The sequence below is a fragment of the Heptranchias perlo genome, chromosome 39 (genome assembly GCF_035084215.1).
Source record: "Heptranchias perlo isolate sHepPer1 chromosome 39, sHepPer1.hap1, whole genome shotgun sequence".
NCBI classification, from domain to species: Eukaryota; Metazoa; Chordata; class Chondrichthyes; order Hexanchiformes; family Hexanchidae; genus Heptranchias; species Heptranchias perlo.
Genome location: NC_090363.1, coordinates 3,822,321 through 3,890,379, shown reverse-complemented (window position 1 = coordinate 3,890,379; position 68,059 = coordinate 3,822,321). Strand labels below are relative to the sequence as shown.

Sequence of the window (68,059 nt, the reverse complement as noted above, 5' to 3'; positions counted from 1 at the left end):
TTGCATTTTAAGGTTGTACAGAAATATAAACCTGTATCTATTGCCACAATATTCCACACACAACGGCTTCATCCAAAGAAAAGTGATGGCCACCAGTCACCCCGAGCAGTCTGGGTTGGCATGCGATGAACCTGCGCTATCTACTACTGCCCGTATCCCAACTCGCACCAAGTCCCGTTCACCCATCACCCCCCCCTGTGCTCGCTGACCTACATCGGCTCCCGGTCCGGGAACGCCTGGATTTTAAAATTCTCATCCTTGTTTTCAAATCCCTCCGTGGTTTCGCCCCCTCTCCCCATCTCTGTAACCTCCTCCAGCCCCTACAACCCTCTGAGATCTCTGCGCTCCTCCAATTCTGGCCTCTTGCACATCCCCGATTTTAATCGCCCCACCATTGGCGGCCATGCCTTCAGCTGCCTGGGCCCTAAGCTCTGGAATTCCCTCCCTAAACCTCTCCGCCTCTCTCTCCTCCTTTAAGACATTCCTTAAAACCTACCACTTTGACCAAGCTTTTGGTCGCCTGTCCTAATATCTCATTATGTGGCTCGGTGTTAAATTTTGTTTAATAATCGCTCCTGTGAAGTGTCTTGGGACGTTTTACTACATTAAAGGCGCTATATAAATGCAAGTTGTTGTTCTGGATGTGACATTATGTGGATTTCTTCACTAGGGTAGAAAAGAGGAATGATTTCCTCTGGTGGGGGGAATCCAGAACAAGGGGGCATAACCTTAAAATTAGAGCCTGGCCATTCAGGAGGGAAACCAGGAAGCATTTCTTCACATAAAGGGAGTGGAAATCTGGAACTCTCTCCCCCAAAAGGCTGTTGAGGCTGGGGGTCAATTGAAACTTTCAAGACTGAGATTGATAGATTTTTGTTGGATGAGGGTATCGAGGGATATGGAGCAAAGGCAGGTACATGGAGTTGAGGTACAGATCAACCATGATCTAATAGTATGGCGGAACAGGCTGATGGGCTGAATGGGCCTCCTCCTGTTCCAGTAACAAAATGAGCTGGTGTACTAATGTGCACAATTCCTGTATTTTTCACAACTAAAGTATTTTTTTTTAAATAATTTAGTTTTGAGCAAGTTCTCATTTTTTAAATCAATTTACTGACACAAACAAGTCGGTGCAATTCATAGTTGGACGTTGAACGTCAAACAAAAGATTAGAGAAGTTTGTCGACTTCTGAACTTGAACAGATAGTGCACACGCTGCCGATGGGGTACAGATGGCACGTGTGGTACACAGAGAGTTCCTTCTGTTTTCACAGTGCTAAGAATCCCTGAGCAAGCGGCTTTATTTACAGAGCGTCTACTCGAGTTCATTGTGAAATACAATTGAATGTATCGCTGACCTCGATATATCGATTACTGTCCAGAGATCCCTTCACAAGTCACGGCTCTGTTGTGCATCTGTTTAAATAAGTGCCTTTGTACATGCTTATTGCAATTCAACTAATCGACGGAGAGTAACGTCTGAATGTGACTGCTCATTCGATATGAGGGCACGACTGAATTCGTTTTTATGCCTCTTTGACGAATCAGAGGCATCGTTTATTATTAATAATAATTATTATTAATTCTATTATTGTTAATAATTATTAATAGTTTTATTAAGTTAGGGGAAGGATCAAGGCCAATAGCCCAAAATATAATCAAGGATGAAACTGTAAGCAGAGTGACGAAATTCATTCATTAATGGATAAAAAATTGGCCACTTGCAGAGGAAGGAAAGATTTGTATTTTTACAATCAGTGCCGGGATGTCCCAAAGTGCTTTACAGCCAATGAAGCGCTTTTGAGAAATGTAGAAAATGTAGCTGCCAATTTGCTCATTGCAATGAACCACAAACAGCGAGGTGAAAATAAAATCTGTTTTATTTGAGGGATAAATATTGGCCAGGCCACTGAGGAAAACACCCCAGCTCGTTAAATATTGCCATGGGATCCTTTATGTCCACCTGAGAGGGCAGACCAGGCCTCCATTTAACATCTCATTCAAAGACAGCACATCACTCCCTCAGTAGAACACTGGAGTATTAGCCTCAGTTTTGTACTCAGTTCTCTGGAGTGGAATGTTGTACCCATAACCTATGGATTCAGAAGCCAGCTGTTACCAACTGAGCCACAGTTAATACTATAGCAGAGAGGGTAAATTGAGAGATATTCACCACTTACCCAGATGCGCGGCTGCGCCTAAGTAAAATAAATCATTGATATTCCCTTTCAAGTGATCTTTTATTTCGCTATTAAATATTTCTTCTCAAGTCAAACAATATTATTTTAAAAATACCATTACAATCTCACTAACCCCATTCAATTCTCCTCCACACACTGATCTCACATCTTTCCTGCCCAGTGTAGATTCCACTTCAGTGCTGGGAGATGGTGGCCTCGCTTTTTAATTTGATGATGTTAAAGTTCCATTAATTAACGTGTGCTGGCTTAAGTGTCGGCCTTGATCAGTGAGTAGAGCATGAAGGTTGTGGGTTCGAGTCCCACTTCCAACAGGCTCGAGCATAAAATCCAGGCTGACACTTCCATTGTGATACTGAGTGAGTGCTGCACTGTCTTCTGGGTGAGATGTTAGGGCAAAATTGGTCCTGGGGATAAACCAGGCGGTTGCAAGTGGTGTGATTTAATATTTATAAATTTGAAATACCATTTCAATCTAAACAATTGAATAATACCCATAGTAAAATCATTTAATGGGGGTAACAATTCTCTGGTCACTGTGTAGCCTCATAAATACATGAATGTAGAGTCTGGTTGTCCGAGCCAAACTGCATTAGTGTCATCTAGAACGGTGTTTATGATTTTGCCAGAAATAATGAACAAAGGAAACAGTCACCATCACTATTAAGGGGGTGATTTTAAACCCCAAAAAACAACTATTTTCAACTCCCACCCGCCCCAACCCACCTGTTCATCGGGGTTAAAATCACCCCCCTATATCTCTATACACAGAGACCGGGTTTTTTATAACTGTGGTTATAGAATGATAACAGAAAGAAAAAATAATGTACTTATAGGGTGTTTGGTAACTTCCGGGCGCTGTGTTGGATGTTATGCACAGTTGCTGTCTGTCGGTACTGTACTATTCCCTCTTTCACGCATACACTGACTGGGCCACGTGCAATGGGGCAAATCTAAAGTGGGTGGAGAACAAATAAACATCCCAGGGAGGCTTCAGGTAACGGAGCTGTTTGTTTTGCTTCGCTCTGGTGATAAATCTGCCAATTCACCCCAGAGCTTTTCCCCTCACATTGAATGTATGGGAGCGCACGGTGAGTCTGCCAACATCAGGGCAAGGATGGGTTAAAATTTCAGTTGTACACCAATACTGGAATATAACAACTACATATTTTCCCCTCGATGGGTTCAAAGAAATTACAATCAAATCCTCTTAACGTATCCTTGAATTTTAAAAAAACTTGGGAGAAATATCTCATTTTACATGGATTCTCCCATGTAAATTGTTATGGACAAGAATGCAAACAGGGCAGCTGGTTTCGCAAGTGTTGTTTCAGGTCTTCGCTGGTTGTTGGACTTTAATGTTTCAGCTGTGCACAAGGTAAATAAGAAACCGCTTTTTCAATTTACCGCCTTTTAAAGTCTAGCCCATTTAACAATATGAAGTTTGGCAGTTAGTAATGCAATGTATAAATCGTCATTTAGAAAGGCACGGATTAATCAAGGACAGTCAGCATGGATTTGTTAAGGGAAGGTCGTGTCTGACTAACTTGATTGAGTTTTTTGAGGAGGTGACAAGGAAGGTCGATGAGGGTAGTGCATTTGATGTAGTGTACATGGACTTTAGCAAGGCTTTTGATAAGGTCCCACATGGCAGACTGGTCAGAGAAGTAAAAGTCCATGGGATCCAAGGGAAAGTGGCAAGTTGGAACTAAAATTGGCTCAGTGGCAGGAAGCAAAGGCTAATGGTCGACGGGTGTTTTTGTGACTGGAAGGCTGTTTCCAGGGGGATTCAGCGGGGCTCAGTACTGGGTCCCTTGCTTTTTGTGGTATGTATCAAGGATTTAGACTTAAATGTAGGGGGCATGATTAAGAAGTTTGCAGATGATACAAAAATTGGCCGTGTGGTTGATAGTGAGGAGGAAAGCTGTAGACTGCAGGAAGATATCAATGGACTGGTCAGGTGGGCAGAAAAGTGGCAAATGGAATTCAATCCGGAGAAGTGTGAGGTAATGCATTTGGGGAGGGCAAACAAGGCAAGGGGTTACACAATAAATGGGAGGATACTGAGAGGTGTAGAGGAAGTGAGGGACCTTGGAGTGCATGTCCACAGATCCCTGAAGGTAGCAGGACAGGTAGCAGAAGGCATATGAGATACTTTCCTTTATTAGCTGAGGTATAGAATATAAGAGCAGGGAGGTTATCCTAGAACTGTATAAAACACTAGTTAGGCCACAGCTAGTGTACTGCATACAGTTCTGGTCACCACATTACAGGAAAGATGTGATTGCACTAGAGAGGGTACAGAGGAGATTTATGAGGATGTTGCCAGGACTGGAGAATTTTAGCTATGAGGAGAGTTGGATAGGCTGGGGTTGTTTTATTTGGAACAAAGGAGGCTGAGGAGTGATTTAATTGAGGTGTACAAAATTATGAGGGGCCTAGACAGAGTGGATAGGAAGGACCTATTTCCCTTAGCAGAGGGGTCAGTGACCAGGGGGCATAGATTTAAAGTAATTGGTAGAAGGATTACAGGGGAGCTAAGGAAATAAATTTCACCCAGAGGGTGGTGGGGGTCTGGAACTCACTGCCTGAAAGGGTGGGAGAGGCAGAAACCCTCATCGCATTTAAAAAGTACCTGGATGTGCATTTGAAGTGTGGTGACCTACAGGGCTATAGACCAAGAGATGGAAAGTGGGATTAAGCTGGAAAGCTCTTTTTCGGCTGGCACAGACACGATGGGCCGAATGGCCTCCTCCTGTGCCGTCAATTTCTATGATTCGATGTATACTTACGTATTCGCATAATTTGTGTGTGCACGCGTTTTGTTGAATATGTATATGTACATCTAAAAGGGGTACATTTCTATCAGCTGCTTATATAGCTCGATTATTTTCACGTTATATCATCTGAATTCATTAATAAATCTACGCTGAGTGAGACAAAGAATTCGTTTGTTTACTAATTTTATCGACGTGTAATTCAAAAATATATTGCGCTTTTAAAAATATCAAAGCAAAAAGTTTATTTTTTTTTCTTAAAATAGTGCCACATTTACTGGCATGAAACTCGAATCGTTATAAGACTCAGAATCCTGAAATGTGAAATGTGTGTTTTGTTTCAGGACTTTAACATTCAGAATATTAGAAATCATCAGGGTATTTTTTTTAGAAATACCTCATGCTTCAATTCAAAACGTATAAAACATTGTAATCAACACCGCTGCTTCATGATATCTGGGGAGAAAACTTAAATATTCTCTAAATCTACTCGAGTGAAGTTTGTGAAAGCGAACTTCAAAATTGGATATCTTCGAGGTAATTTTCATGCGTGTAAGATTCGTCCTCAGATAATTACTTTTAATGTCAAAACGATTTCGTTTAATGTCATCTCCATTAGACCCTCGGCTGGGTAATTAAAAGGTGCTGATTAAACCAGCGGGAAATAGATGGCATTTACTCACACTGGTTCATTCAGTAAACAATGAAAAAGTCAATGGAACAGCCCTGGGACAAGTGAAACCTGAAAAGACATTAGTGGGTACAAGAGGACTGTCATCTGTCAAAAGGCATGATGTGGAGATGCCGGTGATGGACTGGGGTTGACAATTGTAAACAATTTCACAACACCAAGTTATAGTCCAACAAATTTATTTTAAATTCCACAAGCTTTCGGAGGCTTCCTCCTTCCTCAGGTGAACGGTGTGAAGGTTCACCTGAGGAAGGAGGAAGCCTCCGAAAGCTTGTGGAATTTAAAATAAATTTGTTGGACTATAACTTGGTGTTGTAAAATTGTTCACATCTGCCAAAAGGAGGGAGAACAGATAAGAACACTTAAGGATAATTCCAGATAATAAAGAGTACTTGTATAAGCGTGAATATTGGACTGTTTTGTTCTTTAATTGATGGCTAGATGTGAGAGTACCTGCGCCAATAGAAATACCGCTATAACTTTTCAAAGGGTAATGCGGCTTCATTCAATGTCCGTGTGTTCGTGAGCTGTCAGTATATTTGAAAGGATGCAGTGCAGGCTATGTGGAGGTTAATACAAAGATTTGGGGGCGGGGATGTCAACACACACACACACACACACACACGAAAAACCCCCGGATTTCTTCGATTTTGATCAAACAGCGTAAAAAGCAGATACTTCGTCCCATGAAAACAAATTCTTGTCATTAATCGCGCACTTTTTACACAAACCTTAATCCCTAACACAATTAAATGTGTGTTCTATTTCCCCAGTTAGCAGTTAGAAGGGCTTTCTCTCGTGTAGTAATTACAGGAATGTGTCCAAAGGGACTTAGGGGTTCAGGTACATAGATCATTGAAGTGTCACGAACAGGTGCAGAAAATAATCAATAAGGCTAATGGAATGCTGGCCTTTATATCTAGAGGACTAGAGTACAAGGGGGCAGAAGTTATGCTGCAGCTATACAAAACCCTGGTTAGACCACACCTGGAGTACTGTGAGCAGTTCTGGGCACCGCACCTTCAGAAGGACATATTGGCCTTGGAGGGAGTGCAGCGTAGGTTTACTGGAATGATACCCGGACTTCAAGGGTTAAGTTACGAGGAGAGATTACACAAATTGGGGTTGTATTCTCTGGAGTTTCGAAGGTTAAGGGGTGATCTGATCGAAGTTTATAAAATATTAAAGGGAACAGATAGGGTGGATAGAGAGAAACTATTTCCACTGGTTGGGGATTTTAGGAATAGGGGACACAGTCTAAAAATTAGAGCCAGACCTTTCAGGAGCGAGATTAGAAAACATTTCTACACACAAAGGGTGGTAGAAGTTTGGAACTCTCTTCCGCAAACGGCAATTGATACTAGCTCAATTGCTAAATTTAAATCTGAGATAGATAGCTTTTTGGCAACCAAAGGTATTAAGGGATATGGGCCAAAGGCGGGTATATGGAGTTAGATCACAGATCAGCCATGATCTTATCAAATGGCAGAGCAGGCACGAGGGGCTGAATGGCCTACTCCTGTTCCTATGTTCCTATAAAGTGTGTGGGTCCTCCTCAGCCACTTAATATTTGTCTCATGTTGGAGTTTCTTTATATCTGAAATAGAATTTATTTTAATGCTGTGACCTCCCTAAAGTTGGTTCAATTCGAGGTCACTTATTTTGACTGGGCAACATCTGGATAGCAAGAATAAACCAATCTCTGTACTCCAACAGACTTGTCCTCCATAAGGGGGCACACCAGGTATATCGGTCCTTGCACTGTTCATTTCACAATCCTTCAATCTGACTGGTTAAGGAGATACCCAGTTGCTTGCCCTGTTCAGACAGACCCCAGATGCCCTGTAGAGAGAGCTGCACCATTTCCATCTCGCACTTGGAATACAAAATATCATCCAGATTAAACGGGCAAGAGCAAATCTAACTAACCGTGGGCACCGTTTGTTTCCCTGCCACGGCAAATTCTGGGCCAATGGTGTAAATTTAACACTGCTACTGATAGCCAGTGAAGTGAGCCGTTGCACCCAGCATCTTACAGAGTCACAGCAACTTGGAATGCAGATTGTGGGGGAGACCAGAACTGGGGGTCATCGATATAAGATAGTCACTAATAAATCCAATAGGGAATTCAGGAGAAACTTCTTTGCCCAGAGAGTGGTGAGAATGTGGAACTCACTACCACAAGGAGTAGTTGAGGCGAATAGCACAGATAGACTTAAGGGGAAGCTCGATAAACACATGAAAGGAATGGAAGGATATGCTGATAGGGTGAGATGACATGGGCTGGGACACAAAACAGGCAGAATCATATTTGCCAACCGTTACACAACACGCACGATATTCAGTTCAATTGCCTTCAACAGAATTGAATATCGGAGGTGAGGCAGATATTTGTTCTGAAAAAATTGACTTGGAATTGCTAGTGAGTTTAACTAGATTATGGAAATTAAATGAATTGTTGCTTCGTTAACGACAGTGAAGTATTTCCGCTGACAGCGAACCGTTGCAAGGCTTTATAAACACTCCAATCAGCCCTCTGGTTCAGCAGGAATATAAAAAATGCAGAAATAAAGACAATATTCTAATTAATAACAATTCTTTGCAACTGAACGTTTCTGGTCTCCATATTATAAAAAGGATATAGAGGCACTGGAGAAGGTGCAAAAAAGATTTACGAGGATGATACCAGATCTCAGAGGTTATACCTAGCAGGAAAGATTGAACAGGCTGGGGCTCTTTTCTCTGGAAAAGAGAAGACTGAGGGGTGACCTGATAGAGGTCTTTAAGATAATGAAAGGGTTCGATAGGGTAGATGTAGAGATGTTTCCACTTGTGGGGGAGACCAGAACTCGGGGCCATAAATATAAGATAGTCACCAATAAATCCAATAGAGAATTCAGGAGAAACTTCTTCACCCAGAGAGTGGTGAGAATGTGGAACTCACTACCACAAGGAGTAGTTGAGGTGAATAGCATAGATACACTTAAGGGGAAGCTAGATAAACACACGAGGGAGAAAGGAATAGAAGGATATGCTGATAGGGTGAGATGAAGTAGGGAGGGAGGAGGCTCGTGTGAAGCATAAACACCAGCATGGTCCTGTTGGGCCGAATGGCCTGTTTCTGTGCTGTACATTCTATGTAACGAATGCTTTGGAATTGACGATGTCTCAATAGCCAGGAACAGAAAACGATGTATTTAAACCCTGAGCTGATATCGGATGTTCCGTTCTCCATCGTATCAGAAATTGTGGTAAAATAAATTAGAAATGTCGCGTCTCTCTCGATTTTTATTCCCATTGAGGTCAATTAAAATAAAAATGGGGAGAGGTGTAAAACGGGGCAGCTGATTCGCTATTACCCATTTTACACTATCGCAGAATCTAACCCCCCCGGCAATCTTCCGGAGTGTTAGCAGCTTCAGCAGCACAGGATAAGTGGAACAACAATTAAACGTTACAGTGAAGCAGAGATTGGGATGTTTCATGATGCAGTACAGTCGCTACTTCCAAAACTCAAGGTCACATCTGATGAATATCAGTCTCCAGTCAGCATCAACATATTGGATTTCATGTTTCAACACAGTTGGAAAATACACAATCAATAAATGCAAAAAAAACCTGGCATCGGAGGACTACGTTTGAAAAAAATCAAAATCCAATGTACACACCGTGTTTATCAAATAGGTCCAATGTAAAAGAACTCTACAAACCCACTGCAAAGAAACTCCCACTGGCCATTTCAGCATAGTATTGATGAACCAATAGTAAAATACTGCGGACGCTGGAAATCTGAAATAAAAACAGAAAATGCTGGAAATACTCAGCGAGTCAGGGCAGCATCTGTGGAGAGAGGAACAGAGTTAATGTTTCAGGTCGATGAACTTTCGTCAGAACTGGAAGGAGTTAAACATTAAACAGTTTTTAAGCAAATACAGTCAGGCAATGAGGGAGAGGGAGGGGAGAAAAGAACAAAATAGAAGGTTTGTGATAGGGTGGAGGGCAGGAGTGATTAAATGACAAAAGGGATGATGGTGCGAGGGTGGGAATGGGACAAGTAAAGAAACAAAAGATGGGTCTAGAGGAACTGTAAATGGCAACAGCAGAACCATAACCAGCACCTGCTGTCCGAAAAAATGGGAGCAGTGGTTATGATCTGAAGTTATTGAAATCAGTGTTGAGTCCAGAAGATTGTAAAGTGCCTCATCGAAAGATGAGGTGATGTTCCTCGAGCTTCTTTGGAGCAGTTTAGGAGGCCGAGGACAGAGAGGTCAGAGTGGGAACGGGAAGGGGGATTAAAATGGCAAATGGCCGGCAGGTCAGGGCCACACTTACGGACTGAAGGGAGGTTTTTCAGCAAAGTGATCACCCAATCTGCGTTTGGTCTCCCCAATTCTCCCATGGTCACTCTACCGTGGACTCCCCACTCATCCGCTGTTGAACCCCCACTTTAAGGAGCGCAAACTTTCCTTACTGTACCCGCTTCCGAAAAACGAGGACGTGTTTCTAGTTATCTCTCTGTTCTCAGCAGTTCTGGACCAGCACATTTTGTTTTAAAGCTATCAATCAACCTGAATCAAGAATCTTCTCTGGCAGTTTGTTCTTTTATCCCCTGGGCTAAAAGCTATGTTTTTTTAATCGTTAATCTTGCTGCACGTTTGCACAGTGCAATAATTGTGTCCTCTGACCCTGTGCTCTTGGTCTAATCAAAGAAAAGAAAATGCTGGGGATTTTCTCTCGCCAAGGACCCCAAACCTTCACATCCCCCAGCTTGCTTGCTGGCTTGCTGATAGATTCTGTTTCATTTGCACCCGATTCGCGGTGGTTTTGATGACAATGCATTAAGAAAAGTGAGACAGAAAGCTGGATCGTCCTGACTCTGACGCGTCCTCCAAGGTAACCGTATAGTTTCCTGCTCCATCGTTGGATTTATTCCCAACCTCCTCACCATCAACTCAATTGTCTCCATCCCTTTAAATGGGCAGGGTGGAAACTAGCTAATGTTTGCATGTCCGTCTGCTCTCCTTGCATCCGCCAGCTGGGGCCAAAAATGATCTCTCTTGAGTAACGAGCATTTCCCTTTGGCAGCCACAGGGAAACTACATGCCCATTTGTTTATTAGTTATAAAAATCTAGTTATAGTCCAGCAATTTTATTTTAAATTCACAAGCTTTCGGAGGCTACCTCCTTCCTCAGGTGAACGATTTTCCACATCGTTCACCTGAGGAAGGAGGTAGCCTCCGAAAGCTTGTGAATTTAAAATAAAATTGCTGGACTATAACTTGGTGTTGTAAAATTGTTTACAATTGTCAACCCCAGTCCATCACCGGCATCTCCACATTATAAAAATCTAGGCTGTTTAATTGACAGTCAAGAATCATCCAATCGCGTAATGAAGAATGTATTTGCTTTCCTATTGGCAGTGCGCCATGAGGATGGACACGTTGGGCGACCAATGGCGAGAGTATGGGGGCGGGGCGATTGGAGGCAGGAGGTCATGTGATGAAACCTCCAGGAATATATCCAACCAGAGTTGGCAACTCTATGTCCAATTGAGATTTATGTCTTGGAACAGTAAGTACTGTCATTCTGACCTAGCAGCATCGAAACCAAAGAGGAGTATTTGGACGAGGAACCTAGGCTGGATACATCCTAGGGAAGGGAGGTAGGGGGAGGTCACTGCGACTTGTGTCAGCAAATACTGAAGCCGAACATGGCATCGAGACAGCAGGCCAAGAGCTTGACCGAATACTTAAACTGCCCCATCTGCCTCGAACTCTTCAACAACCCGGTCATACTGGACTGCGGCCACAATTTCTGCCACTCCTGCATCAAACTGTACTGGGAAAACGGGGAGAGAAACTCCTGCCCGGAATGCCGCAAAGTGCTCAGGGAAAACAGCCTGAGGGCAAACAGGGCGCTGGCCAATCTGGCAGACAAAGCCAGGAATCTGAACCTGAGCCCGGTGAAGAAGGAGAACGCACTCTCCTGCCCAGAGCGCCAGGGGGCTCCGGGCCCGTACGTGAATCTTAACGAGCCTAAGATCAAACTTTACTGCGGGGAGCATCAGGAAGAGCTGAAGCTGTTTTGCGAGACGGACAAGGAACTGATCTGCGTGATGTGCCTGGACGGGAGAGAAGGTCGGAGTCATAAGTTCCACGATTTCATGCTCATACACGAAGCAGTTGATAAGTACAAGGTAAAAGGGGCCGATTTCTTTATCTGATTAGTTGTGGGAGGATGATTTTAACTTTGTGCAATGGTGCAGAAAGGAGCGACATCGAATTGATTGCCTATTACACAACTCACTGGAAAATCAAGCCTGGTGTATTAGGGACGGCCAATTCACTATTGCCCGTTTTGCACCAATGCACAAAGTTAAAATTACCCCCTCCCCCCAATATTTTGTCCTCCTTTTCATCTGCACCTATAAACACTTCTGCAAAATTCCGATTTAACTCTAGGATAAACTGAAGTCGTCCCTGGAGATCCTGAGACAGAAGATTGCAGTCCTTGAAGCTAAACTGAAGGAAAAACAGAGCATTTCAGAAATTGGAGTAAGTCTCTTCCACTCCGCTTTTCGTTTGTCCTTTCGCCCCCAACCCCCATTGTTCTGGTACCAGATTTACCCATTTTTAAAAAAATTTTGTTTCCCCTCCAGGAAAAGTCGACCAGTCTGCAGAACCTCATTTCGTCCCAGTTCGCCAAAATGCACCTGATCCTGGATAAAAGAGAAGAGAATTTAATTCGAGAGCTGAAGGAACACGAGGAGAACATTTCAGAAACGATGGAGAAGAACCTTCAAGAGATACAAGAGAATTTGGATTCTATTCAGCAAAGGTTATCACGGTTGCACACAAAAATGGACCAGAGGGAGACGCTCAGCTTTCTGGAGGTACACGGATCGGGGGGAGGTGGGATTGGGGAATGTTCCTGTCATTATATTCAGCCACGGTCCTGTATGCGTAGCCAGGTCGTAAACCAGCGCCTTTAAAACTTCGCTTGAAATACCGAACAGAAGACATCGTCACGATTTCGCTATGTACGAAAATTACTCTGATCATTAATCTTCAGTTGTCACTAAGCAAAATACCCGTCGGTGATCCAGATCCCTAAATGTCTAAATTCTGGCACAATTTAGATAGGAATGTCCTGGAATGTAGATTCTAATTATTTGGTAATGACAATACAATCCACGGGAGTAACAGCGTGTGCTTGTAGCCTCACGGATCTGTAGCTCACTGTGATTGTGAGAGTCATTTGATGGTAATTTTAACCTAACTCGCCAGGCGGGAATCCCAGGGGATCGGGTGGACTGCTGGCTTTACACTCCTGCTCAATATTGACTTTATCGGCTGTGATGTAAAACCAGCATTGCTCCCAGTTGCTCAGTATCCCGACGGGCGGGTTAGGTTAAAATTGCCCCCATGTTTTGAAATTGCACGGTGGGATTCTGGCTTAGGAATGGTTAAACAATTATTCCGAAATTCTATCTATCTACTAAACTGACCTCTGTTGAAATGAAGGTGGGGGATGGGAGGAATTTGAAACCAAAGCATTTGTGTGCCAGTATCCCATGACGAAACTTTGGAGTCCTAGAAATTACCGTTAACAGGCTAACCCTGGCCACATTGTTATGGCATTCAATGGAGTTGTTAATCGGTCTAAAATAAAGGGGTTAAAATGCGGATAAAGGGGTGTTAAATGGAAATGTCAAACATTCCGGGGCCAATAGCACCAACAGTAATTTCTAGGCTTCCTCACTAAGGTTCCTTCTGCGGCATAGAAACAGGAGTAGGCCATTCAGCCCCTCCAGCCTGTTCCGCCATTCACTTCGGTCATGGCTGATCTGTATCTTAACCCCATCTACCCACCTTAGCTCCGTATCCCTTAATACCCTCACCTAACAAAAATCTATCCATCTCAGCCTTGAAAGCTCCAATTGTCCCCCAGCACCCACAGCTTTGTTTGTGGGGGGAGAGGATTCCCGATTTCTGTAGGAATTATACACGAAACAGGTTTGTTTCATGTGCTTTTTTTTTTCTCTCCACGTCTCTGCTCCCTTCTGACGACATTGATATTTGGACGTTTTGTAATGTGTTTGATGTTGTCTCAGTTTTGCTCTGTCCTAACACTGCCACCAGTAGTACGCAATGGCGAGTTCAGATCCCTCTTCTATTTTACTTTTAGGAAGAAGCTTGTCGGCAAAGGAGGTATGAGAAGTTCTTCACAGAAACTCTATATAATCCAAAAAATAATACATGCAAGTGTTTAATGTCATTTTGTAATGCCAACTGTTTCATGTTTACATTATCAGTGAAGACAATTACCACATATTAACCAGTGGAAATCTGCCTCTGGGAATATTCAAAGGACCTTTACAGTACACTGTCTGGAAACAAATGCTAGACACCATCAGCCCCGGTAAGGATTTATTCTTGACCTGTTAAATCCTCAGTATGTTCATGGGCTGGGAGAGACTGACAAAAGAAACTTTAAACAAGAAACGTTATATGATGCAAAAGTTGTCCTCCAGAAATTGGACATAACTGACTCGTTAATGGTGAATAAGAGCCTCCGATGTATTGGGGCAGATTTTCAAATCGTCGCCCGGGCTTAAACCTTGGCCGTGCGATTCATCGACACGTTATAGAAACCGCCCGATTATCGTTCATCTGGAACTGACTATCAGGTGGATTCTATAACGGGCAGCCAGCCTGCAGATTCCACACCCGGGGAGGTGGGGGGGGAAGTCGCAAATCTGACCCCTTGTGATCATAACGAAACGGTTCCAATATTCAATATCGGGAGAACCTTCACCACACGGACTGCAGCGGCTCAAGAAGGCGGCTCACCACCACCTTCTCAAGGGCAATAAATGCCGGCCTTGCCAGCGGCGCCCACATCCCATGAACAAATTTTTTTTTAACTGGCTGTTGCTTTTTACTCATCATTGTTCCCACTCTCAAGGTTGAATGATAGTTCATTAACTCAATGGGAAGAAATGTTTTCTGGCCCCAGTCATAGCTGATACACTTTGAGTACAAGCATTAGAGCAGTTTAATAATGGATTTTGAAGGACGCACTGTCCTCCAAAACTATATAACCATTAAACAGACTGATTAAAAATAAACATTGTTTACTGATAGAACAAAATGTGCTTATGATGCAGCTGTAACTAAATTAAGTGTCCATGAAGCAATTTTAATCCATTCAACTCCCAGCATAAACATGTATCTGTTAATTCTTTTCAGTTACAAAAATAGCAAGCGGTCCTTGCACCAGGTTACCTGATAAGTTTGCTCAGCATATTTTCTCCCTTTGTTCTCCTGGCATTGTTAACATCGGCCTCTGTTCTAACCGTGCTCGCTGCAGCTCGCTCCCGTGCCGTACTGAACGGGCCATTCGGGAAAACCAGAATGTACCAACCGCTCCCCTCCCAACCACCAGGAAAACCCTCAGGGGGGGCGCAAAGGGCTCATGGAGGACCAGAAGCCCATTTTATACCAGGGCCGACGTTATTTTCCACTGGGGGTGAAATTGGGCTTGGCTAGGGACACAAAACAGGGAGAGTTGTATTTGCCGTGCGTTTATACCACACACCTAATATTCCGTTCTACTGAAGTTAACAGAACTAAATATCAGGGCCGGGCGTATGACGGGCGGCCGATGGGATTCTAATGGGAGTGAAATGACAACATCCAGGCTTGGGCTGATAAGTGGCAAGTAACATTCGCGCCAGACAAGTGCCAGGCAATGATCATCTCCAACAAGAGAGAGTATAACGAACGCCCCTTGACATTCAACGGCATTACCATCGCCGAATCCCCCACCATCAACATCCTGGGGGTCACCATTGAACAGAAACTTAACCGGACCAGCCACATAAAAACTGTGGCTGCAAGAGCAGGTCAGAGGCTGGGTATTCTGTGGCGAGTGACTCACCTCCTGACTCCCCAAAGCCTTTCCACCATCTACAAGACACAAGTCAGGAGTGTGATGCAGTGTGTACCATCCACAGGATGCACTGCAGCAACTCGCCAAGGCTTCTTCGACAGCACCTCCCAAACCCGCAACCTCTACCACCTAGAAGGACAAGAGCAGCAGGTACATGGGAACAACACCACCTGCACGTTCCCCTCCAAGTCACACACCATCCCGACTTGGAAATATATCACTGTTCCTTCAACGTCGCTGGGTCAAAATCCTGGAACTCCCTACCTAACAGCACTGTGGGAGAACCTTCACCACACGGACTGCAGTGGTTCAAAAAGGCGGCTCACCACCACCTTCTCAAGGGCAATTAGGGATGGGCAATAAATGCTGGCCTCGCCAGCGACGCCCACATCCCATGAACAAATAAAACAAAAAAATTGGTCAACCCCAGTTGAATGATGTGGTGTAAAACAGGCTGCCGATTCGCAATGAGTCCATTTCACGTTACTGACCCTGTCCATGTCTAATTTCACCCCCATTGACTTCAATGGGGAAGAAAATTGGACCAGTTCATAAAACTGGCTGCCGATTCTCTATCACTCGATTTTTTGCCTGGCGATAAAAGTTAGCATTAATCTGCCTCAGTCTTTTTACTAGAGTTTAACCCCTTGTCACTGACTTCCCCAAACAGGGGAAATAGCCTTTCCCTATTCACCCTTTGAAAATCTTGCGTCATTTTTAAAAACCGCTATACAAACTTCGCTTACTCTTCCCTTTCTCCTCTCGAAATAATCCCCAGCATGTGAAGTCTCTTCTCGTGACTCCCTCCGATAACTTGCAGTCCTGGATGGACAGAGGCTCACACCAAAGCTTTTCCTTAGACCCATCATCAAATTATAGAATAGACTAGGCATTTGGGAAAAGGATGGCCTTTCTGTGATTGAATGATTCAAATATCACTCACTTTTTTTTTCCTCTTCCTTCCAGTTCCAACTTCTCTAACTCTGGATCCTAACACAGCGCACTCCTGGCTCATCCTGTCTGATGACCTGACCAGTGTGAGATACGGAGACAAAGGACAACTGCTCCCTGAGACAGCGGAAAGGTTCTACCCGTGCGTGTGCGTCCTGGCGTCTGAGGGGTTCGTATCAGGGAAACACTACTGGGAAGTCGAGGTGGGTGACAGCACCGAGTGGGATCTCGGAGTGGTCGCAGAGTCCATCAACAGGAAGGGAGACATCACGGCAATGCCAGAGGCTGGCTACTGGATCGTGTGGCTGAGAAGGAGCGAATATAAGGCCGGTACTTTGCCTCGTACCCGCCTGGCCGTGAGTGTAAAACCCAGGAAGATCGGGGTGTACCTGGATTATGAGGAGGGGCAGGTGTCGTTTTACAATGCGGACAACATGTTCCATCTCCACACTTTCCTCGACACCTTCACTGAGAAACTCTATCCTTTCTTCAGTCCTTGTTTGAGTGGCCGCGGAAAAAACACAGAACCGCTGAAGATCTGCGGTGCTAAAGGTCATTAACAGTAAAACGTCAGTTTTCATGTTTTTTTTTCCTTTCCTTTCAAAGATTTGCTCTCCGATCTTATCACAAGTAGAAATGCAAAAGCATGACGTGTGCCAATGATGCAATAACGAAACTGGAGTGAGAAAGGTTCTACACAATAATTTCGCGCGCAGAAAATGCCATTTAATAGGGAGTGAAGGGAAGAGAAAAGGATGAATGGGGAGGGGTCGCTTAATTCTGCTCCCGCCACTGCTTCCTACCTCAAAAGTCCAATAGATGAGCCCTCTACCACACCCCCCACCCCACCCCAGTATCTGAAACAGTGAGTGTAACCCAAAAACGATACACTCCAAGTCCAAACACTTCCAAAAGATCTAGGCACAGGATTTGGAAATGTAGGAGATATAGGAACAATGTTACCAACCACTTACCTTCCTACAATGCATTTATATAGCGCCTTTAACATAGTAAAACGTCCGAAGGCGCTTCACAGGAATGATTATCAAACAAAATTCCACACCGAGCCACATAAGGCGATATTAGGACAGGTGACCTCGAGTAGGCTTTTGAAGGCAGCGAGGGGAGAGTGACAAAGTGGAGTTGCTGTGGGTGGGAGTTCCAGAGGGAGCAGAGACAGTGCCTGAAGAAGCTACTTCTGATGATGGAACAGAATGAATGGAGAATTAGCCGGTGTCTGAGGAACAGTTGGTGTACATAAGGACATACAGCTAAAGGATGTCACCGAGGTAGGAAGGGACAAGGCCATGGAGGGATTTGAAGGTGAGGATGAATCATTTTAAACGTAACTCAATGGAAACACATGGAGCCAATGGAGTTTGGCAGGGATGTGATGGGAATGTGGGCCTTAGTGAGGTGGGAATGTGGGGCCTTGGGGTTCTGGATGACTTGTAGTTCATGAAGGGTGGAATTTGGGTGGCCAGCAAGGGGAGGGCTGGAGAAGTCGAGCCTCGAGGAGATAAAGTCTGTAATAGGGTTTCAGCAACAGAAAGGCAGAAGTAGGAGCAGAGATGGGCAATGGTTAGTTGGTGAAATAAAGTAGTCTTGGGGTCCCATCACATGTGTGAGAGGAAGTTGAGCTGAGATCACAGCTCTGTTCATTCAGGAAAGAGACAACAGTTCAGCCCAAAGCATTTTGACAGTGTCAGCTGATTGCTGAGTCAGAAGGTTATAAGTTCAAGTCCCACTCCAGAGACTTGACCACATAATCCAGGCTGACTCTCCTGGTGCCAGTACGGAGGGAGTGCTGTACTGTCAGAGGCGCCGTCCTACGGATGAGACGTTAAACCGAGGCCCCATCTGCCCTCTCAGGTGGACGTAAAAGATCCCATGGCACTATTTTGAAGAAGAGTAGGCGAGTTCTCCCCGGTGTCCTGCCCGATATTTATCCCTCATCCAACATCTAAATCAGATTATCTGGTCGTTTCTCACATTGCTGTTTGTGGGACCTTGCTCTTGAGCAAATTGGCTGCCACGTTTCCTACATCACTACAGTGACTACACTTCAAAAGTACTTCATTGGCTGTAAAGTGCTTAGGGATATCCTGAGGCCATGAAAGGTGCTATATAAATGCAAGTTTTTTCCTTTTTTTATGTGTTGAGTGTCCTTGGCCCCCAAGTTATGACCTGTGTTTGAAATTAATTATAGTGTAATAAAAACTAATATCTTAATATAGTAAACGTGTCTTTGAATTTAATTCTGATTAGTTATTGAGACTAAATGGTGTGAACCAATTGCTGATCACCCAGTCTAAACCCATTAGATTGGTTTAGTCTGTTAATGAGAGATTGAGTGAAGAATCAGTTCGATCTGGAATCATTGGAATTTCTTGAAAATACTTAGAAGTGCTGCTTAATGTTTTAAAAGATAATTAACTGTATTGGTAAGTTCTTCCATGTTCTGTGAAGGGGTTTCTGGCTGGTTTGTTTGGGTTCATTTTAGGCTGAGGGAGATTTCTGTTTGTTTTTTGCACTGAGCCGTATTTCATTCATTGTGTTTGGCGTGTTAATTGAGTCCTGTACATTTTTCTTTTTAACTTTGTCATTCGCAGCCTTGCATAACCTTGTTTTCAACAACCACAACGTGACGCGGAAAAAGAGGGTGACTTAGACCTAGAAGACTGTGCAGAAGGTCAACTATTCTTCCAAATCTCCTTCCACATTTTGCATCTAACTCGGCTTTCGGAATGGCCTACGTTCCACAACTTGAAGCTCTTTGCATCAACTACCCAACCCATGAGGTTAATTCATGCACACTCCTTCAAATGAGATTGTCGCTCGTAGGGCAAGCACTCAGTTATACTGACAGGGTGGTGAATGGTTCCTAAAACCCAACAGGGAATTTCGTTAAATGGCCAGATAGCATTCCTTGTTCAAATCCTTGAGTCAGATCCGTCGGCAGCAATGGACAACCCTACTAATATTTTCGGAAAGTGAATGCGTGGAAGTAAAATTAACGGAAGGATGTTCTGGAATATCGGCTGGTTAAAGTTACCGAAAGTCAATGCACCTCAGTGTGATCCAAACCGTGGAATTATTGGTCACAGTTATTGTCATCTCCCTTTGTGTCTTCCAGTGCAGGAGGATTCTACGTTAGTTGAAAGCATTAGTGTAACTTTGAACACTGATTTTTTTTCTGCAACGATTTAGAGTCTAGTAACTATGCTTATTGCCAATGATACTAGGGATTGTATCACTGTAATCGTTCAAGTTTGAACCTTGTGGCTAGTGCTTGATATGATCCAATCTATAACTGACATGTCATAAATGTGATTAAATAAAATAATACGTGGTGCATTAAAGTGTTGTGTCACGGTCCTGGGATATCTAAAAAGAGACTTAGAATCAACTCTTTTCAATATAACATTATACCCCCAACATCATTTTTTTTTATTTTAGTAACTGACATGTAGCAAACATCAGTAAATCCCAGCACATACAAACTTTTCAAATACTTTCTTTTAAAACAAGCGTCTTCAGGATAATTGATGGTCTCCCCAGGCCAATACATTCTGGAAGGATGACTCGTTGTCTCAAAGCTCTTACTTTTAACTCTACAGCCATACATCAGGAAGGATGTCAAAGCCTTAGAGAGGGAGCAGAGGAGACTTACTAGAATGGTACCAGGGATGAGCGACTTCAGGTATGTGGAGAGACTGGAGAAGCTGGGGTTGTTTTCCTTAGAGCAGAGAAAGCTAAGGGGAGATTTAATAGAGGTGTTCAAAATTCTGAGGGTTTTGAGAGAGTAAATAAGGAAGAAACTGTTTCCAGTAAAAGGATTGGTAACCAGAGGACACAGATTTAAGGTAATTGGCAAAAGAACCAGAGGGGGAGATGGGGAGAATTTTTTTTTAACGCAGCGAGTTGTTATGATCTGGAAGCAGATTCAGTAATAACTTTCAAAAGGGAATTGGATATATACTTGAAGGGGAAAAATTTGCAGAGCTGTGGGGAATGGGCAGGGGATTGGGACTAATTGGTAGCTCTTTCAAAGAGCCAACATAGACCAGTTGGGCCGAATGGTCTGTTTCTGTGCTGCAGACTCTATGTGACTAAACATATTTCAGGAGATATGAACATTTGTTTTACAATAGAACAAACTATATCACACCTTTCAAATCAGATAAATCCTGTTACAACAATCAATGAGGCCATCTTCATTTTAAATCAACAACCCAATTCTATTTAAAACCAAAGACAATTGGAACATGATAAAGAATCAACAATTGTCCTTGTCACAGATGAAAGAAAAGACAGACTTGCATTTATATAGCATCTTTCATGACCTCAGAATGTCCCAAAGCATTTCACAGGCAATTAAGTACTTTTGAAGGGTAGTCACAGTTGCAATGTAGGAAACACAGCAGCCAATTTGTGCACAGCAAGATCCCACAAACAGCAATGAGATAATTGACCAATCCCCATTTTTCTTAGTGGTGTTAGTTGCAGGGTAAATGTTGGCCAGGACACCAGGGAGAACTCCCTTGCTCTTCTTTCAATAATGCTATGGGATCTTTTACATCCACCTCAGAGGGCAGATGGGGCCTCGGTTTAATGTCTGATTTGAAAGACGGCACCCTCGACAGTGCAGCGCTCCCTCAGTACTGCACTGAAGTGTCAGCCTAGGTTATGTGCTCAAGTCTCTGGAGTGGGGCTTGCACCTACTACCATCTGCCTCAGAGGCAAGAGAGATGTACAGAACTTCATGAAGCTTGGAAAAATAAATTTACAAAGTCTGGTGAACCTAGAGTTGTGGGAAATATCACTTACAAGGTACGAACTGCTATGGGATGGGTGAAACTAGAACTAGGGGGCATAATCTTAGAATAAGGGGCTGCTCTTTCAAAACTGAGATAAGGAGAAACTTCTTCACTCAGAGGGTAGTAGGTCTGTGGAATTTGCTGCCCCAGGAAGCTGTGGAAGCTACATCATTAAATAAATTTAAAACAGAAATAGACAGTTTCCTAGAAGTAAAGGGAATTAGGGGTTACGGGGAGCAGGCAGGAAATTGGACATGAATTTAAATTTGAGGTTAGGATCAGATCTGCCATGATCTTATTGAATGGCGGAGCAGGCTCGAGGGGCCGATTGGCCTACTCCTGCTCCTATTTCTTATGTTCTTATGTTCTTATATGAATGGCTTTGATCTTTTAAATATAGAATGGCTGACAAGGATGAGAAGCAGTATCTGAACACTGAGCCATGCAGTTCCCTATTTTTTGTTATATTGCTGTTTTATCCAATTTGGGCATCTCGGATTCTTCCAATCCTCTTTAGTTGGAATGTCAAAAGTGCCTAATGACATTTAAGACAGTTATTCTTTCAGGACGTCCGCCGATCAAATGAACTCAGTTTCAGCATCTCGCAAGATCAGCAATTTTCTGAGTGAACTAGCCGATGAAATTGAATAGCTCTTTCAAAGTGCCAGCACAGGCACGATGGGCCGAACAGCCTCCTTCTATGCTGTATGATTCTATGATTCTATGAAATATTTGGAGAAGGGGTGGGAAATTATCCCTCTGGTCACTACGTGTAGTGAGATAATAAATGCGTTGGTTTATATTTCCTCTCTTGATTTTTCGCAGTTTAATTACTTTAATCTTCCTGGGCTCCCGCAAAGACCATTCCACACAAAAGCTGAAACCTTACCTCAGGACCTCCCTAAACCAATTGCCAGTACGCTGTCCCAGGACCTTGTGTATTTTGTCTTTTCCTTTCAAGAGGTTCTGGCTGTATTTATCTCTTCCTCAGTAAATACCATAAATAAATATTATTTAGTTGAACTCCCTAACTAGCTCCCTATATAGATGCAAATTGTTGTCTTGATTTGGCGTGAGATTGCTAACATGTTCTTTTATAACACACTCACAGCTTTGCTATATTAGCAACCAGATGAAATCTTCATGATATTCACAACACTCAGCGACCAATAGCAGTCTTTCCTTCTTCAGGGGCGATACTACAACCGGGAATGGCAATGGATGAAGAACAATGAAGGGTTAACCGATCATGGGTAAAAGGTGGGAACTGTCAGTTGGGCTTCTTTGAAATGACTGTGTCTGCTGCCCCCAATCCCATAGGAGTAAAGATACCGACCTCTACGAGCCATACAGACTGGGAGCATTCCTGTTGTGTACCGAACTAGATTGCCACACGTAGCACTGAAAACTGTTTCATGTAACTACAATCAAGACTTGCTGTGATAATGTTAGAGATTTAATCGCAAAAGGCACTGCATCAGCCATTAAGTTGTCCCCTTGATCACTGCATATAATGAATTTAAAGTAACAGAATCTAAACCACCCTAATATCATAAAAAGCTCCATTTCTACAATTACAATAGCACAGCCCTAACTGTGATGATCTTTGTTACGGCGCGTTACAAGGTGGGCTTCATAACAAGGTGACAATCACAACAATCAACATTAATTGCACAATTAAGATGACCTTAAGATACAAAACTGCATCACTTCAATTGATGTCACACAATCGAGATAGAGTTCAGGGCTTTCCGCCCTCTGGTTCAGTGCGCTGCTGGAAGTGCAGCGTGGACTGGAGTCCCAGTTATTACTTTTAATGCCTCAAAGGGTAGCAGCCTCTCTTTCACCGGCCTCCATTTCCAGACGCACCTCTCCATCCAACGGGCTGGCCTTGTTCGTGTGTTGATCTTTAGTCGTAACATTGCTCCTTTCCCGGCCTCTCGTTGTTTCCTGCAGCTTTCTCCAGCTGCTGTTCTCCCACATCTCACTGCGGTGTAACCTCCCCCTCCCCCCCCTCCCCCCCCTCCCTCCCTCACTATCACAGTCACTTCTCCATTTTGACCAACTATGTTAAATACCGCACTCTGATTTCCACAAACGCCTCCTCAGGTCTGGCGTGTCTGCCCAATAAAAGGCAAAAATCCATTCTTCTTAAGTTTAATAGATCCAGTTATTCTGGAACTGCTCAGTTGATTTTATCTCTCCGAGTTGTCTATAATGCACCTTTTCCCCCCTGGAGATGACATGGCTCCTGGTGGGTACAGAATATTGGGGGTCGTGTTACTGAGTTGTATCATGACTGAATGGAATATACTCGATGGACCAGCCAGTCTTTTTCTGTCCGTTCTTTTTACGTACGTGTGAATATAAAGTTGGTCTCCTGTTGTTGCCCATCAACCTACAACATGGATGCAAAACCACCCAGAGGCCCCCTCCCCACCTCATCTCCACCATTTACTACAACAGGTGATCCAACAGATCGAGGGGCAGGAATAGAAACATCCACCCAGTCCCACCGTGTGGTCAGCAATTCACGTCCACGGGGGGCAATTTCAACTTGTGACGGTGTCAATGGGATGATATCGGATCAACCGCCCATTCTGCACCTCGCCCGGTTTGCCTTTCCGTTGGCGCCCAATCAGATGTCGCCCATCTTGCACCATCGACGGGAGTTAAAATTGCCCCCACCTGGCGTCATGGTGCCATGAACAGATGCAGGAGGTCCCTTCTCCACCACGTGCTGAAGTCACAACCCCTGGGGCTGCTGCGGCTCAGCGCTCAAGACGAGATGCGGCAGCGAAGAGCAAGGTAAACGATCTGAATACGAACAACAAATTTCACCCGAGGCCGTAGCGCAATGCGTGTGGTATCGAACTGACTGCCCGTTGTATGCCCCACCCCATAATAAGTTCTGCTTGAAGCCAATAGAACTGAATTTTGGACGGGGTGCATGACACGATGGGCCGAAGGGCCTCTATCCGTGCTGTATAACTCTATGACTGATGCGATACTGCCCGCTTTGCCCTACAGTCCCAGGATGAATTCCTACCCAATTAATACTTCAGAGAGAGGAGATTCTGCGGGAATTGTTACTGGGAATACTGGGCATAATTCAAGCAGGATCCGAAATTAAACTGAATATTCGTTCACCGACTGGTGATTAACCTTGTATAACTTTAAAAAGAAATCCAAGATCGGGAACATACAGCATTCCTGAATCCGCTGGTGTGTGGTAAGATTGTGATGGCGTTACTTCATGTAATGGCAGGTCATGGCAGCATGCATTCCCCTCCAGTCTAATTATAGGCTGGGGATCACGGTGATCTCCTCTTCCCGGGTTGAGCGTTACCTCGCTCCCACGTCCGACAAGCAAGGAAGGGCCCGATCACATCGCGGGGTTTCTGTCCTCGTACAAACGTCGAACGAGGAGCCGAGCGCCAGCAATCGCGGCAGATCGTGGCCACCGTCGGCAGCCACACATTGGATTTTAACAACTTAAAAGGGGGCAATTTTAACCCATCTCGCCCAGTGGGAATCCCAGGGGATCGGGTCGAACGCCATTTTTACACCACACCCGATATCGCTCTCCGTTGACTTCAACTGAGAGTAGTGTGGGGTGGGGTGGGGTGTGGGGTGTGAAACACACAATCCCGTCAGTTTCCCAACGGGCGAGTTAGGTTAAAATTGCCCTTAAAGTGTTTATTATACAGAAGTAGATTTGCGCAATTAGGTCACAATCAGAGCACTGTGTGCAATCTTGGGAACCCCATTCTAAGAAAGATATAAGAACAATGCAAAAGGTGCATCTTAAGATGTTACCAGGGCCTGCATTTAACTGGAAAAGTTGGGACTGTGGGAAGATTAAGAAGTGACCTGAAAGATATCTTGCACATTATAAAAGGGTTATGAAATAGTGGGGAATTATTCCCAATGGGCGGTAAACACTAACCAAAGGACACAAAGTGTGGTTAGAATAGGGGATTCTCTACCTCAACCCGACTTAAGCCATACATTCTTTTAAAAGAGAATTAGGATAGCTGCTACAAAAAGTGGAATATTAAGGTTTGTGAGGGAGGGGCAAGAGACTGTGACTAGACTAGGGAATCGTGGCGAAAGAAACCAGCACAGACGGGGGTGAAATTGGACATGGGGGCGGGGGCGTGAAACCAGCAGAATTGCATCGGTCGCCCATTATACGCCCCGATATTTAGTTCCGCTGACTTCAATAGCACTGAATATCGGGAGTGAGGTATAACAGGCAGCGACCGCGATTCTGCCTGATTTGCCTCCCCCTCCCATGTCCAATTTCACCCCCCGATGAGCCCAATGGGCCATATCCGGCCTGCAAGATTCTTTGATTTAACAAAGTACGAGAGAGTAAAGAGAACCTGAAGGGGAGCCTCAGGAGACGAAAATTATTGGGGTTGAGCTTTTCGGCGTTAATGGAATTTGCCCTGGCAGATTCTCAGCGGTTCGGAGTTCTCCCCGTGCCCACTCAGACAAGGACTGAAGAAAGGATGGAGTTTTTCGGTGAAAAGATCAATGAATGTGTGGAGATGGGACATGTTGTCCGCATTGTAAAACGACACCTGCCCCCCCTCATAGTCCAGGTACACCCCGATCTTCCTGGGCCTCACGCTCAGCCTGAGGCGGGTGCGAGGCAGAGACCCAGCCTTGTAATCATTGCCATTTCTCAGCCACACAATCCAATATCCAGCCTGCGGAATGGCCGTGATGTCTCCTTTCCTGTTGATGGACTCTTTCACCACTCCCACGTCCCACTCGGTGCTTTCTCCCACATCCACCTCCCAGTAATGCCTGCCCGACGTGAATCCTTCAGACCCCAGGACACACAGAGAGGGGTTGAACCTCTCCGGGATGTCGGGAAGCTGCTGCTGCTTGTTTGCGTATCTGACGCTGGTCAGGTCCTCCGATAGGATGAGCCAAGAGTGGGCCGTCTTAGGGTTCAGGGTCACAGAAGCTGGAACTGGCAGGGAGAGAAACAAACAAGAGATTAGCGGTTCGTACAGCTCTTCCTTGATTTATCCAAACACTAAATAGTCTTGTTAAAGATTACATTCTACTCTTTGGTGAAATTCCTTCCAAATGACAGAACAAAACCTTACTGCAAGAGCCATCACTGCCTATTACAGCATTCTGAGAGAGCTATCGTGTCTTTGCTTTATTATTTATCGGATAATATTTCAATATTGAAATATATGAATCGCTTAAATTTTGCTCTGAATATTCTGCGACACTAAATACAAAGAGAATGCTTTTGCAACACATTACTGATATTTCATTTATCATAAAAAATATCGCAACCCTGTTCTATGTTAGCTCCAAGTTAAGTTATAAATTCAACTGATCAATAACTGGAGACACGAGATTCGAGGCGAGGGGGTAATTTTAACCTAACTCTCCGGGCGGGAACGCTGGTTTTACACCCTGTCCAATATTGCTTTCCGTTCTCTTCAATGGGGAGTAAAATCGGACAGGGTGTAAAGCCAGCATCGCACCCGATCCCGTCACGTTCCCCGATGGACGGGTTAGGTTAAAATTGCCTCCCATCGAGACAAAATTGGATCGTGTTGCTGCACAAGAGGATTGCTCGCAGGCGAAGTTACCTTCATGATTTCCAATTAAATTGCCAGCAGTTTATCAAAGGCTGAGAGGGCAGTGTGTATAAAAATACCCAGAGACAGGAAGGAGACAAGTTCGAGAGGTGTGTAAATAGCAATGAAGTGTTTATTTCTAACGGTATGTAACTCTGGACAAACTGCTTTGGATTGTTGGACTAAGGGCTAATAGAATGAAGTATTATAAAGAAGATGAAACCTTCCACATATTCCTGTAAGGCCCCCATTGTTAGCAAGCCTGAAAATGATGCCCCGGCTCAGTGTTTTGATTGTGCAGTGTTGCACTGGCCCCTGCTGGTAATGTAGACATACTACAAGATTATTGTTTTGTGCCAACGATGAACATCTGGTGGATTTCAGTCATATCGATCCCCATTGAGATTTCTCTCGGACAGGGAGGTGTCTGACACGAGCGGAAACTACAGCTTAAAACCCTCCAAACAAAACTGCAGAGAAATCCACACAAGACATAGGTTCCCTTCACGCAACACAAGACTCCACACTGTCTCCTCGTGGGGACACACCTTACTAGCCCAAGTCAACTAAGGACAGCTTAGGCACAGCTTAGGTTGGCAAGAGTTAAGGGCCCCAAAGTTTGTGCTGCGGTACAGCTGGAACTTAACCAGCACTGGGAAGCTTCCCGTTGCCTGTCCTGGATCTGTTAGCAGGTTAGTTTTCAGGGTTATCTGCAGCCAAGTTTGGAGAAATCCCAGCTTTCTGTATCAGTTCAACTCTTCCAGATCCCATCAATAAGGCAGGCACTGTTGCGCACAGATGTACTTACGATGTAACCTAAGTACAATTATAATGCGAGTGTACGCAAAGCAAGTTTGGTTGGCACGTCAATGTTTTCCTTTTAAGGCTGGACGAGAGGAGAGGGGAGAGAGTACAGTAGACTTGCCTGATCCTGGTATAGGATTGCCCAGGATGCTCAGGGAGGTTGACTGCCTTCCTTGAGCAGTGGTATCCCCCCCGCAGTGTCCTGGACAATATTTATCTCTCCATTTCCATTACCATCACTAAAAACATCCGACCTGGTCATTTGTCGCACTGCTGTTTGTGGGATCTTGCTGTGCCCAAATTGACTACACTTCATAAGTACTTCACTGGCTGTAAAGCAATTTGAGATGTCCTGAGGTCGTGAAAGGCGCTATATAAATGCAAGTCTTTCTTTCTTTCCAATCTTCCACCGTCTGGTATGACATCTTGGAGATAACCCCATCCCAAAGAGGCCCACTCAACCTCCCTACCCCCCCCCCCCCCCCCAGAGAAAGATGGTCGGTTAAGAATTGCAGCCCCTGCTCCTGCAGCAAGTCCCGTGATATTATCTAGAAGTAAAGGGAATTAGGGGTTACGGGGAGCGGGCAGGAAATTGGACATGAATTTAGATTTGAGGTTAGGATCAGATCAGCCATGATCTTATCGAATGGCGGAGCAGGCTCGAGGGGCCGATTGGCCTACTCCTGCTCCTATTTCTTATGTTCTTATTAACAACCAGCAGAAGAGGTTTAGGGTGAGCTGGAAGTCCCAGTCCCCTCCCCCATTCCACCCCCCAAAAAAAAAACACTTTACACCCCCGTCCGATTTTAGTTTCCGTTGATGTCATTGGAAACGAAACCCCCGGTAGGGATGAAAATGGGGGGGGGGGGGCGAGCTGCTACTGCCCGAGGGCAAAAGTGGAAACTCGCCCCTTTATGCGGCAAAGTACACCCGATGAGGTGGAAAATCAAACCGCTAAAAAGAGCAACGAGAACAGTCCACCTGCAGAGCGAAATAAATAAGTCTGAATTTCAAGAAGGGACACAATTACTCCCCCTCTCTCCAACCTCAAAAATAAAACCTTGACGCTAGTTGACGTACCGACTGCACTCTCGCTGTAATTGTACTTGTTACATCGTAAGTACAACTGGTTTAGGTCAGTGCGTAACAATGTATTAGAAAAGGTCAGATTGCTCGATGCGTATAATTTAAAAAGGACAATTTGTCCTTGAACAACGGATATTTTAAACACTTAATCATCTTTATTTGTAGAATGCCTTCTTTTCACTGTGAAACCAAAACAGTTTCTGCTCAGGGGTAGGGTTATCTTTTAGCCTTGAGGGCGAGAGGGTTACTTTAAATGGTAACTTTTCCAGGACATTGTGGTCACTCCCTTGGTGTGACAGTTTATTAGATACATTCAACCGGACACAATTGCGGAGAGGTTGTTAACACGTACGCTTGACGGGTCACTTTATTCCCCCCTTCTCCCTTGAATGCATTTACTTGCTGAGCATTTGAACGATTGAGAGAGAGAGAGAGAACGTAGAAAACTGCTCACCAGGGCTGATACTACCGGCCATTTCCTTCCACGCTGTGTATTGCAAAGGACCTCGGAATATTCCCAGAGGCAAGCAATCGACTGCCAACAATAGCTGCCCAGGGTCCTCACTGATAAAAGAGACATTAACATTACACGGTGGAAGTGAGCACATCGAACATATTAGGTTGTGTGTAGAGTCTCTGTAAGTAACATCACCTACCTCGTCGGCTGATCGGCTTGGTCCTAAAAATCAACAAAAGGTGGATTTGAGTTCAGGGTAGGAGTATGACGATAATAGATGAGGCGGAAAGGGGGGCAGAAGTGTACAGCAAGAACACTGCTACAAATCGCGCCACAGGTATCACAAGAACATTGGGACAGGAGGAGGCCATTCAGCCCCTTGAACCTGTTCCGCCATTCAATTAGATCATGGCTGATCTGTATCTCAATTCCATCTATCTGCCTCGGTTCAATATCCCTTCACATCTTTGCCTAACAAAAAAATCCATCAATCTCAGTTTTGGAATTTTCAATTGATCCCCGGCCTCAACAGCTTTTTGGGGGAAGAGGGTTCCAGATTTCAACAACCCTTTGTGTGAAGAAGTGCTTCCTGACATCACCCCTGAATGGCCTGGCTCTAATTTTAAGGTTATTCTCCCTTGTTCTGGACTCTCCCCACCAGAGGAAATAGTTTCTCTCTATCCACCCTATCAAATCCTTTAATCATCTTAAACACCTCAATCAGATCACCCCTTAATCTTCTATACTCGAGGGAATACAAGCCCAGTCTATGCAACCTGGCCTCATAATTTAACCCTTTTAGCCCTGGAGTCATTCTGGTGAATCTGTGCTGCACAAAAACTAATTATTCCTGTTGGATGGCACCATGGGGGTATTTTTGACCTAACTTGCTGGGCGGGAATCCCACGGGATCGGGTGGAACACCGTTTTACACTTCGCTCAGCATCACTCTCCGTTTACTCCAATGGAGAGTAAAATCGGGCCAGGTGTAAAACCACCGTTGCATCTGATCTCGTCAGTTTCCCGACAGGCAGATGAGGTTAAAATTGCCTCCCAGATATCTCAAAAAAGTGCATATGAAAGAGCAATCTATGTGTACAGTTGTGCAAAAATACACATTATCAGTCCCACTGTGGATAGAAGCATGTTCATTATCATACCCACTGCCACTCTGCAACACAAATGCATACAAACATGTCACTGCAAATGGACTCTTGTAATTTAACTGTCAATAGCAGGCCTTAGTAGTGAGATCTCCAGCCCTACAATCCTCCGAGATCTCAGCATTCCTCCACCTCGTGGCCTCTCGCCCATCTCCCACTGCCATCACCCCACCGTTGGTGGCCGTGCCTTCAGCTGGCTGGGCCATAATCTGTGGAATTCCCTCCCTCAACCTCGCCACCTCTCTCTCCTCCTTTAAAAGGTGCTGTTTATAACCTGCCTCTTTGACCGAGCTTTTAGTGCAGTACTGAGGGAGTGCTGCACTGTCGGAGGTGCCATCTTTTGGATGAGACGTTAAATCGAGGCCCCGTCTGCCCTCTCAGTAAAAGATCCCGTGGCATTATTTCGAAGAACAGCAGGGGAGATCTCCCTGGTCAATATTTATCCCTCAACCAACATCAATAAAAAAAACAGATTATCTGGTCATTTATCACATTGCTGTGTGTGGGATCTTGCTGTGCGCAAATTGGCTGCCGCGTTTCCTACATTACAACAGTGACTGCACTTCAGAAAGTACTTCATTGGCTGTGAAGCGCTTTGGGTCGAGAAAGGAGTTATATTAAAAGAAATCCATCCAGGGCAAGCTTCGTCACCTGTCCTAATGGCTCCTTCTTTGGCTGAAGTAAAGTTTTGTCTGATTACGCTCCTGTGAATCGCCTTGGGATGTTTTACAGTGTTAAAGGTGCTGTATAAATGCAAGCTGTTGTAATTTAAATGTCAATCCCAGGAATTGGTCCACACACAAACCACCTTAAAACTAAGTCCTTGGATAAACGTCTCTAGGATGTGGGCAGCCGCTCTCGGTTTTAGTTTTTGTGTCGTGTGACGATGCCGTGTTCCTCAGATTATGTGAAACAATCAATAAGATGAAGAATCTGTTGACGTGTGGACGAGGTACGTGAGACGCTTCACACTTTAAACCCGTTGTCTGCGGGTCAATTTTCCGAACGCTGCTCCGAATCGAAATACTTACTTTCAAGAAGGCGATGGTGTCTTCCTGGTTTAGCTGCGTCTGCGATCGAGACAGCTTCTGCTGAATGGTCTTTAAATTTTCCTGAATGTCCTGCAGGTTTTTCTCCAGCCTCTCCGAGATCTTCTCCACGTTCTCTTTCAGCTCGTTGATCAGACGCGTCTCCATCTTAATGAGGACCTGGTGCATTTTAGAAAATTCCGACGTAACGAAGGTCTGAAGTTGGCTGGTCTGATCCTATAAAACAAAAAAAACCTTTAACATCAGGCCAAAATAAGGGGGAATAAACTATAAAAATTCAAAACCCAGCACAGACGGAACCTACCCCGACTTCTAAAACCTGCTTCTGCGTAAGTTTAGCTTCCAGAAGAGCAGACTTGGCCCTAAGGATTTCAGACAATGACTTCAGTTTGTCCTGAAAGTCAAACAGAGTTTCACAGGGTCAACGTGCTTGTTGGCTAAAGGGGAGAGAAACTGAACACGGTGTTAAATTTAGGAATAAATTTCCTGGGGGCTTTTCCCCCCACTCGGGGGGGGGGGGGGGGAGCACCGCTGTAATGTCAGCGGAACCCCCCTATACGCGCCCCATGGGCCATTTTAACCTGACGAGCCAGACGGGAAATCCCACATCGTCGGGTGGAACGCCGATTTTACACCCCAGCCCACGTTAGGGGAGTAAAATCGGGCGAGGGGTAAAACAGGCACTTGCACCCGATCCAGACAGTTTCCCCAAAGTTTAAAATCGCCCTCCCCGGTGTATAAAACGGGGTTTACGCCGAAGTTACGACGGGCGCGGGGAACACGTTATTTTAACCTTATACATCTCGACCGCTTCACTGATCAGCATGAAGTTGTGGGAGCGGTGACTCTGCCCGTCTCTCCCGTCCAGGCACATCACGCAGATCAGCTCCTTGTCCGTCTCGCAAAACAGCTTGAGCTCCTCCTGGTGCTCCCTGCAGGAAAACCTCAGCCGGTTGTCTTCGGGGCTGAGCCAGAGGTCCCGGGGCTGGGGCTGGGGCTCGGGCTGCGCCTGGCGGTGGCACTCGCTCTCCTTGGCTCGGGGCGCCTGCATCAGGTTGCGAGCCTTCTCCGCCAGGTTGGCCAGCGCCCGGTTGAGCCGCAGGTTCCTCTCCCGGAAGACCTTCCGGCACTCGGGGCAGGAGACGGTCTCGCCGCCCTCCCAGTACCGCTTGATGCAGTGCTGGCAGAAATTGTGGCCGCAGTCCAGGATCACCGGCTCGGTGAAGAGGTCGAGGCAGATGGGGCAGTTCAGATACTCGGCCAGCCCCTCGGCCTGGTTCTTGGAAGCCATGGGCAGATTCCGGTGCCTTTCACTGGGCGCAACAGCTGTCCAGCTGGCCCTCGTCCTTCTGTTTCACCGCTTCGCTTTGCTGCTGTGTCAGAAATACCCAGGAGGTTTGCTCCAGCGTCAGAGTACATCAGGACCCGAGGGCGAGTCCTGCCATACCCAGAATAGCAAGAAAGTAGTTCCAGAACAGATCTCCAAAATAAATCTGCTGGTTTCCATGTGTACTGCCTTTTAAAAAAAAACACAACGGTGTTAAATCAGACCATTACTATTTGTTAATTTAACGCACTATTAGCAATTGATGGAGTGAATGAGGAGAACCCTGTTTCCACTGGCTCAAGGATCATTGTAAGGAATCTTACAACACCAGGTTATAGTCCAACAATTTTATTTTAAAATCACAAGCTTTCGGAGATTATCTCCTTCGTCAGGTGAGTGAGTGAATGAGAGCTTCTCAAATCGCATATCTTATATTAGGCTGGGACACCATCACACCAATCAAAGGTGTCGTTGGTGTTCAGACAGCCTAATATAAGATATGCGATTTGAGAAGCTCTCATTCACTACTCACCTGACGAAGGAGATAATCTCCGAAAGCTTGTGATTTTAAAATAAAATTGTTGGGCTATAACCTGGTGTTGTAAGATTCCTTACATTTGTCCACCCCAGTCCATCACCGGCATCTCCACATGAAGGATCATAACCAGAGGACACAGATTTTAAGATAATTGGCAAAAGGACCAGAGGGGGGAGGTGAGGACACATTTTTTTTACAGGAGTTGTGACGATCTGGAATGCGCTGCCTGAAAGGGCGGTGGAAGCAGATTCAATAATAACTTTCAAAAGGGAACTGGATAAATACTTGAAAAGGAAAGATTTATCAGGCTATGGGGGAAAAGAGCAGAGGGAGTGGGACTAATTGGATAGCTCCTTCAAAGAGACGGCACAGGCACGATGGGCCGAATGGCCTCTTTCTATGCTGTATGATTCCATGAATGGAGTGAATTTAGCAGCAATGTTTAACGGCCCAATTTTGACCTATCCCATCCGGCAAGAATGTGTTCGATACGGGATTTGAACTCCATTGGTCACCATGGGACGATATATTCTACTGTTGATTATTCTAGAATCCACTCATTCAGCAACATTTAAGAAACGACAGAAGTCGGATCCGGGCGACGAAATGCGACCTGAACCAGAATGCACATAGAATCCCAAACAACTATTGGTGATCCACCCTATCGAACGCCTTCTCCTGATCCAGGGGGAGGAAGGCGACCGACAGACCAGCCCTCTGGGGTGCGTATACCTTTAATTACGTGAAGTGGCAAGTCCCCAAGGTGAAAGATGAGATGCAGCAAGCAGCCTGGCATCGGCTCCCTGACCCCCAAGATGTCTGGCTGAAAATGTGGGGCCAACAAGATAGCCCCCTCGCTTGATGTTCATGGCAAGGTGACTCGTAGATCTCCCCTCCCCACTCCAAAATCCATTTGACTTTGTCTCCCAGAACGGTGTGGGTTTCCTGCAGGAAGCACACCTCATTCTTCCATTCCCGGAGGACTGAGAACTTGTTGAATCTGCGGCGGGCCTCTCTGCTGCGTTAATGTTGAAACTTTTCTACGGCTACCTTCATGACAAGAGTCTAGTGCGACCTCCGCCTAAACACCACTAATGTGAGGGGGGAGTGGGGCCACTACCCGACGTTCACTCCCTCAGCAGCCCAGTGAGGAGGTGCTGCAAATTCAGAGCGAGATAGATTAGAATGAGTGAGGGGGGGGGGGGGGGGTGTAGAGAAATTGAGACAGCCGATATCACACTGACTCCAATGAAAAGATCAAGATCACACTTGGAATACTGTGTACAGTTCTGGTCACCCTATTATAGAAAGGATATTATTAAACTAGAAAGAGTGCAGAAAAGATTTACTAGGATGCTACCGGGACTTGATGGTTTGACTTATAGGGAGAGGTTGGATCGACTGAGACATTTTTCCCTGGAGAGTAGGAGGTTTAGGGGTGATCTTATAGAAGTCTATAAAATAATGTGGGGCATAGATAAGGTAGATAGTCAAAATCTTTTCCCAAAGGTAGGGGAGTCTATAACGAGGGGGCATAGATTTAAGGTGAGAGGGGAGAGATACAAGAGAGGCAATTTTTTCACTCAAAGGGTGGTGAGTGTCTGGAACGAGCTGCCAGAGGCAGTAGTAGAGGCAGGTACAATTTTGTCTTTTAAAAAGCATTTGGACAGTTACATGGGTAAGATGGGTACAGAGGGATATGGGCCAAGTGCAGGCAATTGGGACGAGCTTAGTGGTATAAACTGGGCGACATGGACATGTCGCCCAGTTTATACCACTAAGAGTGGGTAAGAGGCCGGAGAGAATGGTCCAGGTAGAATGAAAACTCTGAAGACAGGAGAAAGGGTGCACTGTGCAGGGGGAAGCCTCCTGGCCAAAGAAGTGGGTGCGGAGGCCAGGATAATGGAAGAAGAGCATCATGTCGAGCTCAAAATTAATTCAGGTGGGGGCGTAAGGGGATGAGCCTTTGCTGAGGACTGATCGTTTGGGGTCAGAGAGGGGAAGGTCAGAGGGGATAGTGAAAACACGACAAATGGTGAGATTGGAAGGAGGGATGGGGCCAGTAAAAAGTGATGGGGAAGAAGGATCGAGATGGAGGTTGGGATCTAAGAGTCATTGAAACTCGCGGTCCTTGACACTTCAAAGGAAAGAAAAAGTTGTTTTGTTAAAGTGCCAGATGAGGCGATGGATGAAACGGAAGTGAAGACCCGGACAGCTGGAGTCCATCTCAAACACGGCGATGGAGGATCACCGTCACCTGTGGAGCAACATTACAGGCAGGAAGGTCACCAGGTCCCTGCACTGCACACCTCATTCTACCCAGTAACTTCCTCCCTACAATTGACCATCTATTTGTTTTTTCTCTCCCCTCCTCCTTTCCCCCAGCCCCACAGAGGCCCTCGCTGATCTTTCAGTTCACAGTTCCGATGCAGGGTGTATACCCAAAATGTCAACCTGTCTTCTCTCTCCACATGTGATGACCGACCTGTGTATTTCCAGCTGTTTGTTTTTGTTATTTTTATTACTCCAGTCTTGGAAATGGTTATTAATTTCATGTTTACTGGTCTCCAGTTCACCAACAAAAACAATTTTATCCAAAAAGAACATGAGAAACTTTTTAGTGAAGCAAATAAAGTGAGAAAATTAAATTACCAAGAGGCTGCTTTTCACAGGTGGAACTGTCCTCAGAATTTATCCCAGATCACTTCTTACTCTGTTTTATTTTTATTTCCCTCTGTGTAGATGTCCCAAGTATATTTATGTTTGGTCAGGTACATACTTTACTGGAAATTCAGGATGTCACCAGCGGTGTAAAGAGCCAGGGTGGAATTTTATGAGGCCCTGTGTAACTGGCAGAGCCTCACATGGTCCGGGCAGCTTATCAGAAAATTGCACTTTCATTGCCCGCGGTTTTTCATCAAGTGATATGAGTGGGAGGGAAATCGTGGGCAGTCCGCCTGCAATGTTGTGATCAGCCGGGCGCAGCGTGTGAGGGACCTCCGCAAATTTCACCTCAAGTTGATATCGCTCCCGGGAAACCAGACTGAACGGGGGCGATATTGGTCTTGGACAGGAGCGTAAAACAGGTGATCGTGAATCAGCCGCCCGTTTTACACCCGCCCGATTTCCTTTTCCGTTGAAGTCGATTTTACACTACCGCCCAAGACCAATTTCACCCCCAGAATTCCTTCATTGATTTTTATTTTGTTCTTAATGAATTTGCATCTAATGAGGGTCCATGTGGTTTTAGAGCAGTCTCACCACCTTTATTACTTCCATTAATTTAACAATTCAAATTAAGCAAATGAAAAGAAAAAAGTCTCGTCAGACAAAAACTCCAAAGCAGGAAGTCCAAGTGCTGGTTACGAGTCTATCAATAACTTCACTACTATTCACTGCAATATCACAGTGAACATTTAGAAGCACAAGCCCAACTAATGGGTTTCCTCTGGTCAAATTGCAGAACTGACTCGCAATGGATGCTTGTTTCTTTGTTCTATCAAGTGATCGAAGGCACGTTCTTTCCAAAGAAGGAGCGGTCCGATATACTTAAAAAAAATAGAAATTTCAGATGTGTTTGAACAGCCTGAACACGCCCCCTCCCTGCTAACGCCCCTGCAGTGCACTGAACATTACAATATGCAGGACGTTAAACAATTGCAACACAAAGGACTTTGCAGTGCACCAGACGTTACTTCATTGGTGGTGTTCAGGCAGCTTCATAAAGCTAAACTGATGGCCCTCTTGGAGAAATGTAGACATATTTTTGAATATTTGGGATTTAAAGTTTTATTTCCCATGCTCTTACAAGGGGTAGACTAATGACAACATATAGTCATGGTCATCAACTTTATTAATATGACGTAGTTGGCATAATAAAATGGGAAAATAAATGTTTCAGTAAATTATTGAGCGACATAAAACTTATGGAAAGAGCAGGCATTACCTCCTCCACTGATAAACTGCTTTCTAATCTAATAAACACAGACCTTCGCTGACACTGAGAGTGTTCTGTGCTCAATAGATTGTCAGGCTAGTGGTAGCAAGATCATATCAAGGTGATTGCAAAAGTATCAACTCTGCGATATTCTCGCTGGGACAATGACAGAAACAAAATACATCTGGAAATTTACATTTCTGTGTAGTTATGGACAATGACATGAAATTAGTCCCACTGACATTTGGAAACACACACGGGAACTAAAACAAGATTCCAAGATAATTACAGACGAGGAAGGCCATTCTGCCCCTCATGATCCATCCATCCAGAGAGATCTTAACATCCTCCCATTGTAGCATTGAATTGTTTCTTAAATTATTCCAGGGTTTTTGTCTCCATTACACTATCTGGAACGTCACGTCACGTTTTGATGACACTTTGGAATGAATTTTCAGGCCTCCCGCTGGTGGAAACAAGGCGTTAGTGCCCCCAAAAATGGTGGGCAGTGACGTGCCGCCTCGTTGCTGTGGCCAAGGCAATATTTCCCCAGACCGACCGTTGGGTGGCCGGTGCAGCCCTGAGTCAGGTGGTAGGCCCATTTAAAATGCAAATCAGGGTCATATAGATAGAATCATACAGCGCAGGAGGCCATTTGGTCCATCATGCCTGTGATGGCTCTTTGAAAGAGCCATCCAATTAGTCCCACTCTCCTGCTCTTTCCCCATTGCCCTGCAAAATTTTCCCCTTCAAGTACTTATCCAATTCCCTTTTGAAAGTTACTATCGAATCTGCTTCCACCACCCTGCCAGGCAGTGAATTCCAGATCATAACAACTTGCTGCGTAAAAAAAAATTCTCCCCATCTTGAAACTGGTTCTTTTGCCATTTATTTTAAATGTGTCCTCTGGTTTCTGACCCTTCTGCCACTGGAAACAGTTTCTCCTTATTTACTCTATCAAAACCTTTCATGATTTTGAACACCTCTACGAAATTCCTCCGAAAGCTTCTCTACTCTAAGGAGAACACCACCAGCTTCTCCAGATGTGCACACAACCCCGATTGCCATTTTTGACTGAACTGAGCAGAGCGTGTACTGTGCACACTCCGAGCACTATCAGCTGCCACCCCGGCCAAAGAGGATCCCAAAGGAAAGTTCCCCTTCATTACTGTGGGACTGGGAGGAGCAGGAACGCTCCTCCAGACTCCACAAAACCAGCCTTTGCTACAGCCGCTCTGGTTGCCCCCTCTAGACATCGGGTAGTTCAACATCCTATTAGCTTGTTGATTGATGCTCTGCATTGTTTGGCCATAATTACATTGCGTTTACTCTCCTGGGTCTCTTCCAGCTTTCTCCTCAGCTATTTCAGCACCATTCACAGAGTGTGCCTTGACTCACTGACAGCCTTCACTCAGTGGGAACACTCTTGCCTCTCTTCCACTCCACAGACTTGAGCACATAATCCAGGCTGACACTTCAGGGCAGTACTGAGGGAGCACTGCCCATGTTTTAATTCTCTGTCTCTGCGCCCCGATGATTCTCGATGTTCTTGAGGTTTTTTAATTTAATTTTACTGGAATCTCTGGACCAGTTGCCATGAGTTTGTTCCACTGCACCGATTAAACAAACAAATATCACCAACAAGACATTGTCACTCGGTTGTACCCGTCCTGACCTCAGGTGACATTTGCACCATCCGCACCACTGGGGCCGACGCCCAGCAGTTTGCAGCTGGCAGGAGGCAGGAGGCGGTGTGGGATTATGGGATGGACCGGTCAGTGACCTTTAACCCCGAAGATTGTCAGCGGTGCTGAGTTTTTACCGTCATTATTCCATCCCGGACTGAAGATCGGAAAGAGTCTCTCGGTGAAAGTGTGGGTGAAAGTGTGGAGATGGGACATGTTGTCCGCATTGTAAAATGACACCTGTCCGCCCTCATAGTCCAGGTACACCCCGATCTTCCGGGGATCCACACTCGGGGTGAGGGGGGTCCGTGAGGGGGAGGTGGCGGCAAAATAGCGTCTTCCAGGTAACAGCCCCACAGCCCAGTATCCGGTCTCAGGACTCAGGCCGACTCCCCCTTTCCTCTCGGCAGACTCTCGGGCCACTCCCACACGCCACCAAGTCTTGTCCCCCACCTCCACCTCCCAGTAATGTCTCCCTGATGTGAATCCCTCCGATCCCAGGACACAGGGCCAGAGATCAAACCTCTCCGGGGTGTCAGGGAGCCGCTGCTGTTTGTCTCCGAGTCTCACACTGGTCCGGTCCTCAGACACGATGAGCCCGGGATGGTTTGTCTTCGGATCCAGAGTCAGAGAGGCTGGAGCTGGGGGAGAGTGAAAATAACAGTCAGTGATTCAGTTTCTTGCTGTGATTTATTCAAACACTTTCCTGTTTAAAGTGCCCACTCGGGGGATTCCTGGGACCTCCGGTGTGTTTAAAGGGCTCCAGGTTCTGTTATTGGAATCTGCTCCCACCCGGGGGTTTACGCTCCTGGGACCGCTCTGACCTCAGGTGGACACTTCGATCCTGACCCGCTGCAAGGAACCCCGTGGTCCCCCAGTCCCCTGCGGCTCTCAGCCCCTGCAGAGAGACCCAGGGGCCTTTAGAGATTCACAAGGAACCGGCGCCAAGAGGCTCCGACGTGGTTTGGAGGCACAATCTCGGCCTGAAGGCGTCACCCCTGATACCCCCACATCACCAATCAACGGGATCGCTGAGGGGAGAGGGGGAAGATACAGATACCAAGGGGAAAGAAAGAAGGGAAGGAAAAGAGTAAAAGAACAAAAGAGGGCAACTGCTGCAGAAAGGGAGAACGGAAAGAAACTAAACTCATCAGAGGGAATGGGAACAAGAACAGAACCCGCAGAGGGAGGGAGGAAAAGGGCCAATAATAAATAATTCAAGGGGGAAAAGTAGAAAAAGTAAGAGGGACAAAGAAGCTGCGGCCCACAACTCGATCTGCCCAGGAACGCAAGCAAAACTGGAACAACCCCGCGTTCCCCACATCAGCATTCCTCACACTCGCCCCACGTATGGACAACACAGTAACCATGAGTGGAGACCTGAACTGTGATCTTCACTCCCAACGGGTCAAGCTCCAAGCGGATACAGGGCATGAGGACAAGCAGTCGGAGTAATTTGGGGGCAAAGTAATGACCTGGTCCCACACCAGCTAATAACACCCCTACCGAGTTTTACAAAGCCCCAATCACAGAGTTTACTCCCCTCCGAGTGAAACACACTTAACTTAGTCACAATCCTGTTAATACATATGAACAGAAAGGTCACCACGTTAAGTGCTCATGGTAGAAAACTAAATCCCTCCTCAATATTGACGAGAAAATATTAACCAAGGTCTTAACCTCCACACACCTCCGGCCTGGTCCATGCAAACAAACAGGCTTCATAGGGAGCTGCATGTGGAGGTATAACACCAGAGGCTATTCAATGTGATGCCCCACTGTCATACCTCTCCCTTGATACTCTCCCTTGATGCATATTAAGGGTATTAAGGGATATGGGCCAAAGGCAGGTATATGGAGTTAGATCACAGATCAGCCATGATCTTATCAAATGGCGGAGCAGGCACGAGGGGCTGAATGGCCTACTCCAGTTCCTATGTTCCTATAAAAGATATTTGTCTCGGGCAAGTGGAATGTTTTCTCAAGACAATTGAGAGAATAAGCCTTGGTGGCACTTTCAGGAAGTGGGTTGCAATCCAGTGCTTGCTCCCCATGTCCGCAGTGAGCACCAGTTGACTCCATACCCATCGTCACTCCTCCTCCCTCAACGGCCAGGCAAAGCCTCGTTCCCAGGTCTCCTCTAGCTTCGTGTCCCAATCTTGGTCATGGACATGAGCCTGGCACACAAGGTGGAGATACATCAGGAGGATGTCGTATTGTGGAGGAGGAAAGGGTTGTTGGGAATTGCCTCTTGCTGAAGTTTGCAAAGTATTGCAGGTTTCTGGAGGCAGTGGTTCATCTGAGGGTCCCTGTATTGGTCATATTAGGAGAGCTGAAATTTTCAGCTGACTAGTTGAGTGCGATGCTGTTTTAAAGGTGGATTTTGTTACATGAATAACACTTTAATTCCATTCAGTACCATTTTTAATCGCGATCCTTTGCAACTACTTAGGTCCTAAAGATATTCTCTTTGTTATAATTTGATTTATTATCATCGTATCAAGGTATGTTTTGGCACAGAAGGAGGCCATTTGACCGAGTGTGTCTGTGCCGGCTCTTTCAAAGAGCTATCAAATTAGAACCACTCCCCTGCTCTTTCCCAAAGCCCTGTAAATTTTTACCCTTCAAGTATACATCCAATTCTGTTTTGAAAATTACTATTGAATCTGCTTCCACCACCCTTTCAGGCTACAAGAGCGAGTGACTCACCTCCTGACTCCCCAAAGCGTTTCCACCATCTACAAGGCACAAGTCAGGAGTGTGATGGAATACTCTCCACTTGCCGGGATGAGTGCAGCTCCAACAACACTCAAGAAGCTCGACACCATCCAGGACAAAGCAGCCCGCTTGATTGGCACCCCATCCACCACCCTAAACATTCACTCCCTTCACCACCGGCGCACTGTGACTGCAGTGTGTACCATCCACAGGATGCACTGCAGCAACTCGCCAAGGCTTCTTCGACAGCACCTCCCAAACCCGCTACCTCTACCACCTAGAAGAGCAGCAGGTACATGGGAACAGCACCACCTGCACGTTCCCCTCCAAATCACACACCATCCCGACTTGGAAATATATTACCGTTCCTTCATCGTCACTGCGTCAAAATCCTGGAACTCCCTTCCAAACAGCACTGTGGGAGAACCTTCACTACGCGGACTGCAGCGGTTCAAGAAGGCGGCTCACCACCACCTTCTCAAGGGCAGTTAGGGATGGGCAATAAATGCCAGCCTCGCCAGCGACACCCACATCCCATGAACGAATAAAAAAAAAATTCCAGATCATAACAACTCTCTGCATAAAAAAATGTTTCCTCGTGTCGCCTCTGGTTCTTTTGCCAATCACCTTAAATCTGTGTCCTCTGGTTACCGACCCTCCTGCCACTGGAAACAGTTTCTCCTTATTTACTCTGTCAAAACAGTTCATGATTTTGAACACCTCTATCAAATCTCCTCTTAACTTTGTCTGCTCTAAGGAGAACAACACTAAATCAGAAGCAAAACACTGCGGATGCAAGAAATCTGAAATAAAAACAGAAAATTCTGGAAATACTCAGCAAGTGAGGCAGCTTCTGTGGAGAAAGAAACAGAGTTAACGTTTCAGGTTGAAGACCTTGCGACAGTTTGATGCTGCCTGACTTGCTGGGTATTTCCTGCATTTTCTGTTTTTATTACTAAGGAGAACAACCCCAGCTTCCCTAGATTGTCCACGTGATTGAAGTCCCTCATCCCTGGTACCATTCTAGTAAATCTCCTCTGCACCATCTCTAAGGCCTTGACATCCTTCCTAAAGTGTGGTGGCCAGAATTGATCTCAATACTCCAGCTGAGGCCTAACCAGTGTTTTATAAAAGTTTAACTTCCTTGCTTTTGTACTGTATGTCTCTATTAATAAAGCTCTGGGTCCCATATGTTTTTGTAACAGTCTTCCCAACTTGTCCTGCCACCTTCAAAGATTTGTGTACGTACACCCACCACTCCCCTGCCCCCGCCCCGGTTTCCCTGTTCCTGCACTCCCTTTAAAATTGTACTATTTAGTTTATATTGCCTCTTCTCATTCTTGCTACCAAAATGTAAACTTCACACTTCTCAACATTAAATTCCATTTGCCCATTTCACCAGTATGTCATGTCCTCCTGAAATCTGTTGCTATCCTTCACATTGTTTGCTACATTCCTGAGTTTCATGTCCTCTGCAAACTGTGAAATTATACCCTGTATACCCAAGTCCAGGTCTTTAATATATATCAAGAAGAGCAGTGGTCCTAATACCGACCCCTGGGGAACACCACGGTATACTTCCCTCCAGTCTGAAAAACAACCGTTCACCACTACTCTCTGCTTTCTGTCCCTTAGCCAATTTTGTATCCACACTGCCACTGTCCCTTTTATCCCAAGGACTTCAATTTTGCTAACAAGTCTATTATGTGGTACTTTATCGAATGTCTTTTGAAAGTCCATGGAGACAACATCAACCGCACTACCCTCATCAACACTCTCCGTTACTTCATCAAAGAACTCAATCAAGTTAATCAAACACAGTTTTCCTTTAACAAATCGGTGCTGACCTTCATTTATTAGCCCGTACTTTTCCAAGTGCCAATTAATTTTGTCCCTGATTATTGTTTCTAAAACTTTCCCCACCACTGATTTAAACATAAAAATGAGTTATAAATCAGGACAAAGGAACCTGTATGAATTTTACCAGGATTAATGGCATCTAGCATTTCTCTCCACACTGTGTACTGTAAAGGGCCGGTGAATTTTTCGATAGACAGGGCGGCATCTGCTGATGAAAGTACTTGATAGTCCTTGCTAATCCTGTAAATTTCAAACAGTTGGTTATAAATTGACCATAAACATATTTCTGAGTTATTTTGCCAAACTGTGCAGTTTCAGTAAAGAGCGTGTCCTACCTCCTCTTCCGACAAGTTACCTCCTGAAATAAATAAAACACAAATCTGAGCTGACCGAGACTGACTATATCCTGACAACAGAAATTACACCCAATTTGTTAGAAGTTGCTGAGAATTCTAAATTCTCACTGCTGCCGACACTGGAAAAGAAAGAGGGTATTATAAAAAAGGATATAGAAGCACTGGAGAATGTCACAAGAATTCCACCAGAACTGAGAGGGTACATCAATCAGGAAAGACTGAACAGGCTGGGGCTCTTTTCTCGAGAAACGAGAAGATTGAGAGGTGACCTGATAGAGGTCTTTAAAATTATGAAGGTGTTTGATAGGGTAGATGTAAAAAACATGTTTCCACTTGTGGGGAAGTCCAAAGCCAGGCGCCATAAGAATAAGATAGTCACTAATAAATCCACTGAGGAATTCAGGAGAAACTTCTTTACCAGAGAATGGTGAGAATGTGGAACTCACTAACACAAGGAGTGGTTTTTTTTTTATTCGTTTACGGGATGTGGGCGTCGCTGGCGAGGCCGGCATTTATTGCCCATCCCTAATTGCCCTCGAGAAGGTGGTGGTGAGCCGCCTTCTTGAACCGCTGCAGTCCGTGTGGTGACGGTTCTCCCACAGTGCTGTTAGGAAGGGAGTTCCAGGATTTTGACCCAGCGACAATGAAGGAACGGCGATATATTTCCAAGTCGGGATGGTGTGTGACTTGGAGGGGAACGTGCAGGTGGTGTTGTTCCCATGTGCCTGCTGCTCTTGTCCTTCTAGGTGGTAGAGGTCGCGGGTTTGGGAGGTGCTGTCGAAGAAGCCTTGGCGAGTTGCTGCAGTGCATCCTGTGGATGGTACACACTGCAGCCACAGTGCACCGGTGGTGAAGGGAGTGAATGTTTAGTGTGGTGGATGGGGTGCCAATCAAGCGGGCTGCTTTATCTTGGATGGTGTCGAGCTTCTTGAGTGTTGTTGGAGCTGCACTCATCCAAGCAAGTGGAGAGTATTCCATCACACTCCTGACTTGTGCCTTGTAGATGGTGGAAAGGCTTTGGGGAGTCAGGAGGTGAGTTACTCGCCGCAGAATACCCAGCCTCTGACCTGCTCTCGTAGCCACAGTATTTATATGGCTGGTCCAGTTAAGTTTCTGGTCAATGGTGACCCCCAGGATGTTGATGGTGGGGGATTCGGTGATGGTAATGCCGTTGAATGTCAGGAGGAGGTGGTTAGACTCTCTCTTGTTGGAGATGGTCATTGCCTGGCACTTATCTGGTGCGAATGTTACTTGCCACTTATGAGCCCAAGCCTGGATGTTGTCCAGGTCTTGCTGCATGCGGGCTCGGACTGCTTCATTATTTGAGGGGTTGCGAATGGAACTGAACACTGTGCAGTCATCAGCGAACATCCCCATTTCTGACCTTATGATGGAGGGAAGGTCATTGATGAAGCAGCTGAAGATGGTTGGGCCTAGGACACTGCCCTGAGGAACTCCTGCAGCAATGTCCTGGGGCTGAGATGATTGGCCTCCAACAACCACTACCATCTTCCTTTGTCCTAGGTATGACTCCAGCCACTGGAGAGTTTTCCCCCTGATTCCCATTGACTTCAATTTGACTAGGGCTCCTTGGTGCCACACTCGGTCAAATGCTGCCTTGATGTCAAGGGCAGTCACTCTCACCTCACCTCTGGAATTCAGCTCTTTTGTCCATGTTTGGACCAACGCTGTAATGAGGTCTGGAGCCGAGTGGTCCTGGCGGAACCCAAACTGAGCATCGGTGAGCAGGTTATTGGTGAGTAAGTGCCACTTGATAGCACTGTCGATGACACCTTCCATCACTTTGCTGATGATTGAGAGTAGACTGATGGGGCGGTAATTGGCCGGATTGGATTTGTCCTGCTTTTTGTGGACAGGACATACCTGGGCAATTTTCCACATTGTCGGGTAGATGCCAGTGTTGTAGCTGTACTGGAACAGCTTGGCTAGAGGCGCAGCTAGTTCTGGAGCACAAGTCTTCAGCACTAGAGCTGGGATGTTGTCGGGGCCCATAGCCGTTGCTGTATCCAGTGCACTCAGCCGTTTCTTGATATCACGTGGAGTGAATCGAATTGGCCGAAGACTGGCTTCTGTGATGGTGGGGATATCGGGAGGAGGCCGAGATGGATCATCCACTCGGCACTTCTGGCTGAAGATGGTTGCAAACGCTTCAGCCTTGTCTTTTGCACTCATGTGCTGGACTCCGCCATCATTGAAGATGAGGATGTTTGCAGAGCCTCCTCCTCCCGTTAGTTGTTTAATTGTCCGCCACCATTCATGACTGGATGTGGCAGGACTGCAGAGCTTTGATCTGATCCGTTGGTTGTGGAATCGCTTAGCTCTGTCTATAGCATGTTGCTTCCGCTGTTTAGCATGCATGTAGTCCTGAGTTGTAGCTGCACCAGGTTGGCACCTCATTTTTAGGTACGCCTGGTGCTGCTCCTGGCATGCTCTTCTACACTCCTCATTGAACCAGGGTTGATCCCCTGGCTTGTTGGTAATGGTAGAGTGAGGAATATGCCGGGCCATGAGGTTACAGATTGTGGTGGAATACAATTCTGCTGCTGCTGATGGCCCAAGGCGCCTCATGGATGCCCAATTTTGAGCTGCTAGATCTGTTCTGAATCTATCCCATTTAGCACGGTGGTAGTGCCACACAACACGTTGGATGGTGTCCTCAGTGCGAAGACGGGACTTCATCTCCACGAGGACTGTGCGGTGGTCACTGTTATGGACAGATGCATTTGCGACAGGTAGATTGGTGAGGACGAGGTCAAGTAAGTTTTTCCCTCGTGTTGGTTCGCTCACCACCTCACCACCTGCCGCAGGCCCAGTCTAGCAGCTATGTCCTTCAGGACTCGGCCAGCTCGGTCAGTAGTGGTGCTACCGAGCCACTCTTGGTGATGGACATTGAAGTCCCCCACCCAGAGTACATTTTGTGCCCTTGCTACCCTCAGTGCTTCCTCCAAGTGGTGCTCAACATGGAGGAGGACTGATTCATCAGCTGAGGGAGGACGGTAGGTGGTAATCAGCAGGAGGTTTCCTTGCCCATGTTTGACCTGATGCCATGAGATTTCATGGGGTCCAGAGTCAATGTTGAGGACTCCCAGGGCTACTCCCTCTTGACTGTATATCACTGTACCGCCACCTCTGGTGGGTCTGTCCTGCCGGTGGGACAGGACATACCCAGGGATGGTGATGGAAGAGTCTGGGACGTTGGCTGAAAGGTATGATTCTGTGAGTATGGCTATGTCAGGCTGTTGCTTGACTAGTCTGTGGGACAGCTCTCCCAATTTTGGCACAAGTCCCCAGATGTTAGTCAGGAGGACCTTGCAGGGTCAACTGGGCTTGGTGTTTTGCCGTTGTCGTGTCCGGTGCCTAGTGGTCCGATGCCGGGTGGTCCGTCCGGTTTTATTCTTATTATGACTTTTCGTAGTGAGATTTTACAACTGAGTGGCTTGCTAGGCCATTTCAGAGGGCAATTAAGAATCAACCACATTGCTGTGGGTCTGGAGTCACATATAGGCCAGACCGGGTAAGGACGGCAGGTTTCCTTCCCTAAAGGACATTAGTGAACCAGATGGGTTTTTACGACAATCCGGTAGTTTCATGGCCATCATTACTGATACTAGTTGAGGCAAATAGCACTTATGCATTTAAGGGGAAGCTTGATAAGTACATGAGGGAGAAAGGAATGGAATGTTATGCTGATAGGGTGAGATGAAGTAGGGTGGAGGAGACTCATGTGGATCATAAACACCGGCATAGACCAGTTGGGCTGAATGGCCTGTTTATGTACTGTAAAATTCTGTGTAGGATATATTTGAAAAATAGAAAGCAGAACTTACACCAAAATTATTAAATCCATCTGATAGAAACAGGGATACAGTTGAAAATCTGATTTGTGGAACAGGTACTGGAAATCAACATCAGTCCCATTCAGACACAGTGGGCGCTAAATTGGGCCGTGTAGTGCCCGTTGTTATGGCGCAACGTGGCCCCACGAACAACCAAGATGGCATCTTGGCTGCGCACGCCCATTTCCAGCGTGACGTGCGCCGGACACCATCCTGGTATAGGCGTTGGAGCATGCACAAATACTGAACACCAGAAGCATGTAAAGTAAGGAGAAAATGGTTGCAATCAGTGCGCAATGCTGATTTAAAGCAATAGACACCATTTTGGCACTTAACGCTCATCTCAACGCAGAGTCTTAACCACGATCATCTGGATGTGTCTTAGAGTACCTGGAGGACCCCCCCTATGGCTATTTAAAGGGACCATGCAGGATTTACAGTTAGTGGCTGGATTATTGCTTCTGGCTGCCAATACATTTGGAACTGTTTTTGGAGGTCTCCTAGACTTCAATACTAGAACGTGGGGACATAGCCTAACATTTAGAGCCAGGACGTGCAGGAGTGAAGTCAGGAAACGCTTCTACACGCAAAGGGTGGGAGAAGTTTGGAACGCTATTCTGCCAACGGCAGTTGATGCGAGCTCAGTTGTGAATTCTAAATCTGAGATTGATAGATTTCTGTGAACCAAGGGTAATGAGGGATATGGAGTTAGGTCACAGGTCCACCATTGAATGGCAGAACAGGCTCGAGGGGCTAAATGCCACTGCCACTTGCTGCCTCCTGTTATGTGCCACCTTCTGCAAGAAAGCGGGACGTGTGTCTGGGTGATGTGCCTGCCATGGTTGAATAGCTGGCAGTGTGTGTGGCCTGTGAGTTGTGGGAGGGCGGCTTGCAACAGTGGTAATGTTTAAGGGTGAGAGGAAGTATCTGATTGGAAAAATTGAGTACTGATGGAAAGAGCTTGTCAGTATGTGGGTGATGGGGTGTGTAATGCGTGGAGCAGTGGGTGCAGCTAGTGGTGCAGTTGGTAGGAGACGCTGCTTGACAGTTGACCTCAATCACCTTGACCACTCGTGTCAAAGCATTGAACTTCTTCCTGCACTGCATCCATGTTCATGATGCTGTGTGCCTGGAATTGACTTCATCCCCTACTGCCTCCCACTGCCTTTTGGGCATATGTCTGGAGGGCCTCTTGCACCCCTTCCCCTCCCCGAACAGATACAGGATGTCCCTCCTTCTGTTCACCTCTTGGACCAAGGCCTCTAGTGCATCATCAGAGAACCTTGGTGCATGCACTCTCGCAGGCCTGGTACCAACTCAGATCGGCAGATTGGTGAGGTCTGGTGTGCAGATTGGAGGATGTGGGATTTAGTAGTGTGCAACCTTTCTTCAATGTTTTAACATAACTCATCAGTGTGTAAACATAGGGACAGGTCCTGCTTCTGTGTTTTATATTTGCGATTTCTGAACACTGTTCAGACTCCGTGCAGACAGCAGACTTTTATTTTTAGCAAATAGATACCAGCTACCTTTAAGAGATTTTAGGAGACATCCTTCCTTTAAGAGATTGGGACTTACCCTGCTGGTGGAAAATGCAAGTTGCATTGAATCCTCCTGTCAAGGCTGATTTCCAAAGCTGCTTGAAGGTGAGTACTGAGGCCGGATGAAAGTCTCGTCCTGCCCATGCCTGAAAATAGGCCTTATCCAATTTTTTTCCCCAGTGACTCTCACACCCACCATCCCAGACACACCCACACACTCACATCATGTGACTGGAACTGTGAATTCCAGGAAAATATTAAACTTGGGGAACACAGAAATAATTACAAGCTAAGTGTGAAGATCAGGGCAACTCATTCCCGGGGGGGTTGTAGGTATTCCCGGGATTCTGTAGATATTGTGGGAGGCCGATTAGTTCGGTGACAATAGCAGATCCAGCGCAGAATACACAAAACAATCGATCGGTTCAAATCAGTTTCGAATTATTTGGGAAATGTTACATTTATTTCAAAATTCTCGCCCATCATTTTGTGACTGTGTGGACTTTCACTGAACTAAACTGAAATATAATCCTCACCTTCAGAAATATCAGTCCGTCTTTTCGCTCCATCTGTTTTTGAAACTTTGAGAGCTTCTCCTGAATTGAATTTAAATTCTCTTGAATTTCTCGAAGATTTTCCTCCATTGTTTCTAGAATCTTCCCCTCTTGTTTCCTGAGATCTCTGATTAAACGCTGCTCTTTCTCAGTGAGAATCTGGTGCATTTTAGCGAACTCGGATGTGATGCGGGTCTGCAGACAGTTCGACTGTTTCTACAAAATGAAATGTGAAAAATAATAATGTATAAAGGGACAAAACTAACCGAAATCCAAGAAAATCAGCACTGGGAGACCTTACCCTAACTTCGGAAATCTTCTGTTTTTGTTTCTGTTTCGTTTCGAGAACCGCTGTTTTCTTCCCTGTGAGAGAATCTAAGGAAGATTTCAGCTGATCCTGGGATTGGGATAGAAAATCACAGAATAAAGTGTTAGACCATGAAAATGTGATAAAATAATCATGATGTGGAGATGCCGGTGATGGACTGGGGTTGACAATTGTAAACAATTTTACAACACCAAGTTATAGTCCAGCAATTTTATTTTAAATTCACAAGCTTTCGGAGACTTCCTCCTTCCTCAGGTAAATGTTCAGGAGCTCCTCGAAGCCTACGCATTTATACATATAGAACAATACATGGTGTTTACAGAATGCCCCTGCAACTGCCCGTTGCCAAGGCAATCACCGTGTTCAGACAGAGAGGTGTCACCTGCAGAACCCCCGAATACACATTCAACAAAAAAACAAACAGGAAAAAAAACAGAGAGAGGCAGAAACATCCGGAAGGCATAGAAAGCCAGCAAATGACCCATTATATTAAAAACAGATAACATTTGTTCGCTGGTGGGGTAACGTGTAGCGTGACATGAACCCAAGATCCCGGTTGAGGCCGTCCTCATGGGTGCGGAACTTGGCTATCAATTTCTGCTCGACGATTTTGCGTTGTCGTGTGTCTCGAAGGCCGCCTTGGAGTACGCTTACCCGAAGGTCGGTGGATGAATGTCCATGACTGCTGAAGTGTTCCCCGACTGGGAGGGAACCCTCCTGTTTGGCGATTGTTGCGCGGTGTCCGTTCATCCGTTGTCGCAGCGTCTGCATGGTCTCGCCAATGTACCATGCTCTGGGGCATCCTTTCCTGCAACGTATGAGGTAGACAACGTTGGCCGAGTCACAGGAGTATGAACCATGCACCTGGTGGGTGGTGTCCTCTCGTGTGATGGTGGTATCTGTGTCGATGATCTGGCATGTCTTGCAGAGGTTACCGTGGCAGGGTTGTGTGGTGTCGTGGACGCTGTTCTCTTGAAAGCTAGGTAATTTGCTGCGAACGATGGTCTGTTTGAGGTTGGGTGGCTGTTTAAAGGCGAGTAGTGGAGGTGTGGGGATGGCCATAGCGAGGTGTTTGTCCTCATTGATGACATGTTGAAGGCTGCGGAGAACATGGCATAGTTTCTCCGCTCCGGGGAAGTACTGGACGACAAAGGGTACTCTGTTGGTTGCATCCTGTGTTAGTCTCCTGAGGAGGTCTATGCGATTTTTTGCTGTGGCCCGTCGGAACTGTCGATCGATGAGTCGAGCGTCATATCCCGTTCTTACTAGGGCGTCTTTCAGCGTCTGTAGGTGTCCATCGCGTTCCTCCTCGTCTGAGCAGACCCTGTGTATTCGCAGGGCCTGTCCATAGGGGATGGCCTCTTTGACCATGCAGACGCTGCGACAACGGATGAACGGACACCGCGCAACAATCGCCAAACAGGAGGGTTCCCTCCCAGTCGGGGAACACTTCAGCAGTCATGGACATTCATCCACCGACCTTCGGGTAAGCGTACTCCAAGGCGGCCTTCGAGACACACGACAACGCAAAATCGTCGAGCAGAAATTGATAGCCAAGTTCCGCACCCATGAGGACGGCCTCAACCGGGATCTTGGGTTCATGTCACGCTACACGTTACCCCACCAGCGAACAAATGTTATCTGTTTTTAATATAATGGGTCATTTGCTGGCTTTCTATGCCTTCCGGATGTTTCTGCCTCTCTCTGTTTTTTTTCCCTGTTTGTTTTTTTGTTGAATGTGTATTCGGGGGTTCTGCAGGTGACACCTCTCTGTCTGAACACGGTGATTGCCTTGGCAACGGGCAGTTGCAGGGGCATTCTGTAAACACCATGTATTGTTCTATATGTATAAATGCGTAGGCTTCGAGGAGCTCCTGAACATTTACCTGAGGAAGGAGGAAGTCTCCGAAAGCTTGTGAATTTAAAATAAAATTGCTGGACTATAACTTGGTGTTGTAAAATTGTTTACAATAAAATAATCAGGTGATCAAATCTGTTCCATTTTACCTTGTACATTTCAACAGCTTCTTTAATCGGCATGAAGTTGTGAGATTTGTGTTCCCGCGAATCTCTACAAATGGAACAGATCAATTTCTTGTCAGTTTCACAAAACAGCTTCAGTTCTTCCTGATGTTCCTCACAGTGAAGTTTACTTTCCTTCTCTTTCCGATTCAGGTTTAATTTTCGAGCTTTCTCGGCCAGACTCGCTAAGGCCCGATTAACCCTAAGGTTTCTTTCCGGAAACTCCTCTCTACATTCCGGGCAGGAGTTTATCTCCTTCTTTCCCCAACACTGTGTGATACAGGAGCGGCAGAAGTTGTGTCCACACTCCAGTATAACCGGATCGGTGAAGAAATCAAGACAAATGGGGCAAATTGCCTCCTCGGTCCAACTCTCAGCCTGCTGCCTGGAAGCCATGTTCAGTCTCAGCACTTCCTCATTCAAACCCCTTTCAGTTTCGATGTTACTGAGCTGCCGAACACCTTCAGATCAGCGATTTCCTGATGAAGTTCACTGCAATACTCAGGAAATTCTTATAAACTAATCCATGTCCCATCGACTTTTACACAGGGAGACAAAATCTAGAACAGTATAAAGGACAAACAGTGTTAGAGGACGGAGGGGGAGATAATTGAAAGAGGCGGGGAGGGGCAGGGTACATGGAAGGTGGGCAGTGGGAGGAGGCAGAGAGGGGGAGAGTAATTGGAGAGAGGGAGGGAGGAGGCGGAGATGGGCGGGGATCGAGATTCCATTGCACTTCGCCCCGGACTGAATTCACTGCCGTCTGTAAACCCTCTGGTGAAACACGGTGTAAGATATAGATCAATAAACTGAATTGAGTTAATGATTGTAGCCGCTCACACTAAAACACAAAGTTCCATAAATGGTAAGGAGCTGTCTGGAAGTTATGATCAGTTTCAGTACTTCCTGATTCAAACTGCTGGTGTCTTGTTTCTGTGGGTGGATTGAGACCCGGTTCCCAGTCAGAGATCTCTCTCTCTCTCTCTCTCGTCCCTGGAAGTGCTGTTCACATCAGGATGAAATAATATCGCATTTACAAAGTGACGTTTCGGGCTGCTCCCATCATCAGACTGAGAGACAAACGGGCATTTTACTCAGGCTGGGAAAACTGAGAGGGAAAAGGAGGAGGGGAGAGGAGAGGTCAATGCCGATTTGACAGAAATCGTTCTATTCCATAATTTTTGTGTGATGAGCTATCATGTTCCAATCCAGTCTTCGTATCCAACATCAGGTAGATTTTTTCTTTGAAATCAATAGAAAGAAGAACTTGCATCTATGAAGTGCCTTTGATGACCTCAGGATGTCCCAAAGCTCTTTACAGCCAATTAAGTACTTTTAAAAAAAGTGTAGTCACTGTTGTAATGTAGGAAATGCAGCAACCAATTTGCGCACAGCAAGATCCCACAAACAGCAATGAGATAATGACCAGATCATCTGTTTTTTTTAGTGAATGTTGGTTGAGGGATAAATATTGGGCCAGGACACCGGGGTGAACTGCCCTGCTGTTCTTTGAGATCGTGCCTTGGGATTTTTTACATCCACCTGAGAGAGGCACTTAAACCCACAACCTTCTTCCTCAGAGGCGTGGAGTGCTCCGACTGAGCTAAGGGTGACACCTTGGCGGAATCAGTGTGCAGAACTTTCAACTTAAGCAGGAATGTAAAACTGGCATTATCGGGTCATCTGCCCATTATACACCCCGCCAGATTCTCCCTCCCGTTGAAGTTGAAAGTTCCGCCTGTTGATTTCAATGGCAATGAAAATCGCCCAGTTTTGTGCCCAGACAGTAAGTTGAATTTCAAGCCCCCCAGTTTCTGGTGGGACATTCTGTGTTCTAACAACCCTCTATGCAAAACAAAGTTCTGCTCGCCTCTCCCTCCTTCAGGATTAAGGTAGGAGTGGGTGCAAAGGGGAATGAAAGAAATGGAACAAGAGCAGATTCAAAGGTGGTGCAATGAGTTCCGTGCCTGATTTCATTCGTTTTTTTGATGGTGTTTTCTCAGGGTAATAGCTTGCACTCGCAGAAAACTCTAAGGAGTGAAGGACGTGTAAAAATTATTCCGTTTCTGATTAATGCGGTTGGGTCAGGGACCAGCAAACTTGGAGTGAACGACCAGGAGGAGCAAATCAGAGGTTTGATTCCTGTACTTCTGCTTTCTGGTCACACGATGGCGCTGCTGCTCTGGGTTTGTGAAGTTTCACCATTTACATCGTCCAATGCCACCCTCTGCTGGAGACATGCCGCCACTACAGAATCAGCGTGGGTTTTTCCCCATTCTCCGGAACAAGGGGCTTTTAACCACCTTTGCCATCTGCAGGGGAAGAGGAGAGAAGGGATGTTGGCAAGCGGTTAGGATCTGGAATGCAGGTGGAGGCAGATTCAATCATGGCTTTCAAAAGGGAACTGGATAAGTACTTGAAAGGAAAAAAATTGCAGGGCGACAGGGATAGGGCGGGGGTGTGGGACCAGCTGGATTGCCCTTGCACAGAGCTGGCATGGACTCGATGGGCCGAATGGCCTCCTTCAGTGCTGTAACCTTTCTATGTTTCTAATTGAGGCCTTGTTTCGATCGGGATGAAAGGACTGAATCTCGCCGATCTTGATATTTGGCGATAAAGTATTATGGCAGATTCCCCAAAATATAAGATACAGACTTATACCGAGTGATGCTTCTCGGGTGCAAACCAAAAGAATATAGTGACCCCAGCTGGGATATGGTGAGGAGAATTGAATTGGGAAGTAGGATGAGCAATGAAGCATTAAAGAGCAAAAAGGGAGGTAGAGATAGTCTCAGTTTAACAAAAATAAGGGGATGTCACTAATCACTTTACCATTAATCTGTGACCTTATATATTGCAGAATGCTATCACTGGCAGCGACCAGCATGGTTGAATCTTCATTGGGAACTGGTCCAGCCTGTGACAGGAGGGAGAACGAGAGCCAGGCGCGTCCAGGATGCGGTGATTAATTAAATCTAGGGGAGTCGAGAACCAGGGGTCACAGTCTCAGACTAAGGGGTCGGCCATTTAGGACTGAGATGAGGAGAAATTTCTTCACTCAGAGGGTGGTGAATCTTTGGAATTCTCCACCCCAGAGGGCTGTGGATGCTCAGTCATTGAGTGCATTCAAAACAGAGATCAATGGATTTCTAGATATTAAAGGCATCAAGGGATATGGGGATAGTGCAGGAAAATGGCTTTGAGGTAGAAGATCAGCCGTGATTTGATTGAATGATGGAGCAGGCTCGAGGGGCCGGATGGCCGACTCCTGCTCCTATTTCTTATATTCTTATAAGTAATACAGGTACAGCAGAGGCAGACCCCGACTGCTTGGGCTGATGATCCAGGCTGTGCCTCACTCGCACCCCACGCGAAAGCAAATCTGATCCTGGAGCACCGATTATGGTTTCCAAATATCAATTAGTCATCGCATCGTTCGCCCGTTATACACCCCGTGTGATATTCAGGTCCGTCGGGTGCTCGCCCGTTATACACCCCGTGTGATATTCAGGTCCGTCGGGTGCTCGCCCGTTATACACCCCGTGTGATATTCAGGTCCGTCGGGTGCTCGCCCGTTATACACCCCGTGCGATATTCAGGTCCGTCGGGTGCTCGCCCGTTATACACCCCGTGTGATATTCAGGTCCGTCGGGTGCTCGCCCATTATACACCCCGTGCGATATTCAGGTCCGTCGGGTGCTCGCCCGTTATACACCCCGTGTGATATTCAGGTCCGTCGGGTGCTCGCCCGTTATACACCCCGTGTGATATTCAGGTCCGTCGGGTGCTCGCCCGTTATACACCCCGTGTGATATTCAGGTCCGTCGGGTGCTCGCCCGTTATACACCCCGTGCGATATTCAGGTCCGTCGGGTGCTCGCCCGTTATACACCCCGTGCGATATTCAGGTCCGTCGGGTGCTCGCCCGTTATACACCCCGTGTGATATTCAGGTCCGTCGGGTGCTCGCCCGTTATACACCCCGTGTGATATTCAGGTCCGTCGGGTGCTCGCCCGTTATACACCCCGTGTGATATTCAGGTCCGTCGGGTGCTCGCCCGTTATACACCCCGTGTGATATTCAGGTCCGTCGGGTGCTCGCCCGTTATACACCCCGTGTGATATTCAGGTCCGTCGGGTGCTCGCCCGTTATACACCCCGTGCGATATTCAGGTCCGTCGGGTGTTCGCCCGTTATACACCCCGTGTGATATTCAGGTCCGTCGGGTGCTCGCCCGTTATACACCCCGTGCGATATTCAGGTCCGTCGGGTGCTCGCCCGTTATACACCCCGTGCGATATTCAGGTCCGTCGGGTGCTCGCCCGTTATACACCCCGTGCGATATTCAGGTCCGTCGGGTGCTCGCCCGTTATACACCCCGTGTGATATTCAGGTCCGTCGGGTGCTCGCCCGTTATACACCCCGTGTGATATTCAGGTCCGTCGGGTGCTCGCCCGTTATACACCCCGTGTGATATTCAGGCCCGTCGGGTGCTCGCCCGTTATACACCCCGTGTGATATTCAGGTCCGTCGGGTGCTCGCCCGTTATACACCCCGTGCGATATTCAGGTCCGTCGAGTGCTCGCCCGTTATACACCCCGTGTGATATTCAGGTCCGTCGGGTGCTCGCCCGTTATACACCCCGTGTGATATTCAGGTCCGTCGGGTGCTCGCCCGTTATACACCCCGTGTGATATTCAGGTCCGTCGGGTGCTCGCCCGTTATACACCCCGTGTGATATTCAGGTCCGTCGGGTGCTCGCCCGTTATACACCCCGTGTGATATTCAGGTCCGTCGGGTGCTCGCCCGTTATACACCCCGTGCGATATTCAGGTCCGTCGGGTGTTCGCCCGTTATACACCCCGTGTGATATTCAGGTCCGTCGGGTGCTCGCCCGTTATACACCCCGTGTGATATTCAGGTCCGTCGGGTGCTCGCCCGTTATACACCCCGTGCGATATTCAGGTCCGTCGGGTGCTCGCCCGTTATACACCCCGTGCGATATTCAGGTCCGTCGGGTGCTCGCCCGTTATACACCCCGTGTGATATTCAGGTCCGTCGGGTGCTCGCCCGTTATACACCCCGTGTGATATTCAGGTCCGTCGGGTGCTCGCCCGTTATACACCCCGTGTGATATTCAGGTCCGTCGGGTGCTCGCCCGTTATACACCCCGTGTGATATTCAGGTCCGTCGGGTGCTCGCCCGTTATACACCCCGTGCGATATTCAGGTCCGTCGAGTGCTCGCCCGTTATACACCCCGTGTGATATTCAGGTCCGTCGGGTGCTCGCCCGTTATACACCCCGTGTGATATTCAGGTCCGTCGGGTGCTCGCCCGTTATACACCCCGTGTGATATTCAGGTCCGTCGGGTGCTCGCCCGTTATACACCCCGTGCGATATTCAGGTCCGTCGGGTGCTCGCCCGTTATACACCCCGTGCGATATTCAGGTCCGTCGGGTGCTCGCCCGTTATACACCCCGTGCGATATTCAGGTCCGTCGGGTGCTCGCCCGTTATACACCCCGTGTGATATTCAGGTCCGTCGGGTGCTCGCCCGTTATACACCCCGTGCGATATTCAGGTCCGTCGGGTGCTCGCCCGTTATACACCCCGTGTGATATTCAGGTCCGTCGGGTGCTCGCCCGTTATACACCCCGTGTGATATTCAGGTCCGTCGGGTGCTCGCCCGTTATACACCCCGTGCGATATTCAGGTCCGTCGGGTGCTCGCCCGTTATACACCCCGTGTGATATTCAGGTCCGTCGGGTGCTCGCCCGTTATACACCCCGTGCGATATTCAGGTCTGTCGGGTGCTCGCCCGTTATACACCCCGTGTGATATTCAGGTCCGTCGGGTGCTCGCCCGTTATACACCCCGTGCGATATTCAGGTCCGTCGGGTGCTCGCCCGTTATACACCCCGTGTGATATTCAGGTCCGTCGGGTGCTCGCCCGTTATACACCCCGTGCGATATTCAGGTCCGTCGGGTGCTCGCCCGTTATACACCCCGTGCGATATTCAGGTCCGTCGGGTGCTCGCCCGTTATACACCCCGTGCGATATTCAGGTCCGTCGGGTGCTCGCCCGTTATACACCCCGTGCGATATTCAGGTCCGTCGGGTGCTCGCCCGTTATACACCCCGTGCGATATTCAGGTCCGTCGAGTGCTCGCCCGTTATACACCCCGTGTGATATTCAGGTCCGTCGGGTGCTCGCCCGTTATACACCCCGTGTGATATTCAGGTCCGTCGGGTGCTCGCCCGTTATACACCCCGTGCGATATTCAGGTCCATCGGGTGCTCGCCCGTTATACACCCCGTGTGATATTCAGGTCCGTCGGGTGCTCGCCCGTTATACACCCCGTGCGATATTCAGGTCCGTCGAGTGCTCGCCCGTTATACACCCCGTGCGATATTCAGGTCCGTCGGGTGCTCGCCCGTTATACACCCCGTGTGATATTCAGGTCCGTCGAGTGCTCGCCCGTTATACACCCCGTGTGATATTCAGGTCCGTCGGGTGCTCGCCCGTTATACACCCCGTGTGATATTCAGGTCCGTCGAGTGCTCGCCCGTTATACACCCCGTGTGATATTCAGGTCCGTCGAGTGCTCGCCCGTTATACACCCCGTGTGATATTCAGGTCCGTCGGGTGCTCGCCCGTTATACACCCCGTGTGATATTCAGGTCCGTCGGGTGCTCGTTTAATCTTTGGGCGATGGTGTAAAATGGGCGATATTGAATTATCCATCCATTTACGCCATTTTTTCCCTTCCAGTGACTTCAATCGAAACGGGCGAGGCGTAGAACAGGCGGCTGATGCGATTCCGCCTGTTTCTACCCCCTAGGTGTCTGTGATAACACACCCCGCCGTCTGCACCGCACTATTAACACGAGTCGTGAAAGTGGGCAGAATGTAAAGTCTCAGTCAGGCACAAAATTAAATCCACAACAAACAAATCTGATAGAAATTTACAGAGTTGGGCAATGTTGGTGTCAAAACCCCAGTGCTTGTGGACTCTGGCTGTACACATCCTGTGACTGTATTTAAAAACAGAAAGGTTACAGCACTGAAGGAGGCCATTCGGCCCATCGAGTCCATGCTGGCTCTATGCAAGGGCAATCCAGGTGGTTAAAAGCCCCTTGTTCCGGAGAATGGGGAAAAACCCACGCTGATTCTGTAGTGGCGGCATGTCTCCAGCAGAGGGTGGCATTGGACGATGTAAATGGTGAAACTTCACAAACCCAGAGCAGCAGCGCCATCGTGTGACCAGAAAGCAGAAGTACAGGAATCAAACCTCTGATTTGCTCCTCCTGGTCGTTCACTCCAAGTTTGCTGGTCCCTGACCCAACCGCATTAATCAGAAACGGAATTATTTTTACACGTCCTTCACTCCTTAGAGTTTTCTGCGAGTGCAAGCTATTACCCTGAGAAAACACCATCAAAAAAACGAATGAAATCAGGCACGGAACTCATTGCACCACCTTTGAATCTGCTCTTGTTCCATTTCTTTCATTCCCCTTTGCACCCACTCCTACCTTAATCCTGAAGGAGGGAGAGGCGAGCAGAACTTTGTTTTGCATAGAGGGTTGTTAGAACACAGAATGTCCCACCAGAAACTGGGGGGCTTGAAATTCAACTTACTGTCTGGGCACAAAACTGGGCGATTTTCATTGCCATTGAAATCAACAGGCGGAACTTTCAACTTCAACGGGAGGGAGAATCTGGCGGGGTGTATAATGGGCAGATGACCCGATAATGCCAGTTTTACATTCCTGCTTAAGTTGAAAGTTCTGCACACTGATTCCGCCAAGGTGTCACCCTTAGCTCAGTCGGAGCACTCCACGCCTCTGAGGAAGAATTGTAAACAATTTTACAACACCAAGTTATAGTCCAGCAATTTTATTTTAAATTCACAAGCTTTCGGAGGCTACCTCCTTCCTCAGGTGAACGATGTGGAATCTCCACATCTGAGGAAGAAGGTTGTGGGTTTAAGTGCCTCTCTCAGGTGGATGTAAAAAATCCCAAGGCACGATCTCAAGGTGTCCTGGCCCAATATTTATCCCTCAACCAACATTCACTAAAAAAAACAGATGATCTGGTCATTATCTCATTGCTGTTTGTGGGATCTTGCTGTGCGCAAATTGGTTGCTGCATTTCCTACATTACAACAGTGATTACACTTTTTTTAAAAGTACTTAATTGGCTGTAAAGAGCTTTGGGACATCCTGAGGTCATCAAAAGCACTTCATAGATGCAAGTTCTTCTTTCTGTTGATTTCAAAGAAAAAATCTACCTGATATTGGATACGAAGACAGGATTGGAACATGATAGCTCATCACACAAAATTTATGGAATAGAACGATTTCTGTCAAATCGGCATTGACCTCTCCTCTCCCCTCCTCCTTTTCCCTCTCAGTTTTCCCAGCCTGAGTAAAATGCCCGTTTGTCTCTCAGTCTGATGATGGGAGCAGCCCGAAACGTCACTTTGTAAATGCGATATTATTTCATCCTGATGTGAACAGCACTTCCAGGGACGAGAGAGAGAGAGAGAGAGATCTCTGACTGGGAACCGGGTCTCAATCCACCCACAGAAACAAGACACCAGCAGTTTGAATCAGGAAGTACTGAAACTGATCATAACTTCCAGACAGCTCCTTACCATTTATGGAACTTTGTGTTTTAGTGTGAGCGGCTACAATCATTAACTCAATTCAGTTTATTGATCTATATCTTACACCGTGTTTCACCAGAGGGTTTACAGACGGCAGTGAATTCAGTCCGGGGCGAAGTGCAATGGAATCTCGATCCCCGCCCATCTCCGCCTCCTCCCTCCCTCTCTCCAATTACTCTCCCCCTCTCTGCCTCCTCCCACTGCCCACCTTCCATGTACCCTGCCCCTCCCTGCCTCTTTCAATTATCTCCCCCTCCGTCCTCTAACACTGTTTGTCCTTTATACTGTTCTAGATTTTGTCTCCCTGTGTAAAAGTCGATGGGACATGGATTAGTTTATAAGAATTTCCTGAGTATTGCAGTGAACTTCATCAGGAAATCGCTGGTCTGAAGGTGTTCGGCAGCTCAGTAACATCGAAAATGAAAGGGGTTTGAATGAGGAAGTGCTGAGACTGAACATGGCTTCCAGGCAGCAGGCTGAGAGTTGGACCGAGGAGGCAATTTGCCCCATTTGTCTTGATTTCTTCACCGATCCGGTTATACTGGAGTGTGGGCACAACTTCTGCCGCTCCTGTATCACACAGTGTTGGGGAAAGGAGATAAACTCCTGCCCGGAATGTAGAGAGGAGTTTCCGGAAAGAAACCTCAGGGTTAATCGGGCCTTAGCGAGTCTGGCCGAGAAAGCTCGAAAATTAAACCTGAATCGGAAAGAGAAGGAAAATAAACTTCACTGTGAGGAACATCAGGAAGAACTGAAGCTGTTTTGTGAAACTGACAAGAAATTGATCTGTCTTATTTGTAGAGATTCGCGGGAACACAAATCTCACAACTTCATGCCGATTAAAGAAGCTGTTGAAATGTACAAGGTAAAATGGAACAGATTTGATCAGCTGATTATTTTATCACATTTTCATGGTCTAACACTTTATTCTGTGATTTTCTATCCCAATCCCAGGATCAGCTGAAATCTTCCTTAGATTCTCTCACAGGGAAGAAAACGGCGGTTCTCGAAACGGAACAGAAACAAAAACAGAAGATTTCCGAAGTTAGGGTAAGGTCTCCCAGTGCTGATTTTCTTGGATTTCGGTTAGTTTTGTCCCTTTATACATTATTATTTTTCACATTTCATTTTGTAGAAACAGTCGAACTGTCTGCAGACCCGCATCACATCCGAGTTTGCTAAAATGCACCAGATTCTCACTGAGAAAGAGCAGCGTTTAATCAGAGATCTCAGGAAACAAGAGGGGAAGATTCTAGAAACAATGAAGAAAAATCTGCGAGAAATTCAAGAGAATTTAAATTCAATTCAGGAGAAGCTCTCAAAGTTGCAAAAACAGATGGAGCAAAAAGACGGACTGATATTTCTGAAGGTGAGGATTATATTTCAGTTTAGTTCAGTGAAAGTCCACACAGTCACAAAATGATGGGCGAGAATTTTGAAATAAATGTAACATTTCCCAAATAATTCGAAACTGATTTGAACCGATCGATTGTTTTGTGTATTCTGCGCTGGATCTGCTATTGTCACCGAACTAATCGGCCTCCCACAATATCTACAGAATCCCGGGAATACCTACAACCCCCCCGGGAATGAGTTGCCCTGATCTTCACACTTAGCTTGTAATTATTTCTGTGTTCCCCAAGTTTAATATTTTCCTGGAATTCACAGTTCCAGTCACATGATGTGAGTGTGTGGGTGTGTCTGGGATGGTGGGTGTGAGAGTCACTGGGGAAAAAAATTGGATAAGGTCTATTTTCAGGCATGGGCAGCGCGATCCGCTATTAACCTGCACCCAATGGCCCCTGCACAGGCAGGACAAGACTTTCATCCGGCCTCAGTACTCACCTTCAAGCAGCTTTGGAAATCAGCCTTGACAGGAGGATTCAATGCAACTTGCATTTTCCACCAGCAGGGTAAGTCCCAATCTCTTAAAGGGAGGATGTCTCCTAAAATCTCTTAAAGGTAGCCGGTATCTATTTGCTAAAAATAAAAGTCTGCAGTCTGCACGGAGTCTGAACAGTGTTCAGAAATCGCAAATATAAAACACAGAAGCAGGACCTGTCCCTATGTTTACACACTGATGAGTTATGTTAAAACATTGAAGAAAGGTTGCACACTACTAAATCCCACATCCTCCAATCTGCACACCAGACCTCACCAATCTCCTGATCTGAGTTGGTACCAGGCCTGCGAGAGTGCATGCACCAAGGTTCTCTGATGATGCACAAGAGACCTTGGTCCAAGAGGTGGACAGAAGGAGGGACATCCTATCTCCACAGGGTTGGGGGGGGCGGGGGGGTGCAAGAGGCCCTCCAGACATATGCCCAAAAGGCAGTGGGATGCAGTAGGGGATGAAGTCAATTCCAGGCACACAGCATCATGAACATGGATGCAGTGCAGGAAGAAGTTCAATGCTTTGACACGAGTGGTCAAGGTGATTGAGGTCAACTGTCAAGCAGCGTCTCCTACCAACTGCACCACTAGCTGCACCCACTGCTCCATGCACTACACCCCCATCACCCACATACTGACAAGCTCTTTCCATCAGTACTCAATTTTTCCAATCAGATACTTCCTCTCACCCTTACACATTACCACTGGTGCAAGCCGCCCTCCCACAACTCACAGGCCACACACACTGCCAGCTATTCAACCATGGCAGGCACATCACCCAGACACACGTCCCGCTTTCTTGCAGAAGCAGGTGGCACATAACAGGAGGCAGCAAGTGGCAGTGACATTTAGCCCCTCGAGCCTGTTCTGCCATTCAATGGTGGACCTGTGACCTAACTCCATATCCCTCATTACCCTTGGTTCACAGAAATCTATCAATCTCAGATTTAGAATTCACAACTGAGCTCGCATCAACTGCCGTTGGCAGAATAGCGTTCCAAACTTCTCCCACCCTTTGCGCGTAGAAGCGTTTCCTGACTTCACTCCTGCACGTCCTGGCTCTAAATGTTAGGCTATGTCCCCACGTTCTAGTATTGAAGTCTAGGAGACCTCCAAAAACAGTTACAAATGTATTGGCAGCCAGAAGCAATAATCCAGCCACTAACTGTAAATCCTGCATGGTCCCTTTAAATAGCCATAGGGGGGGTCCTCCAGGTACTCTCAGACACGTTCAGATGATCGTGGTTAAGACTCTGCGTTGAGTTGAGCGTTAAGTGCCAAAATGGTGTCTATTGCTTTAAATCAGCGTTGCACACTGATTGCAACCATTTTCTCCTTACTTTACATGCTTCTGGTGTTCAGTATTTGTGCATGCTCCAACGCCTATACCAGGATGGTGTCTCGCGCACGTCACGCTGGAAATGGGCGTGCGCAGCCAAGATGCCATCTTGGTTGTTCGTGGGGCCACGTTGCGCCATAACAACGGGCACTACACGGCCCAATTTAGCGCCCACTGTGTCTGAATGGGACTGATGTTGATTTCCAGTACCTGTTCCACAAATCAGATTTTCAACTGTATCCCTGTTTCTATCAGATGGATTTAATAATTTTGGTGTAAGTTCTGCTGTCTGTTTTTCAAATATATCCTACATAGAATTTTACAGTACATAAACAGGCCATTCAGCCCAACTGGTCTATGCCGGTGTTTATGATCCACACGAGTCTCCTCCACCCTACTTCATCTCACCCTATCAGCATAACATTCCATTCCTTTCTCCCTCATGTACTTATCAAGCTTCCCCTTAAATGCATAGGTGCTATTTGCCTCAACCACTCCTTGTGTTAGCGAGTTCCACATTCTCACCATTCTCTGGGTAAAGAAGTTTCTGCTGAATTCCTTAGTGGATTTATTAGTGACTATCTTTTTCTTATGGCGCCTGGCATTGGAATCCCCCACAAGTGGAAACATGTTTTTTACATCTACCCTATCGAACACCTTCATAATTTTAAAGACCTCTATCAGGTCACCTCTCAATCTTCTTGTTCAGTCTTTCCTGATTGTTTTACCCTCTCAGTTCTGGTGGAATTCTTGTGACATTCTCCAGTGCTTCTATATCCTTTTTTATAATACCCTCTTTCTTTCCCAGTGTCGGCAGCAGTGAGAATTTAGAATTATCAGCAACTTCTAACAAATTGGGTGTAATTTCTGCTGTCAGGATATAGTCAGTCTCTGTCAGCTCAGATTTGTGTTTTATTTATTTCAGGAGGAAACTTGTGGGAAGAGGAGGTAGGAAATGCTCTTTACTGAAACTGCACAGTTTGGCAAAATAACTCAGAAATATGTTTATGGTCAATTTATAACCAACTGTTTGAAATTTACAGGATTAGCAAGGACAATCAAGTACTTTCATTAGCAGATGCCGCCCTGTCTATCGAAAAATTCACCGGCCCTTTACAGTACACAGTGTGGAGAGAAATGCTGGATGCCATTAATCCTGGTAAAATTCATACAGGTTCCTTTGTCCTGATTTATAACTCATTTTTATGTTTAAATCGGTGGTGGGGAAAGTTTTAGAGACAATAATCAGGGACAAAATTAATTGGCACTTGGAAAAGTACGGGCTAATAAATGAAGGTTAGCACCGATTTGTTAAAGGAAAACTGTGTTTGATTAACTTGATTGAGTTCTTTGATGAAGTAACGGAGAGTGTTGATGAGGGTAGTGCGGTTGATGTTGTCTCCATGGACTTTCAAAAGACATTCGATAAAGTACCACATAATAGACTTGTTAGCAAAATTGAAGTCCTTGGGATAAAAGGGACAGTGGCAGTGTGGATACAAAATTGGCTAAGGGACAGAAAGCAGAGAGTAGTGGTGAACGGTTGTTTTTCAGACTGGAGGGAAGTATACCGTGGTGTTCCCCAGGGGTCAGTATTAGGACCACTGCTCTTCTTGATATATATTAAAGACCTGGACTTGGGTATACAGGGTATAATTTCACAGTTTGCAGAGGACATGAAACTCAGGAATGTAGCAAACAATGTGAAGGATAGCAACAGATTTCAGGAGGACATGACATACTGGTGAAATGGGCAAATGGAATTTAATGTGGAGAAGTGTGAAGTGATACATTTTGGTGGCAAGAATGAGAAGAGGCAATATAAACTAAATAGTACAATTTTAAAGGGAGTGCAGGAACAGGGAAACCGGGGCGGGGGCAGGGGAGTGGTGGGTGTATGTACACAAATCTTTGAAGGTGGCAGGACAAGTTGGGAAGACTGTTACAAAAACATATGGGACCCAGAGCTTTATTAATAGAGACATACAGTACAAAAGCAAGGAAGTTAAACTTTTATAAAACACTGGTTAGGCCTCAGCTGGAGTATTGAGATCAATTCTGGCCACCACACTTTAGGAAGGATGTCAAGGCCTTAGAGATGGTGCAGAGGAGATTTACTAGAATGGTACCAGGGATGAGGGACTTCAATCACGTGGATAATCTAGGGAAGCTGGGGTTGTTCTCCTTGGTAATAAAAACAGAAAATGCAGGAAATACCCAGCAAGTCAGGCAGCATCAAACTGTCGAAAGGTCTTCAACCTGAAACGTTAACTCTGTTTCTTTCTCCACAGAAGCTGCCTCACTTGCTGAGTATTTCCAGAATTTTCTGTTTTTATTTCAGATTTCTTGCATCCGCAGTGTTTTGCTTCTGATTTAGTGTTGTTCTCCTTAGAGCAGACAAAGTTAAGAGGAGATTTGATAGAGGTGTTCAAAATCATGAACTGTTTTGACAGAGTAAATAAGGAGAAACTGTTTCCAGTGGCAGGAGGGTCGGTAACCAGAGGACACAGATTTAAGGTGATTGGCAAAAGAACCAGAGGCGACATGAGGAAACATTTTTTTATGCACGGAGTTGTTATGATCTGGAATTTTTTTTTTTATTCGTTCATGGGATGTGGGCATCGCTAGCGAGGCTGGCATTTATTGCCCATCCCTAATTGCCCTTGAGAAGGTGGTGGTGAGCCGCCTTCTTGAACCGCTGCAGTCCGCGTAGTGAAGGTTCTCCCACAGTGCTGTTAGGAAGGGAGTTCCAGGATTTTGACGCAGCGACGATGAAGGAACGGCGATATATTTCCAAGTTGGGATGGTGTGTGACTTGGAGGGGAACGTGCAGGTGGTGCTGTTCCCATGTACCTGCTGCTCTTCTAGGTGGTAGAGGTCGTGGGTTTGGGAGGTGCTGTCGAAGAAGCCTTGGTGAGTTGCGGCAGTGCATCCTGTGGATAGTGCACACTGCAGCCACAGTGCACCGGTGGTGGAGGGAGTGAATGTTTAGGGTGGTGAATGGGATGCCAATCAAGCGGGCTGCTTTGTCTTGGATGGTGTCGAGCTTCCTGAGTGTTGTTGGAGCTGCACTCATCCAGGCAAGTGAAGAGTATTCCATCACACTCCTGACTTGTGCCTTGTAGATGGTGGAAAGGCTTTGGGGAGTCAGGAGGTGAGTCACTCGCTCTTGTAGCCTGAAAGGGTGGTGGAAGCAGATTCAATGGTATATTTCGAAACGGTATTGGATATATACTTGAAGGGAAAAAATTTACAGGGCTATGGGAAAGAGCAGGGGAGTGGTTCTAATTTGATAGCTCTTTGAAAGAGCCGGCACAGACACACTCGGTCAAATGGCCTCCTTCTGTGCCAAAACATACCTTGATACGATGATAATAAGTCAAATTATAACAAAGAGAATATCTTTAGGACCTAAGTAGTTGCAAAGGATCGGATTAAAAATGGTACTGAATGGAATTAAAGAGAACCACTGCCTCCAGAAACCTGCAATACTTTGCAAACTTCAGCAAGAGGCAATTCCCAACAACCCTTTCCTCCTCCACAATACGACATCCTCCTGATGTATCTCCACCTTGTGTGCCAGGCTCATGTCCATGACCAAGATTGGGACACGAAGCAAGAGGAGACCTGGGAACGAGGTTTTGCCTGGCCGTTGAGGGAGGAGGAGTGGCGAGGGGTATGGAGTCAACTGGTGCTCACTGCGGACATGGGGAGCAAGCACTGGATTGCAACCCACTTCCTGAAAGTGTCACCAAGGCTTATTCTCTCAATTGTCTTGAGAAAACATTCCACTTGCCCGAGACAAATGTCTTTTATAGGAACATAGGAACTGGAGTAGGCCATTCAGCCCCTCGTGCCTGCTCCGCCATTTG

The 68,059-nt window shown here is 46.3% G+C and overlaps 4 protein-coding genes across 7 annotated transcripts in view; 2 read left to right on the top strand and 2 right to left on the bottom strand.

The window, feature by feature from the left end:
• The first annotated feature begins 11,233 nt into the window (after positions 1–11,233).
• On the top strand, positions 11,234–19,933 carry LOC137305095 (nuclear factor 7, ovary-like). 2 transcript variants are annotated; one of them, XM_067973874.1, is made up of 7 exons: positions 11,234–11,862; positions 12,128–12,220; positions 12,325–12,558; positions 13,854–13,876; positions 13,981–14,087; positions 16,587–17,123; positions 19,184–19,933. In XM_067973874.1, exons 1-7 carry the CDS (start codon positions 11,377–11,379, stop codon positions 19,240–19,242), a joined length of 1,539 nt encoding a protein of 512 aa, XP_067829975.1. In that variant the 5' UTR covers positions 11,234–11,376; the 3' UTR covers positions 19,243–19,933. The 2 variants fall into 2 exon arrangements, with proteins under 2 accessions (XP_067829975.1, XP_067829976.1); XM_067973875.1 differs by having other exon boundaries at positions 16,587–17,140.
• A 2,896-nt stretch (positions 19,934–22,829) lies between these two features.
• LOC137305094 (zinc-binding protein A33-like) lies at positions 22,830–32,931 on the bottom strand. Its single transcript, XM_067973873.1, has 6 exons — positions 32,359–32,931; positions 31,870–31,959; positions 31,548–31,781; positions 29,553–29,575; positions 29,351–29,460; positions 22,830–26,378 (listed from the first exon to the last, which is right to left on the bottom strand). The coding sequence occupies exons 1-6, from the start codon at positions 32,854–32,856 to the stop codon at positions 25,831–25,833; spliced, it is 1,503 nt and encodes a 500-aa protein (XP_067829974.1). The 5' UTR covers positions 32,857–32,931; the 3' UTR covers positions 22,830–25,830.
• Positions 32,932–37,203: 4,272 nt separating this feature from the next.
• Positions 37,204–53,105, bottom strand: LOC137305099 (zinc-binding protein A33-like). Its single transcript, XM_067973882.1, has 6 exons — positions 52,274–53,105; positions 50,240–50,335; positions 49,921–50,154; positions 43,966–43,988; positions 43,755–43,870; positions 37,204–39,693 (listed from the first exon to the last, which is right to left on the bottom strand). Exons 1-6 carry the CDS (start codon positions 52,682–52,684, stop codon positions 39,143–39,145), a joined length of 1,431 nt encoding a protein of 476 aa, XP_067829983.1. The 5' UTR covers positions 52,685–53,105; the 3' UTR covers positions 37,204–39,142.
• A 7,596-nt stretch (positions 53,106–60,701) lies between these two features.
• LOC137305100 (zinc-binding protein A33-like) overlaps positions 60,702–68,059 on the top strand; it is a 10,744-nt gene continuing 3,386 nt past the window's right edge. Inside the window, exons 1-6 of one of the 3 annotated variants that reach the window (XM_067973884.1) lie at positions 60,702–60,968; positions 61,249–61,820; positions 61,910–62,005; positions 62,091–62,324; positions 65,113–65,135; positions 65,231–65,346. In XM_067973884.1, the coding sequence (XP_067829985.1) occupies positions 61,413–61,820; positions 61,910–62,005; positions 62,091–62,324; positions 65,113–65,135; positions 65,231–65,346 (877 nt within the window). In that variant the 5' untranslated portion in view covers positions 60,702–60,968; positions 61,249–61,412. Of the gene's footprint in view, positions 60,969–61,003; positions 61,821–61,909; positions 62,006–62,090; positions 62,325–62,714; positions 62,869–65,112; positions 65,136–65,230; positions 65,347–68,059 lie in introns of those variants that run through there. The other 2 variants (XM_067973885.1, XM_067973883.1) reach the window with 2 other exon arrangements.

Excerpts from the sequence above, each read along its gene's own strand:
- LOC137305099 (XM_067973882.1), bottom strand. The coding sequence starts at position 52,684 with ATGGCTTCCAGGCAGCAGGCTGAGAGTTGGACCGAGGAGGCAATTTGC. Across the intron at positions 50,336-52,273 it reads AAGCTGTTGAAATGTACAAG|GATCAGCTGAAATCTTCCTT; the intron begins GTAAAATGGAAC and ends TCCCAATCCCAG. Across the intron at positions 43,989-49,920 it reads ACGGACTGATATTTCTGAAG|GAGGTAACTTGTCGGAAGAG; the intron begins GTGAGGATTATA and ends TATTTATTTCAG.
- LOC137305095 (XM_067973874.1), top strand. The coding sequence starts at position 11,377 with ATGGCATCGAGACAGCAGGCCAAGAGCTTGACCGAATACTTAAACTGC. Across the intron at positions 12,559-13,853 it reads AGACGCTCAGCTTTCTGGAG|GAAGAAGCTTGTCGGCAAAG; the intron begins GTACACGGATCG and ends TTTTACTTTTAG. Across the intron at positions 13,877-13,980 it reads GAAGCTTGTCGGCAAAGGAG|TGAAGACAATTACCACATAT; the intron begins GTATGAGAAGTT and ends TTACATTATCAG.
- LOC137305094 (XM_067973873.1), bottom strand. The coding sequence starts at position 32,856 with ATGGCTTCCAAGAACCAGGCCGAGGGGCTGGCCGAGTATCTGAACTGC. Across the intron at positions 31,782-31,869 it reads AGCAGGTTTTAGAAGTCGGG|GATCAGACCAGCCAACTTCA; the intron begins GTAGGTTCCGTC and ends TTTGTTTTATAG. Across the intron at positions 26,379-29,350 it reads GGCCGGTAGTATCAGCCCTG|TTCCAGCTTCTGTGACCCTG; the intron begins GTGAGCAGTTTT and ends TCTCCCTGCCAG.